Consider the following 60,948-nt stretch of genomic DNA (forward strand, 5'->3'; position numbering starts at 1 on the left):
CAAATTCAATCTTGATGTCTTCCTGCTTATTATTATGAAGTATGACTGTTGTGATGCAGCATGCCGTGCTCCTGAATCTCAGCATGATTTGCTGTACTACTGCCTGAAAGCAAAAACTTAATTCCCTCCCTGAGAATAGCAGCACTGATTTTGACAATTGTTAACATAGATCCTTGGTGTAATAGTATTTCTTTTGTTAGCTCATAATATAGTTAAGGAGCATTTACTAGTACACAGCTTTTTAACAAATAAACTTGAAATACACAGGGAAAAACATAATACATTTACCCAAGACCAATTTGTCTCCACAGAGGAATGCCTAAATAGGAATGTTACTGAGGTCCCATTTTGGGGGTTCGGGTGTTGAGGGCAGAGGGCTTACAAGGGAGCCATGGAATGGAACAGGAGTCAAACTTTGGTTCACATCAGGCCTGTCTTTCCTTGAGGGTAAAAAGCTCTTGCTGCCAGGTGTCTAAGAGTCAAACGGCACATTAATTGTGTAGATGAGGATAAATCACCTTTTTTTTTTACTCTAGACTAAGTGCATGCAGCACCTATTTGCATCAGGACCATGATGCACCAGGAGGGGAAGATTCAACCTTCTACACACAGAGAGACACACACCATGTTTTCAGGAAATCCCATCCCCACAACCGCCCCTGCATGGGGGTTAAAAAAGAGAGGAAAAAAGTCTCTATTTGCATCAATAAGGTCTAAGATTATGCCCCCCAGGCCCGCAAAACAATGAAAAACTGACTCTGCAGTGTTTTGCCTCCCAACATGTCATTCACCAATCCATAACCAAAATCCTAGCTGAAGCAACTGAGGAAAGGGAAAGTGGCTAATCAGAAGGCAAGAAAAATTATCTGGTATCAGTGAAGCGAAAAGTGACTGCACCCCAATAGAAGAGCTCACTTCTTCAGCTTTTTCTCACTTCCTCATCTTTGTGAGCCACCCAGACAGCTTCAACTATTGGGCGGTATAGAAATGTAATAAATAAATAAATAAAAATTTTCTCACAATGTGTGTTTTTGCTCAACTCTAGCAGATTTGACAACAGATTCTTGCTTGTTAGGGGGGCTTTTGGTCTGAGCTTGCTCTCTGCCTTCTCTTTGAGCGAAGAAGGGATTTCTTGCTTTGAGCATGTCCCTCTTTCAGTTTTTGAAGCTGCTCCTGGCCAGTCTTGTTGGGGCTAGTTGCTTGTCTCATGAACAATTTTGAATGGATCCAGCTTTTGTAATTTTATTTTAATATTTTAAAACATCTTACTTAGTTTTTGTTTATTCCCTTAGGAGGCTCAAACATCACTTTATTTTTCTCGATTTCCACCTGAATCAGTCTGTCTTGACACGCATCTGAGCCCACATGCGCCCATCTTGTCTGTTTGGGATAGGTATTAGGGGCGCAATCCTATGCATGTTTAGAGAAGGAAAAGTCCGACAACTCCCAGCCTCCCTCCAGCCATGCTGTGAATCACAGGACTTTTTTTCTGTCTAAATATGCATAGGATTGCACCCTAAGTAGTTATAATTTTCCTTTCCATTCCCTCCCAACCTTCTTCTTTAATCCTTAGGTTAATCTGCTATACAGCTGGAAATGTAAGCTTTTACTAGTCTGGTCATGTTCATTCAATGCATGGAGCAGGTCATGTGTACCCTTTGTTATTACCACGCAATGAAGTACTATATAAAGAAACTAAGCACCATATTTCTGTCTACCAGCTCCCAGTTAGGGTACAAATTGAGCTAAAGAGCATTGTGGGGGAAATTGCTTTGAAATCAACACAGCCAATGTGGATGGCCTTACCTTTTCAGTAGCTTTTTGAAATCTAGTTTGATACAGGTTAGGGGTGGTGGTGGTTGTCTTAATAAAAGCTGCTATCTACAGTTAATCCATCAGGAACAGGCTGATGTCCCCCCCCCAAAAAAAGACCCCACACCCAAACAAAACAGACATCTATACACACCATACACATCTTAGTGGTGTCAGGACACATAGATTTAAATCCAACATCACACAAGCAGACTTCTGTCTGTGCAACAGAACTTCCCTGTCCTCTCCTCACATCTTGATAACTCCCTTGTGCCCCCAAAACTGCTCCAGAGGATCCCCCAACCCTCTGGAACAGATTTGGAGCGGGTTCCAAGGGCTGCAGGTGGGAAGGAAAATCAGTTCCATCAGTGGTTTCCACTCCACTGCTGGAACGACGCCATTGGCTCCAAGCTGTACAGAAAACAGCCCCCAAGATAGCAGCATGCCTAACAGAGAAGGAATAAATAGATTAAATGTTCCCATGAGTACCCAACAGAAGGACAAGGTAGACATTTGGAAAATAAATACATACACTTTACACATTACATATTGCACATTACACATTAAGAGTGTAAGCCAAATGTACACTAGGCTTCCCAAGGTGGAACCAGTGGCATCTGAAGTTACTTCACACATCTACTTCATGACTGTGTTTACACCAGTAAGATGCCAAGAATGCCACATTAACATGGAGTCTAACAGTGTAGAGGTCCAATGTGACAGTATACCCCAGCGCTAAACTCCAGCGAGCAAGCATCTCAAGCAATCACCGTCTTCTTAAAATTCTGATCCACAGAGAAGGTGGCGAGTGTACAAGTGTCCATTCCAACTCATAAGTCTTTACCCTCTTAACTGATATGGTTTAAAACTGATGATGGCCAAACATTGTTTTTCTGCTGGCGCCTGATGCTCAGCAGTGCTGATGTGACCCTTTAAAGTTAAGTACTTTTAAGTGCTTAACTCTCCAATTTAATCAATGAGACATAAAACTGCTTTACTTTGGCGGGCATGTGGTTCGAGGACTATACTAGATCTGACATGGGAGACACAAACAGTCTTGCAACTAAAATACAGCCACGGGAAAGCCCAGATTTGATCAAAGCAGAGAAAAGGAAGGAGGTGTTTAAGCTGCCATTCCTCACCAGACTTTTCACCCAATCCCCCTCTCCATACTGCTTTCATACCCACAGACCCTCAAAAATTAGAGTTTACAGGACAATGCAATGAAGTGAACATACATGCCATCAAATTAGGTTTCATTTGTAATATCTGCATTAGCAACCATATGCAGATTTTTTTCCAGCTTTCCTAATAATTTTCTGGCTAAAATTAGAGTAACTAACCAGGTATGCTCCAGAGCACAGCAATTACTTCTCACATTAACTAAGTCTTTGTCTCCCTCAAGTGTCCATCATTTGAATGGCAGATGATAAAAATCAAACACTTCAGAAAAGAAACTTAAGCCTTATCATCAGAAGATTACAGGAAACACTTGGAACTGTTTGGTGTTTTGTTTTTTTAAGTATACACAAAACATTAAATAAACTCAGGGAAAGTTGGGTTTAAATCTGATCGCATCAGAATAATGTTGAACCTAGACTTCACAAAATCAATATGACAGATCTGAGGCTGCTAGACTGAGATTCTGGATTGATTTTTCACTTTTCCCTCCTCAGTAAATGATTATATTTAATATTTCTATGTCATCTTGAAATATAACATTCTGCCAAAGCTTATGTAAAGAAGGAGACCTCTAAAATGTTGCCTTTTACAGTCATACAGATAGCTGAATTTGCATGATCTCATCAAGTAATCCTATAATGGCATCAATGATCGATCCTATCAAAATTGCCAAAAGTAACTTGAAATATGCTCCTGTAAAACTGTAATATTATTATCTGTTAAATCATGTCATATCTGGTACATTGTAATTAAACAATTCACAAGTTTTATGCCCCTGCACGTTGTAATTATACAGATCAAAGCAAATTAGCTTCCAATCCACTAGAATACTATTTATTTATAAACTCTCTAATTGTATACTAATTACATTAGAATTAGTTAATGATCAACAGTCATTTGGCATACTAAATGCTGGCAGTTTAGACTGCCATGCATTCTACATGGTGATGCATTTGAAGACAGTTCAAAGGGTGCAGTTGGCACCCCTATTTGTTATTTGTTAAGCAACAGGCAAGGTCAGGCTGCAGATGAACCCCTGACAACGTGTGGCCACACAGTAAATGCCACAAGGAATGCTCTGTCGTTCACTACAGGCAACCTCTTCATAGTACCCTGTATGTGTAACATCAAGCAGCAGGAGTGCATAGAAATTTTTCTTGTGATTTCTCTCCCAGCCATGGAGCTCCTATACATAGGGCTTGCAGTGAGGATAGTCCTCAAAGGATTATGATCCACATAGGTTTAATCATATGTTAAAAAAAAAAATTAAAGGTTAAAAATTTGGTCCAGCCTCCTGTACAGATGGAATTGTTCCAATAAATAAAAAGGGAAGGGTGATCACTTACAACCCCGCTCAGGTTATTTATCAGCCATTTTACTAAAGAAGAGGACCTGTGTCCCAATCCAGCAAGAGAGATCCAAATCTGGAAGCGGGTTTTGATGTGTACAGCTGATGTGACTGCAAATCTGCACAGCTGATGTGACTGCAAATCTGGGCACAGCTGATACAGCTGCGTTGTGTATCTACATACATCACCAAGTTCATTCAGCCTCCACTGAATTGACTGGGCACGTCTTCTGATGTGGCCAGGAATGCACATCCCGGGGCAGAGGGAAGGTGTCACTAGTTGGTATGTGCAATGTGACTACAGCTGGAGCATGGCCCAAGGACATTTTGATCAATCATTTGTGTTCTTTGCACAAAAGATCCATATTAGTTCCCTGTTTCTTATGCCCAGTTCCTTATATTCTGTCTTCAACTGAGCCTTTTCATTGTGAGGATATTGCAGTCTAAAAAGCCTCTTATTTTGTACCTGAGAACTCGCAGGACACACACACAAGCTGACATGCATTCACTCCTGTTGTGATTGCTGTGTTAAATGTGGTTCCACAGGAAGTGACTTAATATTGCTTGTGACAGGCAGGGCAGGATCACCGTCCATGTACCTGCCCTTTTGTGATGTTTTTCAATTTTAGTTTTGTGCTTCCCCAAAACATGGGACCTACTGGGCTCTAGCAGAAGCTCCAGCTGGTGCTTTGGCCAGCAACTGATGACACCTCAGCGGCTCACATGGCCATTACAGGAGCGGGGCTGCTGACAGCTGTTGGCAGCCATTTTCTTCCTTCTTTCTGATTCTGTTACAAAAATAAGTAAAAAATAAATAACAACATTGAAAAATTGCACAATTTAGCCGTATCACTAAAATGTGCATCATTCCTGTATATTACTAGAACACACAGGTGCACAAAACTGCTATATCGATATAGTGATTTTGCACATAAACGCAGATGCGCAAATGCACATTTTAGTGATATATGGGGGATAGTGTGCATTTAGTGCTATACAGTGATTTTGCACAAATGTGCATATGCACAAATGTGCATTTTAGCGATATGGCAATTTTTGCACATGTTTTCAACTTCTTTAAACTTATTTTTGTAATGGAATCAGAAAGAAGGAAGAAAATGGCCACCATCAGCAGCCCTGCTCCTGTAATCACCATTTTTGGCCCCTCTTGCCATGGAGCTCTATGGAAGTGCTCCATAGGGATGTACGGATTCCCCTCCTTCTGTTCCAATGGGGAATCTGCCCGGTGGGGGGATCTGTTCCTCCCCCCACCCCGGAATCCTCCGGAGTGGCTCTGCTCCGTGAGGATTCTGCAGAGCCGCCCGGCTTGAGGGAGGCTTACCTGGACCTGTTCAACTCCACACCGATCGCCATTTTTCTTTAAAAAATGGCGATCAGCAGGATGTGCCCATAGACTTATATGCAAAATAGAGCCGTGAATCTTGCGTATAAGTCTATGGGTCCATAGATCGTTCTAGTCTCCCCTTCCCATTCCAGGCCAGCTATGCAGGGGCAGCTTGATCGGTGCGGAGCGAACGGCTCCGGTTAAGCCTCAAGCAGCTGATTGCCATTCTGGCCAGAATCCTCCTGGAGCGGAGGTAAGTGGGGCCGTTCCGCTGCAGATTCTGGAGGCTGGATTCCAAAGAATCTGGCCTCATTTGAATCTGTGGTGGATTTCTCTGACATCCCTAGTGCTCCATTAACCACAGAGCCTGTTCAGACATCACGCTATGCCATGGTTAGCACCACTAACTATGTTGCAGCAGGTGGTTAGTGAGTGTGGTTTGTGCGTGGTTAATAAATCACCATGGTTGGGTCTGAACCATGTTCAGACATCACACTAAGCTACCATGGTTAGCTTGAAAACACTAACCATCATGGCTTAGCATGACATCTGAACAGGCTCACTGTTTGTTTATTTAAACCTTTCATGGCAGTTCATTCCCTCTCCATACAACTACTGTATTCAATGTAATTCTCCCACACCAATATCTTACATGCACTCTAGGGCATATTCTTGTCACCAGAAATTCACTTCCAGGAATACTGTACAAAGGCTCAAATGCACATGTGATATGCCTGGTGATATTCAACAAAAAAGGTCCTAAAAATCTACAGTTACATGAAACAATCCTTGCAATATATGTAGATAATTCATAATATAGATCAAAGCATGCACACTTTTATAGGCAGACATCCCTTGGATGTTCTTAAAAATGCAGGCTCATTATCTGCCATTATTTTTCACATTCTCTCATCGTCTGAGCAAACTCCAAGGCGTCTGCCAGCTTATTACTGTTCTTGTAATTGTTTGGCCTGACAAACCAAGCTGAAGACTGAACCACACAGTTGCTCAGCTCAACTGAGGAACAACCTAATCTTGATAGCAACCTGCAAAGAGACAGATGCGGTACAGAAAATCCTTTTTCCTAAACATGGATGTTATATCTTGTTGACATATGTGACCTAGGAGAAATCAGTCTATTATCAAACACCTGGGAGTACATTCCCAAACCATTCTAAAGATGTCTGTCATTGTATAGCTTGCCCTAAAATCAATAGGCCAGTGTCTGAACTCATTTATAATAGAGAGCTGTGTGTCAGCAGGGTGACACTAAAAATGTACCCCTCTCTTTCTATTACATTGTCACTATTGTTACCCATCATAAGGCAAGGATGAAGAAGGATGAAGAAAGGGTGCAGACTTTGTGAACCCCTAAACTATGGGATTTGTGGAGTCTTTAAGTGTTGTGATTACAAATAATCCAGAGTCACCCTGACTCAAATCTTAAATATTAGATTCCATTCTTCACATACAGACAACATTGTTGGGACATTTATCTTTTGCTACCACATATTGAACCACAGCAGGAAACTAGACCACCCTTCATAATAGAGTTCTCTTTCAAAAGTGGAGCTCCGGTATCCAGTATTGATCCAGTGGTTGCATGGGAGAATTCACAGCAGTTTCTCAGATGTATCAGCAGGAGGGCTTCTCCTCAGACTCTTAAAGGAACAAAGGATGGTAGAAGCTAGCATTGTTTTGATCGTTATTATCTATCTCAACATTTCAAGAATGGGCGGCCTACTATTCTAGCTAAACAAACAAACAAACTGTTTAAGGAGGCTGGCGTGCTGACAGGCCTCCCCGCAAAGGGAGATCCGCTATATCTATCTGTCAGTCTGTCTTGTCTGTCTGTCTGTCAATAACATTTTATTTATTTATTTATTTATCATATGGCACATTTACATCGCATTACAATAAAAACATTTGTTGTTGTTGTTCAGTCGTTCAGTCGTGTCCGACTCTTCGTGACCCCATGGACCATAGCATGCCAGGCCTTCCTGTCCTGAGCACTCTCCCGGAGTGTGCTCAGGTTCATATTCATTGCATCGGTGATGCTATCTAGCCATCTCATCCTCTGCCGTCCCCTTCTCCTTTTGCCTTCAGTCTTTCCCAGCATAGAGCATAATAAATATGAAATGTAAAATATAAAATATAGACAGGAATATTACAAAAGTATATCTAGGTTACAGATATAGTTTTTTACTTCAGTTGTCACAGCCAGGAAATCAGCAAAGTCTCCATTGTAGGCTCGGTTTTGACACTCTGTCACTACATGTTGGATAGTTTGTTTTTCAGCCCCACAATCACAATTTGATGATGTTGTTTTGCCCCATTTATAAAAGGCATCTGCACATCTACCATGACCCGTGCGAATTCGGTTCAAGGTTGTCCATATCGCACGGGGCTGGTCAAATCCAGGTGGTTTTTCCAAGATGCAGGGCAAGCTTCGGCATTGTGGAGGGCAGTTTCCTAGCCAATGTTGTTTCCACATGTTGTGGATATTGAAATCATCTTCTAGAAGAGCTTCAGCAGTAGAAATAGCTGGATGTCTCAATCTTAACCTGCTTTGCTCCAAGTAGGTTATGTCATTTAATATTGGTAGCTGGAGATTGTCTATAATCTTCCGGTATTCTTGAAGAAGGGCGCTCTTTCATCTTGCATCCAGAGGTGGTATATGGCTCAAAACAGACAGCCAGTACGTGGGAGTAGATCATATCATCCCACTAACAATGCGCATTGACTCATGCAGTTGTGTATCAGTCTTTCTCGTTTGCGGACTATTAAGCCACACTGGGGCACAGTACTCTGCTGCTGAGTAAACCAGACTGAGTGCGGTCGTTCTCAGCGTATCCACTGTTGAGCCCCAGCTAGTGTCGCATAGTTTGTGTAGAATGTTATTTCAACTTCTCAGTTTGGCAGCAGTCTTCATCAAGTGTTCTTTATAGGAAAGTGTCCTATCCAGTGTGACCCCAAGATATTTGGGATGTATGTTGTGATTGAGCCAGTTTCCCTTAAATTGAATGTCGATAACATAGAACAACTAGAATTAGCCCACACTTTCCTAATCACCACTTTTAAATGCCAACTAAAGAAACTTTGAAGAACTTCTCTGAGGTATTCAGGCTCAGACTTTGACAGACCTTTTTAAGTGAGGGGCAGTCACCATGAAGGCCTTTAAAAAAAAAAAGCAGCATACTAAAAGTCAACATACACAGAATTCTGTGTAGCCACGGTGACACATGCCTTGATTACATCTAGTTTGCACTCCTGTAATGTGCTCTACATGAGGCTGCCTTTGAAAAGTCTTCATGTGCTTCAGCTGGCCCAGAATGCAGCAGCAGTTGAGGGGAACATGGCTGTGTGAGAATCTTACACACATTTTTGGACATCTGCACTGATTGCCAATATGCTCCAGGGCACAACTCAAAGTGCTGGTTATTACCTATAAAATCCTAAATGACTTGGCTCCAAGGTAACTAAAGGCCTTCCTTCTCCTGTGTCATCCTGTCTGCACCCCAGGATTTGGTGGAGAGGCCCTTCTGTAGGTCCTGGCATTGGTGGATGCTAGGTTAGTTGAGATGCATGAGAGGGCCTCTTCTGCGGCTGCCCCCGCCGCAGTTGAGGAACTCTCTCCTATGGGCTTACAGCCTCAAACTCCACTTTCTAAACAACTTTTCAATTTTATTTAAATAAAGGTTTTACATAACAGTCCCAGTCTGTGGCTTGTCTTTCCTCAGGTCAGAGCAAAAGGGTGCTGCTTTTAACAAGTTCCTGGTTCCCCCAGGGAAGCACAACCCATTATGGTTGTCTAGTGGCTCTTTCATGTTGTTACAATGCCCACCCTTTCTATACTTTCCCTGAATTCCTGCCCACTTGCTGGAACGTATCATTACACTTCATTCTTACCAACTCAGCTTCATGTGTAGTGCGGTCCAAGCTGAATTCAATGACACTTACTCCGTAGAAAATCTGCTTAAGATTGTGGCCACTTCCCCTAATAGTCCCTCTGCCTACATACTGATCTGGTTCCAACCTTCATTCCTAGCTATTCATATGCTTGTCAGCTACATCTTTGCTTGGTTCTGATCCTAAACTCTGACATGATACCAATCCTACACCAAGTCTGCCATGATCCTAGCGCTTGACCTGCTTCAGGTCCAATGTATCATACAGGGCCACCTAGAGCCCATTACAGTTTTATTTTTACATGACAAAACTATTCTGCCAGATATGAGACTACGAAGAGCAGCAAATCCTGTCAGGCTTATTGCGTGTACAGAAGGGATGGACAATGCTATTGGACAGAATCTTTCCCTCTGCTTGTAGAAGAAATCATTATTATTTCCTCTGGTACATGCTGAGGAAGTTAATAGTCTTGGTTAATGGGCAGTGGACTGCCATAAAATAAGCATTTATTGTTGTACAAATTACAATTCCATTGCTAATCAACCTTCCCCATACACAGCCATACTTGATTTTTTGGAGGGAAGGTTTGTATCAGCCCATTTATGTTAACACAATCATTTTTGTTTGTTTTACATCGTTTAGACATTTATTGCATTTTATATTACACTGTCATTGAAATCAGTGGTACTAAAAAGCTCCATTAAATGCTTACATTTCTATGGAGCTCAGTGGGACCTAATTGTTGCAGGACTGAGACCTATAACTGTAGTAAGTCTCTGCCTCAGTTTGGTCCTTTTCAGCTGAACTCCTTCCATTGTTCTGCTAGACTAATTGCTGCTCAGATCAGCTGCAATAGTGTAGGGATGGCCTATGTTTGCTTTCTGCAAAATGCGTACTTACGCAATTGATATTTCAGTGTTTTGATGCTGCATTTGGCACTTCTAAACTATTAATTGTTTGTCCATTCAGTCAGGGCCAACCCAAGACATTTTTGCTGCCTGAGGCAAAGAACAAGATGGCATTCCCTCCTATTCCATGTACAAAAGTTGGGTGGGCTGGCAATTGAATCATTCTTCAACATAGACAGTGGGACAGCATCTTCCAGCACATCTGAAGGGAGCAGGCTAGCTTAGGGGACACAATGTAGGACGTGTGCCACGCACAGCTCTCCGCTCCAACACCTTGTTGCCACCTCCCAAAATCCGCCGCCTGAAGCAACCACCTCACTTTGGCTAATGGTACGGCTGGCCCTGCATTCAGGTTTGTTTGTTTTTTAATTAAGTCACTAGCTAACTCAAGTCACATGATGCAAAGTTATACTGAAATAGTGAAATAAAACAACTAGATGGAACAAGAAAGGGTGTATATTAAAAAAAAAAAAGTGAATAATTCAAATTGCTTTCCCTGTCATCCTTTACAGCTGCAATCCTATGGGAGGTTTCTGGGAGGGTGTCCCAGAGGTGATAAGATATAGCGAATCTCCCTTTCCAACCACAGAGAGGGAGCTCCACTCTTGCAAGGCTCCCTGTCACAGGCATGGATACCTCCACTGCCCTTGCTGCTCTGTCATCAGGACTTCAAGAATGATAATGACAAAAATAGGGCACGCTGAGGATGGATCTGAGGAAGCCTTTTTCACTAGAGCACTCCCTTTCCCCTGATACCTCCCACCGCCAGAATTGCTCTAGGGTAACTAAGGGTGCAATGCAATGCATGTTTAGACAGAGAGAAGTCCTACAACTCCCAGCATTCCAGGTTTACGTCCTAGCATGGCTGGCTGGGGAATGCTCGGAGTTGTACGACTTTTCTATGTCTAAACATGCATAGGATTGTGCCCTAAAGCAATTATTTAGCCTATGTTGTTTGCTACAGCCCTAAACTGGCATCAATGGGACATAAAATCTGGGAGATATGGGGGGAAACCAGCTAGAAAGAAAGGGGGGAAATGGAAAATGCACACACACACACACACACACACACACCCCTTCTGTCCATGAGCAGAGCAGGGCTTTGGGTTTGGGTTTGGGGGTGGTTCCTCTACCCCGAATTCTCTCTTTCCTGCCCCATAGGATTGCTCTGCCCGTCCCTCACTGAGGGTGTCTCTACACCTCCAGTTTATTGCACATTCATGATTGGCCACTCAATGAATTATGCGGGTCCATTACATGACATGGTCATCATCCAGTCATTATACCACCATTTCCACCCACTTATCCCGCGTTTTCCTCAAATGGAAAAAATGTGGTATTTTTCAAAATATGCACAAATGGAACATCATGACCTCCCTGTGTATTTCTCCCCTAGCGCAAATGAACCGCTGTGTGTTGGCAGCTATGGGCAGTTGTTGGGGGTGTGGTCACAATGGCAAAGGTGGTGATGATGGGCTGTGGGGCATGCTTTTGGGTCCTCGCCATTTGTGGCTTGCAGCATTCTGAGCAAGGCGGCAGATTAGCAGGTTGGCAGAGCGGCGTGCTGGCCTTCTGACCTGCCGGGACACCCCCCTGCTGTGCATTCCCAGCAAGTAAACAACTGAGTAACTGGCAGAGATTGTCAAAAACCCTAAACAGGAAGGCAGGGGCCCAGAGAGATCGTGGGGGAGCTGTCTGCATGTCAATCCCCATCCACTAGTAACATGCAAGGGGAGGGAAAGGTGCAGGAACCAGGGAGAAATTATTGCTACACCCTGACCATGTGTAATGCTTCTTCGCGGATGCCTCCGAGTGGCATCACCACCCCCATGAGAAGGAAAGAAACAAAAAATAATGCAACGGGGACAGCCATCTAAAGAGAACGACCCAGTCCTGCAGCAATACCGGATGGGGAAAGAACCGGCATTGATGTGGAATTCTCCGCACATGTGATGAAGGCTAGATGGCTAGATTCACTGGCCAGAGCTATCATCTGAAGACACGTAATGCTGTTATGTCGCTGAATCTGAGCAGGTCTGGGTTTGATTGGTGCCTGGATGGGGAACCCTATCCATGCTTCCTTGAATTACATGATGGAGGACAGGTGGGATATAAATGTAAGAAATAAAATGAAACATCACTACTTACCTTGCCTCTTTGCTGATCCCACCTTCTTCCCATTCCTCTGTGTACTGTCCTATTTCTGTCATTTTGAACAACTCTTGGAATGCCTTTGGAGACAGATCAATGTTAATAATTACCAATAAATGACAGTTCTACAGCAAAAGTTTATGACAGAGTAAAAGAGAGTAGAAATTATTTGATATATTGAAGGCGAGTCTGACAGCTTCAGAAATCTGAGGCTCAGAGACAGCTCCATTTTGTATTTCAAAAACAGTTTTGGAATTTGCCAATAGAGATGAGCCTATAAGCCAGTTCTGCATATGCTGATTCCCCACCCTTCAACTTTGCCATGTCTGCTGGGAAAGGCAAGAGGTGCCACACTGCCAATTCCCGAGTGCATTCTTTAGAACCAGTGAGGCCTTCAAACAATTGCCACACTGGTCCAGAGAGGTCAGCCCCACCAAGCATTGCCTAGCCCAAGCCCTAATAAACTATTGCAAAGCAGAGGAGGTCTACCAGGACAAATGCTTGTGAACCTCCTAATTCAGACAGAAACGCCTTGGTTATTCAGTCACAAATAAAGAATGACAGCAGCAATTTCCCTAGCCCACTGGGAACATACTTAAATTTTGACAGAGTAACTATCACTTTTAAACACTATTATTTCTGCTAATTCTCAACAGCTTTCGGGAGATGTACTGCACTTTTATAATGCCACATTGTGGTGAACGTTATGTCATTATGGAGTGGCAGGGGGTGGGGGGAGATACACACTAGCGTGTGTGCCTGCATGAGCACACAGTTTTTTCACGATACCATAACATTTTACAATAATAAATATTGTATTATTATTCTCATTTTAAAAAGCTCTTACAATGGACCTCTTAGAGTGTAATCCTATGCATGTCTACTCAGGAGTAAACCCTATAGTGTTCAATGGAATTACTCCCAGGGAAGCGTGTATAAGATTACAGCTTTAGTTCAGTTAGGGCAACTAAGGGCGCAATCCTATGTATGTTTAGACAACTCCCAGCATTCCCCAGCCAGCATGGACTTTTTTCTGTCTAAACATGCATAGGATTGCGCCCTAAAGCAATTATTTAGACTGTGCAGTCTAAGCACTTTGGGAGCACCTTGGATCGCTCCTTTAGAGTTCTGACTGAGGACGTTTTTACACCTCCAGTTTATTGCACATTCATGATTGGCCACTCACTGAATTGTGCGGGTCCATTACATGATATCATCATCATCCAGCCATTATCCCACCATTTCCACCCACCTACCCCGTGTTTTCCTCAAACGGAAAAAGTGTGGTATTTTTCAAAATATGTGCAAATGGAACACCATGACTTCCACGGGTATTTCTCCCCTAGCGCAAATGAACCGCTGTGTGTTGGCGGCTGTGGGCGGTTGTTTGGGGTTGTTGGGGGTGCGGTCATGATGGCAAAGGAGGTGACGACGGGCTGTGGGGCGTGTCGCCTTCCCATGTCTGCACCACTTTGGGTCCGTGCCATTTTCATCCTGCAACATTCTGAACAAGGCAACAGGTCAGCAGAGCAGCAAGGCGGCAGTGCGGCAGGTCAGCAGAGCAGCAGGTCAACAGAGCGGCGTGCCGGCCTTCCGAGCTGCTGGGACACCCCCCTCGCTGCATTCCCAGTAAGCAGATGGCTGAGTAAACAGTCGAGGTTGTCAAAAACACTGAACGGGGAGGCAGGGGGTCTGGGGAGATCTCTGGGGGGGGCTGTCTGCGTGTCAGTCCACATCCACCGGTGACGTGCAAGGGGGGGAGGGGTAGGAACCAGAGAGGAGCTGTCACTATACCCCAAGCGCGTGTAATGCCTTTTTGCAGAAAGGTGGCGATGCCTCTGAGTGGCATCACCACCACCCTGAGAAGGAAAGAAACAAAAAAGGAGACAACGGGAACAGCCATCTAAAGAGAATGACCCAGTCCTGCAACGATACCGGATGGGGAAAGAACCGGCACTGATGTGGCATTCTCCACCTGTGTGATGGAGCCTGGAAACCCAGAGCAGATTCACCACCCTACTGACATCAGAGCCACCAGCCTCCACTGGGACATGCCCAACGGGATGCTTGACGTTTCTACTTCAGATAGGCTATTGGAGTTCCCGCTCATGTGGAAGCGTCTCCCAGCCAAAGGAGGCCCCCTCCTTGCCAAAGTTGATACCGTACGTGCTGACATCAGGGAGGGGGGCGACATGATGGGAATGACATCAGTGGCAGAGCTACTCTGCACTGCCCCATCCCTGCTCATGTGCTGGGGCGAGCACTGTAACGTGCACCTGAATGAGGCTTTCCATCTAAAGGAGGGGCAGGGAACTCGTTCAGCCCAAGCGCCAAATCCAATTTCAGAGAAGCTCTCAGGGTCCGTGTTTCAGTGGTGGGTGGGACCAAAGGTAAAGAGAGAGGGCCAAAGTTACAAGAAAAAAACAGCATATTTTTGCTTGAAGCAGATACTGCTGGTAAATAAACCATAGGAGAGGCACTTCAACCACTCAGAATGGGGGGAAATGCGCAAAAGCCAGGAAACCATGGAACTATCAGTAGTTGGGGGAAATGGGGTGGAGCCAAGGGAAGGGGGCATGGCCATCTAGGGAACCCAAGAGGTCCAGATTTGGCTCCCAGGCCTGAGGTTCCCCACCCCTGGGAAGGAAGCTGTTCAAGTTCTGAATCAGTGTCTGACATAAGGAAGGGCCTGGCTGGGGGCAAAGAAATTGAAGCTTAATCCAGAAAAGACAGAGGTGTTCCTGGTCAGTATTAAAAAGACAGATCAAGGAATTGGGATTCAGCCTGTCCTGGACAGGGTTGCACTCCCCCTTGAAGATTCCAGTTTCCAGTTCAGATGTATTCCTGGATCCAGCTCTCAAACTCAATGCCCAGGTTTCAGCAGTGGCCTGGATCACTTCTACATAGCTAAAGCTAGTGTGCCAGGTATGGCCACTCCTGGAGATGTCAGATTTGGCCATGGCAGCACATTCTTAGTTACATCTCATTTACACTTCTGTCATGGGTCTGCCTCTCAAGAATGAAGGATGGATCTCCAGCTTAGCTGGGAATGCAGCAGAAGTGATAGTGCCACCTAGTGGCTAAACTTTAGATTGAACTCATCACTTCACACGTGGGGGGGGGGGTTAGCACACTCAAGGCAGCTTACAGCCTAACACTAGAACAAAACAATCACCCAAAATATAAAACAATAAGCTATTATAAAGACAGCAACAACAGATTAAAAACAGTACAGCAATTCCAGGAAGCTAAAAGAAATTGCCAACAATATCAGGGAGCTAAAAAATACACAGGAGCCACTAGGAAGCTGGCAGACCAAATGCTTCTCAGAATAAGGTCTTCATTTGGTGGGAAAAGACCATCAGGGAATAAGCAAGGGAGCTCTGCATCATCGGTACAGTCACAGAACATACAGTATTTGTTGTTATACTTGGTTGGGATTTAATCTTAAAACACTAAACTGGATGCTCTGGAACTAGTGCTGTGCTGAAAATTCCTTCCACATTTTTTTCAACCAGTCTCTCTCATTCAATTCGATACATTGCTTTCAAAAAGAAATTCAGAGAATAATAAAATTTCAGAAAAAATTCTCATGGCTTGGGTTCAGGGTTCTTGTGCTTACCTTATTTATGAGGTGGCTGAGGCGTGTGCGTGAGTGTCCTGTATTTCCTTCTACAATCATCTCTCCTGCATCCTGTAGCTTCCTCAGTTTCCTGCACTTCAGTTAAAGGCCAGGGAAAGACATCAAGAGTTAACTCCTCCCATAAGCCCTTTTTAGATCATGAAGTGCAGGCAGCCTGGGAGCCTGCAGAGCAATTGAGGGATATGTAATAGGAAGGGGGGGGGGACAGCACCCTCAGCCACCTTGCAGTAATTAGGCAAGCTCAAAAACACCATCAAAAGTTGAAAATAAATTCTAAAAGCCTGAGAACGAGGCAAAAAAATCAAGCCCCTTTTCAAGAATGTTCAGGAAATCGGAGGACAGATTTTGGCACAGCACGAGCTCCGCCTCTTCCCTGGAGATGGACATAACACAGCCCCCTTCATGCCTGCTACAGGACTTTTAGGAAAATAGTGGTGTCTGCATTAGAGACAAGATGTATTCACAATTATCCTCCGAAATGTAACTTTGGGAAGACACTGGGGAAGGTGCTGAACTCTGAAGAGTGACAACTAGAGTTGAGCCAAAATTTCTCAGAACACATTTTTCTCAGAAAAGTTTGGAGATTTTTCTATTCTTACCTTACCTTTTAAAAATAAAAGGCCACTTCGCAGAATTTTCTCCAAATGTTCTTTTCTTTTGTGTGTGTGTGGTGGTGGTCAACTTCCCTCTCCCCTCCCCACCCCCGAAATGCCCCTGAATGATGTTCGGTATGGGGCATTTTGGAGGAAGTAAAATGGGGCCAGGATGCCAACATAGCTGCTGTTGCCACTTGCAGCAGCAGCACAAAAAACAAAAAGCCACAGTAAAAAAGGAATAAACTGTCCTACGAGCCCTGCCAATGGTCAACCATACCTATGAGAACCTGTTGGAGATTCAGTGAACTTGTCCCCTCAATTTCTCTGCCCACAAATAGGGTGGAGAATTTTCAGATGCAATTTGCTCTATCTGGAACCCCTGCGTATGCATACCAAAAGAACCATGAGGAAAATCAAAGTCAAGTAGGGGAGCCCATTACTTCCATCAGTACTCAAATAGTACTAAATTTGCTCCTGGATGACCATTTTCTTTGTTTGGCACATTGCTTCTTAATAGCCCAGAATGGCTGGTTGCTGTTTCCTCAATGGGAGTTAATGGTTAGAAAGGTGCCAGTTTGGAATCTCTGTAGTGTGTGTTTGTTTGTTTAAAGCATTGTTATCCCACTCCTCACCCAAGGAGGCTCCCAGAGCGGTTTACAAACCAGTCCCAATTCACAGGCTTACAATCTAAAATGATATGACACAAAAGGAAAAAAGAATGGGGAGGGAAAAAGTAGTCTTCCAGCAGGGCTGGTAGAGTAGCCCATCTTCATCCCCCTCTGCTTCAGCCTGCTGGAATGGCTACTGGTGGTGACATCTCATGCTCCCATCCAAGCATTCAGTCCACATGTGGGGAGTGGCTAGAAGCCCCACCCTGTCCTCCTGACATTGGGAGGACTGTAAGAACGGTTCCTGTAAGAATGGTAAGAACGGTTCCTGTAACTGTAAGAACGGTTCCTGCATGCATATAGCTGTATGCACATAGAGCCTATGGATGTGATTCGGAGCCCTGGTTGTACCAGGGTTGCCGGTCATGAGTAGAAGCACTGCATACTTACAGTCATACTGATATAGGACCCATGCTTCTATTCTGCCCAATGCCCAACAGATGGAAGTGGGTCCAACCAGTGTGATCCTATTTCCCCACATTCGTTGACTGGACACCTGGAGGAGTAGCAGGAGATTTGGTTCTCTGTGAGCATCTCTACACCAGCCTAAAATCCCGCATTTAAAAGGGAGTTTTCTGCTTCCATTTCAAAAGCAGGATCACAACAGACTCCCTTTACAAGCGCTTCCTTTCTCCCCCTCCCCTTTCCTCTTCCTTCACCCCCTTATTTGAGTCTTCCATGTGTTTCATTGGTCCAACTCCTCCTCTTGCAGCTTTTCCTTTTTCACAGAGAGAACTTTCAAGCAGAACACAAGTGGGGTAATTTGATAGCTCGTTATCTGCAATCTATTTAAAAACGGAACAAGGGTGCAGGAGACGCCCTGGAGGTTTACGCCATCATCTAAAGGGCCTGCAAACTTCAGTGGGTGAGCAATCTCAAGAGCAGGATAAAAGCTCCGTGTGAGCACAGGGGATCTGCCATGAGGTAGCAGGCCTGCTGTCTTTAGGAATGCCCTTTTGTCTCTACTTATGGCCTACTTATATATTTGTAAATAAAGCAAATACAACAACACAACAACAACAACAACAACACACCCCAGTCTCTAGTTATGCAAAAGAAACTAAACCCAGTTAGCATTAGGCCTGGATCTTCTCATCATTAAGAGGAACAGGGAGCAGCATGTGCCAATAGCATACTCAATAGGTTTGTGAGATTCAGGGTAGGCCAATTCCAACTCAGAGAACAAACGTGTTCCTCAACACACATAATGTGATTAGAGAATTGAATCAGATATGAAGCACCAGAGCCGACATGGGGCTTATGGATGCATCATCAACTTTTGCCGAGGTACATTTTATTGATAATAGCTTAGATTATAGCATAGCAGCTAATTAGGCCTATCACACTTTTCAAGAGCCTTCTGAAAGCTCAGCAAAATCCAGATGACTTTTTTTTCGTAATGTGCCTGCATTATTAGTGCCTGCAAGCATATTGTTTTATAGGCTCTCCAGCTTAATTCACTGTAACTTTGCACCTTGCTGCTGTGACTGAAGAGGCTGGATGCTTGTCTGTCATCTTGAACTCTGGAAGAATTCTGAGCAGAAATAACAAGTTGGTACATGCGAACGTATTAATTCATAACAGCTCTACTCTGAAGCAAGGGAAAGAAGACTGTGCTTCATTTCTCTCTCACACAAGGCAATGTAATGGATTATGGTATAGACAGGCAAATGACCTTTGGTCATGACTTTATGGTATAGACAGGCAAATGACAGGAAAAGTACAACAGGTTGCATTGTTCCACTTGCGGCTGCGTGCTTTACTGGAGGTTGCACAAACACCGGCAGAACCACTTGCTCAAGCAAACACTCCTAGGGCAGCCTTCCCCAACCTGGTGCTGTCCAGATATTTGGGATCACAACTGCCAAGATTCCTGACCATTGGCCACGCGGTCTAGGGCTAATGGAAGTGGTGGTCCCAAGCATCTAGAGAACATTGGGTTGGGGAAGGCTGACCTAATGCAATGAAGTTGCAATGAGTTGTACAAACACTTGTAAACTAAAATGGCTTGTGCAAGGGCTTGCAGAAGCAGCGTCTCAGATGTGACACTTGCACAAGAATACCAACAGAGTTTCTGCAAGCAGCAGAAACTTCATGCTCTCAGAATGGCCCCATTGAATACAATCTGAAGAAAGCACACTGCTCCTGATCTGAGATGGGCCTCGTGTCTTTTCTCTGTGGTGAGATCCTATGAGCTCCAGAGAGTCCAGAGCTCAGACACATGACAATGTGCACACGTACGCAGACACTAACTACCTGCCAAGCAGGCATGTCTATGTCCAAACACATTTCCCTAGGATTGTTGCCGACAACAGTTTAAGCCTTCTCTAGAAGCACTTCAAGCATCCAGATATTGTCACCGCCAGATTTATGGTGCTGTAGGAAGATTAAGGGGCTACACTGAGCAGTCTCCCACAATACATACCCCTCCACGTTTCTGTGCACATTCTCTATGCCACATTCATATGTGAACTCCATTCACATGTAATGCTACAATTGAAGGGTTCAGGAGAGGAGTGCTGGAGCACCGCCACCAATTGTTCTCCCTTCCAGTCTCCAATACCAGAAGTGAGCTGTGAATAGCCAATAGGACTGAGAGAGGGAGATAACCTGGTGTAACAGGGAGAGTGGGTAAGATAATGGAGGTGGAGGGTTCAGAGTCCCTCTCCTGCAAGTTACTTTTACTGTTAAAATAAGACAAGAAGCCCCCTATGCAGGTGTTCACCTGAACACATGTGGGCTAGAACAATGCAAAGGGCAGGGGGCATGCAAGCCCTCTCCCCAGCATCTTGAGGTGTGCAAGCTGCTCTAAAGTCTTTTGCACATTTAGCACAGGGGTGCAGAACTTCAGTCCCAGGGCCCAAATCTGGCTGTCTGGGGGGTCTAAATCCAGCCTTCAGGGGAACCAAATCCTGCCCTCGGGGGTTCACCAGAAGGCCATACCCCCTTCCCCTGGCTAAACCTTCTTTCTCCCAGCCTCTTGTTTGGTGGTTTCCATGCTTTTGTGCAGTTTTTCCCCCTTCTAGAAGTGTGAAATGCCGCTTCTAGGGCTTGGTTACTGGCAGTAAGAGCTTTATGCTAAAATATTCTGATATTTTGATATTTTGCCCTGCCCCTTTTGCCTTTGGCCCCGCCCACCACTGGAATGTGGTCCCCAAGAGCTTCTCTGAAATGGAATTCGGCCCTCAAGATGAAAGAGGTCCTACACCCCTGACTTAGTACTAAGGTCTGAGGGAGGCCCCACCTTACCAGGATTCCCCGTGATAAGTGGATTTCTAAGTGCATTGAGCCCAAAGTGTTGTCGGCCTGACATCAGATCATAGCGCTAAGGGTGTGAGGGAGCCAGGCACATGGGGACATTGGGGGGCAGGGCTAGTGTGCACATTCCAACCTGCACTTTCAGCTCTCAGTGGAGCAGGCTAAACGCCTACATTTATATGTGAATGGAGAGACCATGATGTGAATTGTGCTCCCATCATGTCTAATTCTTTTAAACTTTTTTATTGCATAAACAAAGCAAAACAAACAAGAAGAGTTTTACATGAGTAATAATAATAGCAGAGTTAGTTTATAATAGTACACAATCTTTCCAGAATCTCCTTGCCTCAAAACAATTTCACCAACAATGTCTACTCTTCCCTTTCCACACTTCCAACAAATATCCTTACAGTTTTCGTAGATGTTAGATAAATAAACCATAAAGGTGTCATGTACCACTAAAGTCAGAAGCGTAACTGAATTTTCTGTCAAAGACATAGAGACTGTATATCTAAATTATTCCAAATATATTTCCACATTTTGGGCTTCTTCACACAGAGCTTTTATCCTGCTATTGAGATTGCTCACTCACGGAAGTTTGTGGATTCTTTTCATGATGTCATCAACCTCCAGGGGACATCCAGAGGTATTATCCCATCTTTAAAAGATCCGGGGAATTGCAGGGATGGCATCAGGAAGGCTAAAGCTGAGAACGAGCTGAGGTTAGCAAGGGATGCTAAAAGCAACAAAAAGGCTTTCTTCAGATACACGCATAGTAAAAGACAGAGGAAAGGAATGGTGATTCAACTATTAAATAAGGGTGGCAAAATGATAACAGATGACAAAGAAAAGGCAGAAGTGCTCAATTCCTACTTTGGCTCACTCTTCTCCCAAAAGAGGGTCTATGAGCCCCCTGGCAAAGGTGAAGTACAGGCTGAAGGGGCAGGATTGCAGCTTGAGATCAATAGGCATGTGGTCAAGGGACACCTAATTACTTTGAATGAGTTCAAATCTCCAGGGCCAGATGAACTGCACCCTAGAGTAATAAAGGAACTGGAAGAGGAACTCTCAGAACCGCTGTCTATTCCCTTTGAGAAATCATGGAGGACGGGTGAAGTGCCAGATGACTGGAGGAGGGCTAATGTTGTCCCTATCTTCAAAAGTGGCAAAAAGGAGGAACCTGGGAACTACAGACCGGTCAGTTTGACATCAATCCCTGGGCAAATTCTGGAGCAGATGATAAAGCAATCCATCTGTAAGCACCTTGAAAACAATGCAGTGATTACTCGAAGCAAACATGAATTTGTCAAGAACAAATCATGCCAGACGAATCTGATCTCATTTTTTGATCAAGTCACCTCCCTTGTGGACTGTGGGAATGCTGTGGACATAATATACCTCGACTTCAGCAAAGCTTTCGATAAAGTGCCCCATGATATCCTGATGAGCAAACTAGCTCAAAATGGGCTAGATGAAACAACTATCAGGTGGATCCACAGTTGGCTACAGGATCGGACTCAAAGAGTACTTATCAATGGGATCTTCTCAAACTGGGGAGAGGTAATGAGTGGGGTACTGCAGGGCTCAGTCCTGGGCCCAGTGCTTTTCAACATTTTTATTAATGACTTGGAGGAGGAGGTACAGGGCATGCTGATCACATTTGCAGATGACACAGAACTGGGCGGGATAGCTAATACTTTGGAAGACAGAAACAAAATTCAAAGTGATCTTGATAGGCTGGAGCACTGGGCAGAAAACAACAGAATGACATTTAATAGGGATATATGCCAAGTTCTGCACCTAGGAAAAAGAAACCAAATGCACAGTTACAAAATGGGGGATAATTGGCTCAAAAGTACTACAAGCGAGCAGGATATTGGAATTGTTGTAGTTCACAAGCTGAATATGAGCCAACAATGTCATGTGGCTGCAAAAAAGGCAAATGCTATTGTGGGCTGCATTAATATAAGCATAGCTTCCAAATCCCGGGAAGTGCTAGTTCCCCTCTACTCAGCACTGCTTAGGCCTCATCTGGAGTACTGTGTCCAGTTCTGGGCACTGCACTTTAAGTAGGATGCAGACAAGCTGGAGAAGGTTCAGAGGAGGGCAACCAAGATGATCAGGGGACTGGAAACAAAGCCCTATGAGGAGAGACTGAAAGAACTGGGCATGTTTAGCCTTGAGAAGAGAAGACTTAGGGGAGATATGATAGCGCTCTTCAAGTACTTGAAAGGTTGTCCCAGAGAGGAAGGCCAGGATCTCTTCTCGATCATCCCAGAGTGCAGGACATGGAATAATGGGCTGAAGTTATAGGAAGCCAGATTCCGGCTGAACATCAGGAAAAACATCCTGACTTTTAGAGCAATATGACAATGGAACCAATGACCTAGGGAGGTGGTGGGCTCTCCCACACTGAAGGCATTCCAGATGAAGCTGGACAGCCATCTGTCAGGGATGCTTTGACTTAGATTCCTGCATTGAGCAGGGGTTTGGACTCGACGGTCTTATAGGCCCCTTCCAACCCTACTATTCTATGATTCTATGAAATAATGACGTATCAAACTAAGTCAGATTTTTGCACTATTAAAACATCCACTAGATGGCGCTGTTTCATTGAGTTCTATGGAATCTTAGAATAGGAATGTACGAAAGTCACCTTTTCGCAGGTGTGATTTGCAGGGGGGGGGGAGGCTCTCCATCCCTCCCCCCGGAATCCTCCCTGGCTGGCTCTGCTCTGTGGTGGCTCCATGGAGCCGCCGGCCAGGGCCGTCCGCAGCCGGAGTTCCAGCCGCGGCCGGGCTGCTGCGGACGCAAATGGCGGCCGCCATAGCGGCTGCCATTTGCGTCCTGCCAGGCTGCCATGATAGGCTACATAGGTATTTACGTAGCCAATCACTGTAAAGGCAGCCACGCAAAGGTGTAGGGGCCGCCATTTGTGCGGCTGCCTTTACCGTGATAGGCTACGTAAATACTTACGTAGCCTATCACAGAAAGAGCAGCGGCACAAACGGCGTAGCAGCCGCTGTTTGCGTCCCTGCTCTTTGCCATGATAGGCTACGTAAATACGTAAGTATTTATGTAGCTTATCATGGCAGCCTGGTAGGACGCAAATGGCAGCTGCAGCAGCCAGCCAAAAGACCAGCCACCGCCACCCCCCCAGGTAAGTTTCGTTCTGGGGGGATTCCGCAGGGGGGTGGGGTGTAGGAGGCCGTTCCGCCACCGTTTTCGGAAATCCACTGAAATCCATGGCGGAATTCTCCGCCACCCCTGCCTTAGAAATGGAAAACTTCCCCTCTCAGCAATCACGTGGTCGCCTTCTGGGAGCTCATGGTGAATGCAGAAGGGCTCCACAACAGGAGGGCTGTGCAGTTTCTCTGTAATGCAAAGGCAGCCTTCATCTGATGTTCATTCTCAAAGTATTTTCTCCCATCTTGGAATGCAATGTAGTCTTCTATTTTCTTCAGCATGCATTATGATTTGGTAGATTTGGGTTAGCATATTTTTTGGGTTGTCCCACATTATCTTCTCAAATGTATTTAATTGTCTCTATCCTCCCTCCTGATTTATTAACCAGCTATTTAAATAGCCTTTTATTCTAAAGTATTCAAACAATACTGGTCTTGGATGAAGCTTTTGTTTCCTCTCCAACTCATCTAAATGCTTAACCTGATTATCATCAATCCAGTCAACAAATTTGTCAACCTCATTGTTGCCATTTTATAAAATTTCCAATTAAACAAGTTTTGTTAAATTGTGGATCAAATAAGATTGATGCCAATGGTGATTTTGAAGGACATACACTTAGTTTATTCCAAACTCTCAGTAAGACTGTGATAATACAACTAATTTCCTTTAATACTTTTATTTCTGATTGATCCAAAGCAGGGGTTTCAATTGTATTTTAACAAACTATTGTTCTAAATTGTCTATATATTCTTTTCTAATTTGTCTGTAGTCCACATTAAACAATTTGCTTAGAAATAACTCTTCAGCCACAATTCAACAACAGTCTACAATTCAATGACAATCCATACTTAAGGCTATTGTTACATGCAAAACCAGATGGTTGTTTTGAACTTTATTCTAGGTTTTTTATTCTCCCACACAAATCATGTTGTCATGAATTCATGTTTGATTCTGTTATTGCTGGAAAAATATTTTGTAGTAGGAATTTTATTTTAGGGGAAATATCCATCTTTATTACTCCTATTCTTCCTGAAAAAGATAGTTTAAGGTGTTCCCATCCATCCAATTCACCCTTTATTTTAGTTTCCAATATATCATAGTTTAATACTTGTAACTGTTCATTTGTGATGGAAAACTCAATCCCCAAATATTTTGTGGACATTTTGTTAACTTTGAAGTTTCACTTACTTTCCAATATTATTCATTCCTGTTCTATAAAATAAAAAGTTAGCAACTCTGATCTAGTAATATTAATCCTGTAGCCTGCTATTTTACTAAATTTCTCCATAACGTTTAAACATTGAATTAGGTCACAATCCTATGCATGTTTAGACAGAAAAAAGGCCTACAACCCCCAGCATTCCCCAGCATGGCTGGCTGGGGAATGCTGGGAGTTGTAGGCCTTTTTCTGTCTAAACATGCATAGGATTGTGCCCTTAATGAAGCAATCCTATGGCCGCTAGCCAGTGGCTAGATGGCCATAGGATACGTTGGTTTCTGGGAACCGACCTCGGTGACCGCGCTCCAAGGTCGGTTCCCTGAGAACCAACCCCCCCCCCCCCGCCCTGTGCTACCTTACAGGCAGCTTGGAATGGCTCCATGCTCTGAAGAAGAACGCGGAGCGGTGAAAACAGGGCGTTCCTGGGGGCGTTCCAGGGCGGGGAAGGTGGAAATGCCAGTACGACACATCCCATGTGTCATCCAGTAGCCGCTTCCCCCACTCCAACTTCCTGCAGCTAGACAGCCGAAATCAGCTGTCTAGCCGCAAATGTAGGACAGCTGAAGCGTGGAAGGGACGATCCCCTCCGCGCTTCTCCTGCCCTGCATTGGATAGGTGGTCGCCTCTGAGTTCGGAGGCGGCCACTTATCCCGATAAGATTGCACTCTCCAGTTACTTTCCAGTTACTTATATTTTACTTATATATAAGTTACTTATATATCCAGTTACTTTCCAGAACTTCTACATAAGGGCAATATCATCTTCATATACACAGACCTTAATTCCTTGAACTCCCATCCTTAAATGAGCAAAACAAAAAAGAAGAGTTTTTACCAGAGTAATAACAATAATAGTAAAATTAGGGCACAATCCTAAGTAATATATAAGTAACTGGAAAGTTCTGGAGAGCGCAGTCCTATTGGGGTAGGTGGATGGCTCTGAACCCGGAGGCAACCACCTATCCAATGCAGGGCAGAAGCAGCACGGAGGTGATCTTCTCCTCCGCGCTTCAGCCACCCTGCATTTGTGGCTAGACAGCCGATTTCAGCTGTCTAGCTGCAGGAAGTTGGAGCAGGGTGGGTGGACGCATAGGAAGCATTGGAACGGCACTTCCGCCCTCCCCGCCCCACCATCAGGAATGCCCCATTTTCGCTGCTCTGCGCTGCTCTTACGAGCACAGGGTCAAACTGCACGGCCTATGAGGCGGCGTGGGAGGAGGTGGAGGTCAGTTCTCAGGGAACTGACCTATCCTATGGCCATCTAGCCGCTGACTAGTGGCCACAGAATCACACCCTTGATTTTTAACAGTGCACAATCTAAAATAATTCTTTTCAGAAATTACCATACACTAATCAATTCTAAAACAAAAAATTAAATAACAAACAATATACCTAATTTAAGCTAAATTTCATTACAAATAAAACAGAAAAAATTAAATTTAAAAACAAGTGAGGTAATCACTGGATTCACAACAATGAAATGCCACGTGTGTTTTTGGAAGCAATAAATTATTTTTAGAATAATTAATAAATGGCACCTAATTATGATAAAATTGTCCTGTCGCTATTTTTCTTTTGCTTTCATATAATGCATTAATTTAGCTGTAAGAACAAACTCCCATCTACTGAGTCTAATTTAACCCTTAGCTGTGAGTGAAAGACTCCTTGTTTTTCATATTTTCCTGTACATACAGTAGTGTATTCTGGTCAGATGACTTTTGCTTTAATTTGAAATGAAAAGGAAAATCATGCATGAAATTGCTGAGGGATCTTGTAGCAGAGAGTTCCCTTAAAGCAGCCTATCCAAAGAAGGCACAGAGACTTGGTGGTGTGTGAAAAGTGGGGCAGTTTATGGGATGTGGCAGGTTCCAGTTCTCTCCACAGCACTATAGACTCAACTGAAAGTGCATCTAATGGGACAGGCCATGCTACCATAAAGTTGGTAACAGGAGAAATGAGCAGATCCTTCCTGGGTGCAGTATGGGTCACACACGCCTGCCACCACCATCATGGCACTGAGGGCCACTTGGGGGCTTTTCCTGGGCTGTGGAAAAGCCCCCCTGGCTTATAGGAACTGTGATGTTATGTGAAATATAGACGGTGATCTTCTGCTTCATGGTTATATTCCATCATTTACAGACATTTAACTTCCATGAGAAAACATAACTGTATGTGTTACCTCCAGGATCAGGGGCAATATGGGAACATGGGCTGGGAGGGTGCTGTTGCACTCGTGTCCCACTTGTGGTTTCCTGGTCGACAGTTGGTTGGCCACTGTGTGAACAGAATCCTGGACTAGATGGACCCTTGGTCTCACCCAGCGTGGCTCTTAGGTTCTTATAGCTAATTTAATGCATAATGGATCCTCTGTCAAATTGCTACTGGTTACTGTGCCTGACAACTTTGCTGGTTGGGGACAATAGGAGTTGTAGTCCAACATATCTGGAGGGCACCAGGTTGGGAAAGGCTGATCTATAAGCAATGATAACTTCTTTGGAGGTGCAGAGTTGCAAATATGCAGTGAGTCAAGAAGCAGAGCACCACCCCTCCCAGCAAGCCTGTGGTCTGAATGCAGCTGTAGCTGACCCTGACAAGTTCCTAGTGGACTTGGTCTTCATTTTTTCCCTATTTATATCTACCCACATTCCACCCACACAAAGGAGCATATGCATGTTATTGTTACACATAAACTGCCACGCACATCGCAAGCTGCAAGGGGCAGCGGGGCGGGGAAGAGAAAAATAAACACAAGAGCTCAGATTTAGCTAATTATATTTGTACAAATTATGGTTTCTAATCATCTTAGTGCCAATTCCTGCTACAATAGTTCTGCACACTTAAATCCCTGTCACATAATTCCTGCAGTTCAAATGTTATGCAGATTAACGCATGTATTAAAATACTCGTTTCCTCTCCCTGGCTCTTGAAGATCCTTTTTTTCCCCCTGGGATTTTAGATGTTGTGTAAGTTTTTGTTTTTGCTACCAATACATACTTACTCTTTAGCTCCTTTAAACCCTAATAAATCTTCATGTACTAGACAGCTTTTCTCTCTATCTCCCGCCCTGCTCCTTCCATCTCTTTGATCTAGCCATCCAGGAGTAATCCATAGGTAATTATAACTTCTGAGCTTCTTTTAGCCTAAAAAGGAGCCAATTTATCACAGACTGTCATGAATCCTGATTTAAAATCATCAAGAGCCCAATTACCAACAGAAATAAGGGATGCTTCTTTCCAATTAAAGTGATTGATTTCACATAAAAACCAAGTAACATTTCACTTTTTAATTATGCACATTCTTACCAAATGTGAAGAGAGGTTCTCCCACATTTTATTTTACATTCCAAGAGTGTAATATAACAAACATTAATCATATGCTGATATGCCAAGCCTAATAATGTTTTCATCTTAATTTGACAGAAACTAATCTATCAAAATATCCTATCACCTTTAATGGTTATTTCTGGTTACTTTTAGCATGTAATAATTCGGAGAAGCAAAATAAGAAATCTGATTTATTTGCTATATGCAGCCATCTAAGGTGATATTACATTCAACTCTCAGATTTAATTTCGGTGGAGTTTGGGTTGGCACAGAACATTAAAGATCCATGCAGCCATGTCTTTCTAGATAGCTTTACTTTATTTTTAAAGACATTTTATTTCATATACTTTCATGCCAAAAAGTTAGAGCATCCATTTTTAGGTAAACTGATACAATCTTTTTAAGTCATGCACAATAGCATTTATGAAAGGTGCATGAAGTTCTAAAGAAATGAAGGCACTGAAGATATATTGCATTCAATTCCATTTGATGGGAAAGCTTTAACTTCATGCCATAAATCCAGACAACCAACCGAACCTGTTGCAATGCATTGTTTTAGGGTGCAATCCTATGACCGCTACTCAGTGGCTAGATGGCCATAGGAAAGGTCGGTTTCCAGGAACCGACCTCCACCCCCTCCCGCACCACCTCGTAGGCAGCGTGGAACAGCCCTGCACTCCGTGCTTGGAAGAGGAGTGCAGAGCAGCAAAAACAGGATGTTCCTGGGGTTGTGCCAGGGCGGGGAAGTTAGACATGCCGGTACGACACATCTTATGTGTCGTCTGGCTGCCGCTTCCCGTGCTCCGAGATCCCACAGCTAGACAGCTGAAATCGGCTGTCTAGCCACGAAAGCTAGGCGCGGGGAGCGAGGAGGAGATCTGCTCCTCACCGCTCCTCCCGCCCTGCAGTGGACAGGCAGTCACCCCTGGGCTTGGAGGTGACCATCGACCCAGATAGGATTGCTCCCTAACTTGCCATTTTGTTTTAAGTTGGGGGTGGACAACCTGCAGCCCTAGGGCTACTTTCATGTGGCCCTCAGACTAATTTCAGAAGCCCTCCTCATGCAATCAATTCAGACCTCCGGTAAGGGTGATCTATCCCTCTGCTAGCAGACCCCTGGATGGGAAGGAAAAGGCCAAGGTAGGAGGAGTGGCAGAAAAAGGGATGAGCCACCCTCTTTTCGCTCTGGCCCTGCCCACCGCTGGCTTCAGCCCCCGCACCGACATGCAGGCCACAACAGGTAAGGGAATGAGGAAATATGGCCCTCAACAGAAAAGAGGCTGCCCACGCCCGTTTTAAGTGATGTTGGTTAAGTTATTGGTTTTATTGTGCTTGTTTCTATGATGTATGTTGCCCTGAGAGTTTCTGCTATAGGGTAACTCGGTGCAATCCTATGCATGTTTAGACAGAGAAAAGGCCTACAACTCCCAGCATTCCCCAGCCAGCATGGCTGGCTGGGGCATGCTGGGAGATGTAGGACTTCTTTCTGTCTAAACATGCATAGGATTGTGCCCTAAGAATATATATACTCTCTGCATTCACTTTTACAAGAGCATTGTGGCAACCTCACTTTTCACTGCCCTCCTTTTACACCAAATAAAAATATAATGTTCTAAAGGCAACGTGGTTATGAATTTTATCTCCAGCTGATGAGATACAGTCAAACCCAAGTTATTTCTTTTTATCTATGTGATGAGTGGATTAGATGTGCGTGTGGTAGCTACTAGGAACAGGGCATTTACACTGGTGGCACCCCAGCTGTGTAATGCTCTGCCCAATGAGGCTCACCTGGTGGCTAATTTGCAGTTATTTCGGTGCCAGGGCTATTTCCCTAGGCCAGGGGTGGGCAACTTGTGGTCCTCTAGATGTTTGGCCTACAACTCCCATCATCCCTCACCATTGGCTATGCTGGCTAGGGCTGATGGAAGTTGTAGGACAAAACATCTGGAGTGCCACAAGTTGCCCACCCCTGCTCTAGGCCTTTTAAGATTTCTTAAATCATGTAAATTCTCTTTAAATAGGCTGTTTTATTATTTATGGTGGGTAATTGTATTTTTATTTATACTGTAAGCCATCAAGAGAACACCAAAATGTGGTAAATAAATATAACCCTACGCATCCTGGAAAGATGATCTGCATGCATATTTGACATTGCGATTCAGGTCCAGCATGTGCTAAGATTTGCTGCACAGTGTGAAAACCATCATCCAGCATCCAAGCATGAATACAGCAGTCCTATGCCACCAGACATATGATCAAGTACTGCCATCTCTGATGGAACTGACCTCCTGGTTTTGAGGGAGAGGTGCAAATCCAATCACTCCACATCCCACTTTTTTCCCAAATGGGTGATCATCCTTGGTCAAATGAAAGTGCCAGTTTTATCGTCAGCAAAGGCAGAAGGGGGATCATTTCATGCAGAACACTATGGAACTTGGTCCTGTGCACAAGAATTTCTGAATTAGGGCTAACATGGTTGAGGAGTTATTGACCTGATTCACACTTAATGACAATCCAGAGTACAAAGAGGTTGAATCATGGGTTGTCATTACACATGAACCCTGTATTATAGTTTAATTATGGGTTGTTAACCACAAACAACCCAGAGTTCACAACGCAACAATCATGGGTTTTCTTCCTGGGTTGTTGTTGGTTAACAACCCATAGTTAAACCACAGTGCAGAATTCACACATAAGGACAACCCATGATTCAATGACAACCCATGCTCAAGCCGTACCCTAGGTTGTTGCCACTGTATACTGGCGGATCATTCTAAAGCATGGATGGACAAATGGCAGGCCAGAGGAGCAGAACCCAACCTATGCTTCATTTTTTATGCATAGCTCCAAAGTAACTGAATACATTTGCATGCTTTTTTTTTTCTTTTTTGAGACAACCAAGTTCCAGACCATATTAATGGTAATGAAATCTGGGCCCCCCATAAAATGTCACTTTCCACCAAAAGTGAAAGGGATGAAATAGAAAGTTCCATTAAGGGTCATGCTGCCTGCCTTTAGCTCTGCCATGACTTGGCCAATAGCCATGAAGGCTCATTAATGGGTGATCAAGGTGGTGCATCACCTCTGGCACCTGGACTGCTAGCTCACACTGAGCTGCAGGATGGGAAGCAGCTGTGCAACAGGTTTGCTAAGCTGGAGCATGCGATGTGAACCAAGAGAGCAGGAAAGAGGACCATTTGAAAGTAAACAATTTAAGAATTTGAAGCTTGGGACTCCAAGGAGCATTGCTGTTGCCTTTGGAAAGCGATTCTGCATGCACGTGCCTTCTTGTTTCCCATGTGCCTTGATCTGCATACTTGTGTGATAGACACCATAAATCAAAACCATCATATCTAAAAGGAAGATGGCTCTACAAAGCTTCCCTAGAACTTCCTACTGCTCAGGGAAGCAAAGAATATGAAACAGAACCTATCTGCCATCCGCTGTTTAGTTTCCTTCTGTATGCTAATTGTTTCCAAAAGATCTGTATCCATCCACTCTTACCACATGCTACCACATTAACCATACAAAGTTTGGATCTAGCACACATGAAACTTATTCCACCCCTACATTCCCTCATGCTTTCCAAGGTCCAATCAAGGGAGCATGCAAGTTTGTTGCCTGTGTGCCCACTTAACACAAGAGGACTTTTTTTATGGGAAACCCATACTTCTTGCACCTGGGGACTCAACGCTTAAGCATCTTTTGGAAGTGATGCGAGAACTTTTATTTGGGCTGCCTTTTTATTGCCATTGTTAAATCCTGAAGGGAGGAGACAAAGAAAAACAAGGGGAAGTGTGAGCATTTGCTTTGTATTTTATGGAACAGACATCCATAAACTGGCACTATCCAGTTGTTTTGTTCTACAAACCCCATCATTCCCAGCCAACATGGTCAATGGTCAGGAATGATGGGAGCTGTAGTCCAAAACATATGGAGGATACCAGATTGGGAAGGCTTTATACATATCACTACTTGTGCCAAGCCCTTGGGATGTTGCAGGTAAGATGTCACACAACCCCAATCAACTGATCAACATAGCATTTCCCCTTAATCTAACCCTTCAAACTGTGTGACAAAAGGGCACAATACAGTACTGCAAACCTGCAATAAAAGTGAATTTTAAAACATATTTTCCAGAATTTCCATATCTGTTCTACCAGCTTCCACCACAGGAAATAACCTAGTGATGATCATCAACTGTATTTAAAGTGGTATCTGGATATTATAGAATAAAGAATGTAATAGGAGAGACTTCTGGCGGGGATGAGTAAGGTACAGGATTACAAAGAACGATGTACTTAGGAGCAGATTTGATCCTGGGACTGTTGAGCTTAACTGAGGCTATAATACTAAGTAATATCCAACTTTATCCAAGTGTCCAGGTCCACTGTCAAAGCATTAACAAGAATGAAAAGAAAATTGGGAACAAGGTAAATCTGACCTATTTACCACTCTGTAGCGGGGAAACAGGCATTATTTTTGCCTCCACAGGGTGCTGACAGTGGAAGTACTGCCCACAGGGAGCCCAGGGGAGCAAAAATGGCCTGCTGGACTTCCCCACAGTTGCCTTCCCCTGTTGTAAGTAACATAAAAACAAATCATGGGCTTTGAATTAAAATAAATCCTGTTACTATACTTTGGGTACCGAAGACCAGCTGCCAACAGACTACATTGCAATGATAACGTATATGTTGATTCCAGCATGAACCTTACTGGCAAAATGCTGGCAAACAATTCCTATACCATCAAGGGATCAATGGAAAAAGATATGGACCATTATGCTCATGAATAAAATCACCAATTTATAGGCTGTTCTGGGACAGATAAACTCAGTTCAAAACTGGATTCCATTTATTAGCTTCTGGAACAGATACAGATCTGATGAGTTAGTAATTTTGGGTACTGAATTAGTAATTCTGGATATTGAATTTGGGATAAATGTTTAGAATACTATATACTGGGGTATTAATAATAAAAATATAAAATGTTTAAAAACTTCTGAAGTGTCACAAAAGTCTCACAGAACATAAATTTCACATCACACTTGAATTTTCAAAATTAGAGCAAAATCAAAGTCACTAATGTTGCTTGAAAAGACTTTATTATTTTTCAACTCATAGTGTTAACACAAAGTAAACCATGGTTATTTTAAACTGAACAGACAAAACCATTTCTTTCATAGAGATGCATGTACACAAACGTCAGGCATTATACCAGGAACAAAAAAAGGGGCATTATTATTTAGGTTATGCTTAATACTGTACGTGATGAAATTTTACATTAAAATGGGAACTCTGTTCCCAGCGTAATGAGCTTCAGTTCTCAGGAACTGATCAGGAGACCAAATTATGGTTCTACAAATACTTTGTTATTTCATGTAACAAGCAGCCAGGAGAGCTTTTAAAAAAAAAATGCTCAGAGTTAATGAATGTAAGTTTTGGGATGCTAAATTGTTTTGGTTAAATTTTATTTTAAGAGAGATATCATCAGGCAGATTAGGGCTTATGCTAGAAAAAGAACATGAAAAGGGGTGAGAGGATGAGACAGGTAGAAGGACCATAACATGTAGTGAAGGGAAGGTTCACTGGTAAGAATGTGGGCCATTGCACACATGACAGGTTTCCTACACGGAGATAATCTCATTGCAGGAGGGAAAATGTATAAAACTGAATTGGGTATGAAGGACGTGCAAGCCCCCCGTTTTGCTGTGGGCACACCTTCTGAGGAGGCACAAAATGTACAACGTAGCACAAGGCTCAAAATGTATAATGTAGCCCCTGAACAAAAACATTCATAAGGAGAATTGTGGGGAGTCAAGGCAGTCTTGTAAAAATGATGTTGACTTCAAAAAGAAAGAGACACCAAGATTTTGGCTTCTGTGCTGTTGAATGCAAGACTGCCAAAAGGAAATTTTCTAAGTCAATATTTTAAGTCTAAGTTTAATATTTTAAGGGGAAAAACCTGCGCCTTGGTGTAGTTCAACGTGCGCTTAACAGTTTAAGGTGGAAAATAATGCCAGAGCCAAGTCTATAAATCTCATCAGGCCTCCTGTTTCGAAATGTTTGCAAGAGTTTGGCCTGAGGTCAGCAAAGCATGATTGGCAGTTGTTGCTTTAGGTACCATTACAGTGATGTGTACTTGGAATTATCAGTCATATTAAAAAGGTGATGCTGCCAAATGTAGCCAAAGGTATTAATTTAATTCTGCTTAACAGGCAATGGACATGGTACTTAAGTTTTATAATGTAATTAAAACACACACACACAAAGAAAATACTAACAGCAGGAAAAGATAGCAACAAAGAACACCTAAAAGGTATTTTACATACAACTGGATCATTCATGAGATCACTTACATCGAGACCAAATGATTGCCATATATGTAATCCCTGTCTAATACACTCTGTACCTTCCAAGTGCTGTGATCTGGTTTAAAATTAAAGGTTAAATATCCTTTGATGGGCCAGTGAATATCCCCCACCCATATCCTTAAAAAATATCTCTAAGCATTATGATAACTATTAGGACAAATTCCTGAGGTGCCCTGCTGGTGCAAGCCTGTAGCAACTACAGCTGAAACCACTTTGAGTATTGGCTCAACTAATGAGAGATACTGGAATGCTTACTGTTGCAAAAATTTGACTGGGCTATTTAATGTTTTATATAACTTATTTCTGCCATCTTCCAGTTCTTCAGACTTTTAGTTCAAAGAGGTGTGGTGCAACATCATTTTCTTGAGATCATGACCGATACGTCTCCATGAAACTTCTCATGAATGTTGCTAACTTCTGAACATCTTCTAGAGTCACTGCATTATACAATGAAGCACGGATGCCTCCCACAGATCTGAAACGTGAGGGGGAATGTATGAAGACAGATATAGTTGGAGGAGCACTCACAGTTTCACAGGCATATTGCATCTCTTTGCACTCCAGAACATTTGCTTACTCTAACAAGAGGCATGCACTACTAGGGTGAAAGAATAAATCATTTCTAAAGACAGCAACTCTTTAGCTTTCTGTGTGCATAGGAACTGAAAAGAAGCCTCCTGAGGAAAGCTTCCAACATACAAAAGGGAAAAAGCCACTACGCTGCAAGAATGAAAGTATGCAAGCATGAGTGAGAGGTTTCATGAGAGGAACAGTAACTAGAGGCATTTATACTGGATCAATCTTATTCCAAATCTCCACTCTGCAAAGATATCAGATCCCAACAGGAAAGTGGTTCTGATATCCTGAATATTGTGCTAAGCAGCTGGTCCAAAGAGCACCAGGGCAAGATATAAAGAAAATAAAACTCCTATAGGCATGAAAAGGATCATACTTCCTCTGAATTGTGAAGGAACACCTATTATAGTTGTGTATATAATAACGAGGGTTGAGCCAGAAGGGAGTGATTTTCATGAACACTTGTGTTAGCACTGAGAGATGCCCCCATTTTGGCTGTTGCCAAGAAACAAATTGGAAGCATCTGTCCATTCAGGAAATATTGCCCTCATTCTGAACAGGATTCACTTGCCCTCAGTGGCCCAGGCACCACTAAGGGTAAGTGAAGCCTATTCAGAATGAGGATTATTCAGAATTAGGACTGAATCACCCATATGACTAAGTCCAAGGCTTTGTTTGCTCTCAGTGACAATAGCAGGTAGCCAAATCCCATTGGTTACATAGCGCCATGACATCACCAGTTCAATATGCGAGTCATGATTAGCTGGGATCACTCTGGGAAAATGAAGGAAGCTATAACCAGGAAAAATGGTGTTGAAGCAATAGCAAATTGGAGAAACATTGACAGTACTTATCGCTTTAACTCAATATTTATTTTGTAACATATACAAGAAAGGAAATGACCATTCAAGGACGACAATTCATGACTGTTTTTGGACCTTTTTTCTCAATTTTTAATAAGAATATTAAAGCTGGTTATAGCTTAGTTTATAAGTTTACAGATAATTGTTTGAAAAGGTGCATGTTCACACACTGAAAGGATTTCATAAAATACTGAAACATTTATATATTTTCAATATACTGAAGATATTATTCAATATAGCCCAAATAAGAGTAAGGGCTATATTTTTCACAATTAATTCTGAGAGGGGAAGATACTTTTATCACTTTTGTGTGTGTATATGACTGGCATTGCTTTTTCAATCATATTGCATAGTGACCTCAGCCAAAATGTCTTCACAGATTTCTCTCTTACCTATGCCCTTTCAAGGATATCATGTTGTTTTCTACAGCTTTATCGAGGAATTTCTTTTCCAGGGCCTCATCACCCTTAATACTGCCAATCCGGAAGGGAACATTCATTCTGCTTCTGTTCTTTCTTTCCACGGGGCATCTGAAAAGGTCACAGAGGTATGTTTTATTGCAGCCTTATTTTTACTGACTTGTTATAAATTCAGTACTTATTAATAAATTATAGTGTGTATCTAAGAGACATGGTTTGTTCAGCCACAAAAGTCACTTCCCTCTATAATCTCTCAAAGGCTACTAGAAAGATAATTACGTGATACGTGAAAAGACAATTTAAATAAGCACTGTGGTTTAGTGGGCAATACATAAAAGCATGACCCTGCATTCCACTGAAACTACTGAAGCAAACAAAACAGTGCCCAAAATTTTGACAATTCATTTACGATGGGCAGTATCCAACAGGGCCACTCTGCCTCCATTGGTTCCGTTGCGCTAGTGGGACTGACCACTTGCACAACAAGGCTTCTGTATTTCTAAAAATAACTCCAGAAATGACATAAGGAGAAGTCAGCCAAACTCCTTCTGTGAGCTCCACTGACCTTCCCTGTACTGGAAACTAGTGTTTCCACTCTCTAGTTTTAGAACTGCAAAAGCCCCATTGCACAAGCAGTGGGTCCCCATGAGCGCACAGCCACATTAGGATACTACCCTATGTCAACTAGTATGTTATAGTTAACAAGAGCCTCTCAGGGCTGAACTCCACATTCAGAACATCACATGGTACTTTCTATACCACTTCAGGCTGTAGAATATGCCCCTGCACATCAAACACAACTCCCAAGATACGGGAAACCCACAAGTCAGAGAGAAGGTTAGGTTAGAACCCAGCTTTCCACAGGCTGGGAGTCTTGCTGGAACTTGATGTGTTACCCTGAAGACGTTAACAAAAATAAGCACTTTGCACAGGAGTATATGTGGGGCGCACAATGTGGACCAACACACTTTTGCAGCACATGCAGAGTCATCCTAAGGAAAACAGTAAAGTCAGCAAAAACCTGGATCCCAGATTCTTAAACGTGCCACTGAAACGCAAAGCCAAATATTAAAAAAAAAACTTCATTACTGCAATAAGAAAAATTATGTCGAAAGACACAGATATAAACACAACTTTTCCTAAACAAGGTTTTAAAAAGACCCCATCCATTTACAGTTAAGACTCTTTCCTTGAGTTGCATTAAGACTCTTTTATTAAAACACAACGCTCATTAATTAACATAAGAAGAGCCCTGCTGGATCAGACCTATCTAGTCCAACATCACGTTTCTCAGTGGCCAACCAGATGCCTATGGGAAATCAATGCAATAGCACCCCCCTGCCACCCTGCTCCCCAGCAACTGGTATTCAGTGGCATACTGCTTCTGGTCCCAGAGGTTGCATACACAGCCATCTTGACTAGCTGCCATAGTTAACTGGAAATATGCATGTTCTTATGCAGTAGTGAGAATGGTTCCTGCAGGTCCCAGTCCCATGTGGCACGCCTAGAGGACAGGCTGTCAAGGAGGGTACAGAAGCTTTTCCAGATATGTAGTCCCCTTGCCTGCTCCAAGTGTGAGCCTCAACTGCACTTGAAGGTAGAACAGACCATACCCTAAAGCCCCTTGTATTATTAATTATTTATTATGAAATTTACTACCCACTTTTCATTATAAAATAATCCCAAAGTGGAGTACAACCAATGACATGGACTGGGGAAAGCTAATGTAGCACCTCACAATGGGGTGCCTGAGAGCTTTCCCCAGACAGAGGAAGAGGAGGGAGTAGCAGGTAGCAGTATCAAGCGACAGAGCAAGAAGGAAGAGTCAAGACTGAAGGGCGGCTATGCTTGTTTGGCAACCCCAGTGCGAAGGCAGGTTCAGCGCACAGTTGAAGAACCTGCTGTGAACCTTGTATTATATTTGTTGAGTTGCAGCACCCACCCTCTGGAATGCATTATCAACTGTCATTAGACAGGTCCACAGAGTTCTCATGGTTGGACGTCTTCAAGACCCATCTCTTCACCAGTGGGGTGGTGGAGCCAGGACTCACAGGGACATTTTTTTTTTTAATATATTACCAGGGACGCTGCTGTCATCTGCCACCCCCACCTCAGCCTTCCCTGTTCCCTCTGAGCTTAGTTGCAATCCTCACAGTAGCTGGTGGGGAAGGAATTTTCCCAGCAGCAATATATTGTTCCCTGCTGTAATGCAAAGTATTTCAGGGTGTCTCGATCTTGAACGGGCAACTAAGACCCATTAGCTTAACAACAGATCTGCTCCTGTTGGAGATGAAAACTGGTAGAACTGGTTTATTGACATGGATCAACACAGCTGCCTGAATTTTTGGACTCTCCTTGAGGGCGTGGCTATGGGGACAGTCATGATGAGCACCTGGAATTCAAAAGTTACCACTACAGCACTGCTCTACACACCTGCTTGCCCTAAAATGTGACCCAGCCAGCTATGGTCTGTAGTGCACAGTTTACTGCAGGTTAGCATTTTTATTATTGTGTAGCTGTATTGTTATATTTTATTATTGTTTTTGATGACAGATGTTCATTGCTTTGATAACCATATATAATTCTGGTAACTAATTAAAAAATCAAGAAATTACATTCAGTCTAATTCTCATCAAATCCAGAAGAGATGGGCACCTAAACTTTCCAACAAACAACGTGCCAGCCTGCAGTTAGCATGACCAGTGAAGCCCACGCTCAGCCACAAGGACCCTGAAGCTCATATGACAGCAAACCATTGCTATCTATTCACACCCAGTAGCGAGAAATGCCCTGACCCCAGTGCCAGCTTGTCTGGCAAAAGGGGGGAGGCATTGCGGGCGGGTGGGGAGAGAAGAGGTGGCTGTGTGCCATTGGACACCCTCCAGTGGCACCACCAGGCAAGGGAGGGGCAGGCAGAGCCCTCTTAAGCTCTGCGCCCTTCCCAACTGAAGCTCTCTCGTGGCTCCCTCCCACCCTCCCTTAAGCAGTGTGGGTTTATTACCAGTTGCCCTTTGGGGAGCCATGTAGGAATTTTTGTCTCACAGTTCAATTGGCCTTCTACTGTGAGTCTTTTTGCCTACTTCACACTGTTATTGGGGTGGGGTGTGTCCAGTAGGTGAATACGGTCTAATCTCTCACAGGTCACATTTCGGTTAGTGGCTAGGACGGGCAGAAGCAGAAAGAGATTAGGGATGGTGTGCATGCAGAGGCACCTTATGGTGACAGGTGATGCCTGAGGCCCCCCGAACGGGTTGCGGCTCGACAGTGGGATAAGGGTTGCCTGGGAGACCAACCCTCCTCACTCACCCAGGTATTGTGCGGCACCGGGTTGGGGTTACAGGGGAAGGTCTACCTCCCCCAGAAGGGGCAATCTGGAAGGGTGGTAAGATCGACGCCACCCCTCAGGCTGGGTGTGTTTTCGCCCGAGATGTGCCAGCTAGTCGCTGGCACAGTCAGGTGCCCGTCCTAGGTTCCCCTTTGCAGATATTTTCAACCAATGTGGCCCAATTTTCAACCCAGACCTTGTTGTTTGTCACTTCTTTAACCCATCTCCACTCACAAAGGTTATTGGCTATACATACGGTCCGCCGCTGGTCCTGGTCAAAACGGAACGAAGTAAGTGTGTTGCACAGTATAAATGCTCCAGACCGAAAAGTGCGATCACAATTTGACTGGCTTGAAATTTTCCACTATATGTGGTCAGAGGCAGCTGGCCGCTGTGGTACTTCAGCTACTACACACAAGTCACTTCTGACTAGCAGTGTGACTGTTTTATGCTGCCCTATGTTAGATCCAGCAAATGGAAGCACAGGATAAAACGCAAACAGCGATGGAATACGACTGCCAGTGCGTGCAAAAGCTGGTCGCATTTTGGTCTGTCCAGTGAGGCATTTCATTGCCTAGGTGGCATTTCACAGGTAAACAGCCCTGCTCCAGATAAGGCTTTGCCTTCAGTCAAAAAGCATGGCACAGACATTACTACCTAAGCTGCAAAATACATCAGTACATACTGATAAGATGCATTCCACTCAGCAGTGCTGTAATTCCATCACAGTAATAGCTACCACCTCCGTTTTGAATTCCTAAACAGACTCTATCTGCTAGAGGCAAAAATGGAATTAGTTGTCTGGGGGGGAAGTTTCTCCAGGCTTTAAGAAACTCGTTTAAATCCCCAATCACTTCAGCACCAACAACTAGAATTTAGGAAATGGGTAGGATGAAGGTAAAAATATTACAGATTGCTTTTAGCTTACCAAAGTGTGCTGTTTCCAGCACGGTGCAGTCCTCACAGCACCCGCCCATCCAGCAAAAGCTGGCACAGCAGGGAGAAAGCTAGGCGACACAATTTTTCACTGATGTGCAAGTTTTCCACATACAGGGAGACTATCTTTGAAAGCACCACTCGGTGTTCGCAGGACAGGACGGCTTGCACATCTGATTTGAGGAAAGGCTGCTAGTCAGTTGTGAGCAGCAAAGATGGAGGTAAGAATGGGGACTATAGTATGGAAGCACGGAAGAGATGTGCTCTAGCAGGAGTTAAAGACCTAGATGAACAGTGTGGTATAGGAAACACACAGACAAGATTCCAAGTTCAAAAGGAAGATTTCTCATATATGGGTGAACTGAGCCAGTGATGGGTTAATAACATCTAATAAAAACCTCATTCATTTTCAATTAAATTCATGGAATTAAAAAACTAAAGCAAGGCCCAATACAACTCATGATTTTGGCACAGAATAGTTCTACTTTTTCTCCCATTACTTTCTATGAGTTTCTCACAACAGAACTAATATGAACAATTACCTCATGCAGGCTGCTTCTGATACCTTGAAAGGATAATTCCATAGGAACAGAGGACGCTGCTTTACACCAAACCTGTCTGGCTGGTCCACCTAGCTCAGTACTGAATGCCTACAATGGCTGGCACTGGCTCTCCAGGGTTGCAAGCAGGGTTCTTTCCCCAGCCATACCTAGAAATGCTGGGACTGAACTTGGGACCTTTGGCATGCAAAGCATAGGCTCCAGTACTGAGGTATGGCGTTTCCCCACATATGTTGAGGATTACTGGGGAAAAGGCAATTATATGGTGAGGTGTTGTTAATGCCCATCTGAATCTTTGCAAACCTAGTTGCTGTTTTCGCTGTTTTTACTCTCCACCACCACCAAACCCAGACAAACTTCATGAGTTGAGAAGAAGTCTGGAAAAACTTAAGAGCTGTTAGCTCACTTTTAATCAACATTTTAATTATCTTGCCACAGGCAATAGTTTTCTACAAAAGACATAGAATTAAATAGGATATCCAAAGTATTTCTACAACCCTATAGGGATAGAGCTTCAACTGAGCTTGCCATATTGTTGCTACAGAGTCACATTCCTCCTTGCATGTTTTTTTTCCTTTAAAAAAAGAGCCATCCAAGGCCATCCTAGTAATCATTAACCTCCTTTCCTGCCTTCCATGGCTCTAATATCTGGAAAAGCTTCCGCAGTAATTTTAAAGGATTTCATTCAGCCTTCCCCAATCTGGTGTGCACCAGGGGCATGGAAGGCTGGTTTATTTCCCTCTTTTTGAAGTGACAGATGTGTAGGGAGGGATTCATGCCTTAATATAAGCCAGTTACATTACATTAACGATAATAAAAGGTAGAACAACTTACACATAGAATCCACTTGATCCATCGATAATGTCATAAATCATCTGCGATTTAATTTGGCTATGTTTATCCATAGCCACAGCTCCACCATTGTTTTTTATCCACTCCAGGACCAAACCCATGATGTAGATACTGGAATCAAAAGAGGAGGCACCAGTTACTTGCAATAAACAGCATTCATTAATTCTGAACATGTCTCAACAACAAAACAGCAAGTTTTGCTCACATGATATAGAATGTTAGTTTAGCAAATATTGTATAGAACTGACATAGAACCATGACCAGAGGGGGCAGGGAGGGACAGGGGAGGAACAGAAGAGAAAGCCAATCACATCTGAGGCAACATGTCAACACTTCTCTCACTTATTCTCACAAACACACACCATGCAGAGTTGAAGTATGTCAATAGCAAGGTATCAGCAGAGCTGACACAATTTTAAATGGCTCAAGCAAGTGAATCAAACTACATTCTAGAAGGCAATGCTATTTTTTTAAAATGGCAAGTGAATCTTCCCAGTCAAAACAGGATAGCTTCTTATACAACTTAAGGTTTTCTGGTAACAACTTATCTTCCAGTAAACATTGCTCTAGGACTCCTAACATCCCAGAGACAATTGGAGACTGCAGATTTAAACCAGGGCAAAATTCCCATTATAAACTTCTTCTGTATAGATCCTGTCACAATGACAGAAGTTATGGTCTAAACCACAGGTAGGCAACCTTTTGGGGCCCATGGTCACATTTGGCAATTTGAGAAACTGTCCTGGGCACCACCGCAAAATGGGCATGCTGCAGATGAAAGCATCGGCCTGAAGCCACCTGCCATCTTCATTTCCTAAAAATGTCTCTGAGACCCACATGTGGCCCAGAGGCATTCATGGAGGCGGGGGGAGATGAGAGCACCTAGAGACCCTCACTTTGTTTTGAAGTAATCCAAGCTGCCAGTAAGAAACTTTGTTATATGTTTTGTTTTGTTTTTGTAATGGGAGGGGTAGGACACCTCAGCAGGTGCCAAGGAAGGCATCTGAGGGCACACTGGTGCCCGTGGGTGCCACGTTACCTACTCTGGCCTAAACCAAATAAGCATTTATTAGAAGCTCTGAAAAAGCTGGGTAGCATTAAAAGAATGTTGGCTCAAAATGGCAGAGAGGAAATCAGAACTTGCCAAATATATTGCTGCCACTGCCCTCTTGATTATGTGAGCATTAACTTTTTCATCAATAAGCTGTCTCTATTTCAAGTAACTTAAACTTTTTACCTAAATCTGTTTTCTTTGCACTAACCAGTTAGTTACTATGTGGAATGCATTGCAAGGAAAGTTGTGAGCAAAGACTACCAGAATCCTGTTGCTTTCACACAGTCATTCATGAACATTTTCAAAGACAGTTATTGAATGAAAACCATACTGGTCTGTGTACTTTTAACTACAAAACTCTGCTTGATGGAGCACAGACATTTCCCATGGATACTGCTTTGCATAATAAACTGCCTGCCAGGCTGTGTATGTGTGTGTGTTACTGATGGCCCGTTTCCAATAAGTTCTCTATTATAAGTCTACAAAAGGACTACACCAGTCTTCCCCAACCAGATGCCCTCCGGACATGTTGGGACTACAGCTCACATCATCCCCAGCCAGCATGACAAACCTGGAGGCCACCAGGTTAGGAAGGATGCATTACACTGTGAATGTATCTTAAATGTATATAGAAGAATTCCATTTAAACGTTAACCTCTAATTTAAACACTTCAGGCTACACGCCTAGACATACCTACTACTACTAGCATTACATACTTAGCACTTACATCATTCTCGAGATGGTTCAAAGCACTTGTCCACAAAATCTCTCCAACATCCTTACAACAACCCTGTAGGTTAGGTCAGTATTATCATCTCCATATCACAGATGGGATCTGAGGGATAATGGTATCCCGAGGGCACTAAAGCAAGATTTGAACCAGAGATTGAGAGTCTCTGAGATAACAAGGAAGTTGCTGTCATTGAACTCCATGGGATTCTGTTCACATAAGCATACTTTGGACCCTGGCTGTTGGCTTACAAGTAACACTAACTTGCATCTCCAGTCTTGCAGTGACCGGTGTGCTCATCCAAGACATCCGATCTTTACAACCCACATGCTGCTACATCCTGCATCATTGGCCAGGTAGCTGGCATGCAGGGGTGCCCTGCAAAGGTGCCCCAACTTTTCCAGGAACATTCTAGTTGGTCACTACTTTAAAATGAAGGTCGTGGACATCTGCCATGCAGACACGCCTTCCATGGGTAGCGCTGCCCTTGTGCCAGGCTTTGGATCTGGCCCCAGCCCCATCATCTGCGTTGCACGGATCTGCAAGGCCACGCAAGGTACACGCCCCATTTTCAACACAGCACAGCAAACAAACGGTGCTGGCATCAGCGAGGCAGACCATGCCCGCCATTCAGCATTCTATGGGCTCCTACAACAATCCAGGTACCTTTTCATTCACACGCATTTAAGCCTGGAAGCTTTTTCCAGTTGTGAAGGATGCGTCGTGGCAATTGTGCTGAAGCTGCTATGGGACAGATCTGGGGGCTCTATCCATATTCCAGACAAAGGACAGAATTTTAGCCATAGCACGAACACCGGCTTGGGTTGCAGTTACTGAAATGCGTCGATGCGCAGCTATCGCAGTGGCACGCCAACAGCTTGCTACAGTGCTACAGATACAGCACATAAGCCATTCATTTCGTGTCTACCTCCTGCTACATGAACCTGCCTGCCCACTGAGGTCATCCGCAGAAGTTGGCACTGTCTCCTGCCATAGTCAGAGGAGTGTTTGTCAGTGACGTGAGGCAGCATTTTCAGTAGCAGCACCTCAGCTTGGGAACACCCTCCTGTGGGATGATCAGATGACCCTCACCTTGCAGGAATTTCTACGCCCATAAAACCCATTCCAACATCCATTCTATTTTGCTGGGCCTTGGTTCAGAGTACCTCCCCACTGGGTTTGCCATTTTGCTGATGGGGGGGCAGGGGTTGCAGTTCCATTTTTGCTTATTTGAAATAAGTATATTGAGTTGACTTTTTTTTAGGGTTTTTTAAATGGATTCTTTTATTGCAATGCTTTTATGTTGTACAGACGAGCAGCCTAAAAATATTACTACACATATTCTGTTCACCAGCTCCTTAGTTATGTTTCCCCCCACACACCTCTGCATTTGCAGACCTGTTGCAAATGTGGGACTCCCAGGAGAATTCCTGCATAGCCTAGCAAGCTAATACAGAATGCTCTATATTCTGCACAGGGCTGGATTTCACCTAAGCCTTTACTATCCAGAGTACATCCTCTAAATGGGTAGGTGGGTGGGTAATTGGATGACCCACTTTAAAGTCACACAGCAAGCTTCAGTGCTATTCCCAAAGCAGGTTTAGTCACAGATTTAAATATCAGGCAATTCCTTGTAGCAAGGAATGAGATTTCTTCTGGGGGAGAATGCTGTTAATCTCCACCCAGGAGATTAATGTCAGGAAGCCAAGGCTCCTTTTGGAAAGAGGTTAAAATGATCCACATTGCATTAATTTAATTCAGTGCTTGTCTACGCCAGCTCATGGACATTCAGTTCAGGCTCCCAACCAACGAATGCCAGCGCAGAGAAGAAAGAGAAACAGAGGGGGACAAAAATTGAAAAAGAACAAGAAGCTTGGCCAATTTCTTGCAACACACAAGAAACATTTTAAAAGCCAACCCAAGGCAGACACATCCTGCCAACTTGCAGGTTAATATTTACAACATTTTAACATAGTATGTTCTGCAATATGCGTCACTAGCACACACATACCAAAACCCTTACCAAAACAAATTGACCGTAGAAGGTTGCAATTGTCGGGGGGGGGGGGGGACGACTTGTCCCTGTTACAGTAGACCATTATTATATAAACTACCGATAACTACAACATCATTGCTTCAGCAACATTCAGAGATTTTCTAAAATCTAATTCTCTTACACAGGCTTAAGAATTCCCCTCCAGAGTAAGGTTATCGCAGCCTTCCCAAATGGTGCCCTCCAGATGTTTTGGGCTACGACTCCTAGCATCCATGGCATTGGCCAAGCTGGCTGGGGCTGATGGGAGTTGAAGTCCAAAGATCTAGTGGAAGCCAGGTTGGGGAACGCCGAGTTATCATAGTAAGTTTTATGTACTAAAAAAAAGTTTAACCTGGGCATGCAAAGCAACCAATGCATGCAATCACCAACACTGGTCAAAAACTAAGGGCACACCCAGACATTATCTGAAATGCATGGCTATCACTGATCCACATCTCTTTGCTGCATCCCCTTGCTAGCTAGGGAGGGGGGAACCTCTTTCAGAATGAGGGCCAAATTCAGGTTTGGAGAAGCTCTCAGGTGCCACATTCCAGTGGTGGGCGTGGCCAAAGGCAAAGGGGGCAGGGCCATCAATACAAAAAACACCAGCATATTGTAGTTTAAAGCTCTTACTGTCAGAAACTGAACCTTCAGGGAGGCATTTCAACCTATTAGAATGGAGAAAAACTGCACAACAGCCAGGAAACCACCAAATGATCAGTGTTCAGGGGAAGGGGCGTGGCCATCTGGGGCACCCAGGAGGACCAGAGTGGGACCCCAGGAGAGCTGGACTGGGACCCAGGGCCTGAGGCTCCCCACCCCTGTTCTAGCTGAAGCAGGTGTGTGATAGGATGAGATCACATCCAGGGTTTCCCCACTCCACCTTGCAGGTGGCAATTAATGGAGTGGCACAGGGATGGGGAATGGCTGGTATGGTAACATCACATCAGGTATGTGCTTCAACCAGATGTTACTAGGAGACACAGGAAAGAGATGTTAGTTTGAAATTTGAGGCCACTTCTAATCCATGTCTAGTTTGGTTTCAATCGTATCTACTGACACTTTTGGCAGAAGTGTCTTTCAATTTTGAAATGGGCAATACACAGGAACAAGACAGAAGGAAGCATCACACACTGCAAAGGCAAAAAAAGCCTTCATTCAGGAGCCAAAATGGAGTCACTGTAGCCCTATTGGGATAGTAATTTCTCCCACACGATTAGAACTCAGGGGAGGCCATCTGCAGCTTGCTGTAAGATCCCCACAGGAATTAGAACTCTCAGAAATTGGGGCTTTTAACTGCATGGTGAGCAATTTATGAGTAGAAAAGGCTCCCCACTGCAAAGAGTCACCCTCCAATTCCTGTTGGGTGATGGGGTGTTGAGATAGCACACTCGTCTCCACTTTCCATTGGTGAGTGGGGGATTTAAAACACCTAACAGAGTGTTTTAAACAGAGCTATTTGAAATAAACATAACATGGCTGCTACCTGTTTGTTGTTTCCTTCAGCCTCCCTACTCCCAAAAAGATTTCCCTATACCCAGGGCATGGGTGGACAATCTGTGGCCTTCCAGATGTTTTGGCTTACAACTCCCAGCAGCCCTAGCCAGCATATACAATGGTGAGGAACCATGGGAGTTGTAGGGCAAAACATCTGGAGAGCCACAAGTTGCCCACCACTTATCTGGGGAAATGTCTCAATCTGCAAACCCCAACCCCAAAGATACTTTTACTCCAAGTTAATCAATATCAATGGTTTTTTTCCCAGCTTCTATCTTTGCCCAGAAGCTTTTCTTGGTTTTGCTATTAGTCAAGCTTGGGGGAGCTGGGGGTGGCGACGGCTCACAGGAAGCTGTGGTGTGGGCTGGTCCATGAAGTCATTAAGAGTCAGAAGCGACTGACCGAATAAACAACAACAACAGGCATAATTATATTTTCAAAACTTAAAAAGCCTTGCAGTTGCTTATCTTGCCCTCAGGGGAGGAGAATACTGTACTTTTTTGATGGTGTTATAAACCACCCTGAAAATTTGTTAATTGAAGGAGAGAATTAGAACTTTTGAAATCAACCATCCATTTTTGGAAAAAAGACTGGTACACTCAAGAACACTGTCCTCATTCAACATGGAATAAATAGCTTTTGGCATGTTCGGAAAAAATGGGAATGAAATAAAGGATGTATCAGCTATTAACAGGGAGGAGAGACACCAACCTATTATCCAAGCTAGGCACAAGTTACAAAATTAAATACAGAAAGTTCTGTTTTTTCCAAGCCCAGGATTTGATCATCCTTCCCCACCTGCCTACCTGGCCTCTCTAGACAAGGTAACAGGCTATAAGCTGAAGACTAGAAATGCAGATTCACAGCACAAGCCTAAAAGGAAAACAAAATGCCTATTCTTCACCCATTATAGAAAAAGTTGTAAGAACAGCTTGCATAATTTCAATTTTCTGTTCTCATAATTCAAGTGCTCACAATGCAGAATTGAAACCTTTTGGTTCAATATTCAGCGGTTCAGATCCACACACAGACAGTTACACACTCATTTCAAGCATGACTATTAGCTCCTAATTACCCTACTAACAAAGCACAATTTCCCTGCTGTCAGCAATTCAGAGGCAAGGAAAGCAACCATGCAATTCAGTTTCGCCTCATTCGCAACCAGAATTGCAATTTGGCTTGTTCTTTTGCAATCTTGATACCTAGGCGACAATTAAGTGGAAAGGACACAGTTCTCTCCCCCCCACACACACTTTTTTTGTACTTTGGTCTAAGGAAGTCATGAGATGTGAGTAATTAGCAGGATGGACATCATACTCACCTGAAGCACGGAGGAGTGTTGTATAATGAGGTGTTCTCCACTTGCACTTTGTAGTCCAACACTATAGGGCACTCTTTGAGCACAAAACCAATTAAGTCTTCACGCACTATTACCACCGTGACTCCAGCACAGCCAACATTCTTCTGGGCACCAGCAAAAATTACACCAAACTTAACAATGGGAGGTGGGGGGGAAGGGGGGGAACAGATATTAAATTCATGGCTCATTTGTACATTTTAACCAGAACTTACATTGGTGCTTCAATACATCAATGAAGAAAAGACCATAGATAATGGGTATCTATTATCCATGCTACATTTCCATCTAGCAAGCATGGAATGTGATAGCAATCTCCGAAAAAGCCCAAAGGCTATTAGTAGTTAATAAAAAGGATTAAGGGTGAGTCCTATGCCCGTTTAGACAGAAAAAAGGTCCTACAACTCCCAGCATTCCCTAGCCAGCATAGCTGGCTGGGGACTGCTGAGAGTTGTAGGACTTTTTTTCCTGTCTAAACAAGCATAGAATTCCACCCTAATTGTTATTTTTTCTTGATACCATGCATTCCCCTTGTGGGAACCAGATTTTATCAGGGGGCTGAGCAAGTCCCCTATGAGGAAAGGTTACAATGCTGGGGCTCTTCAGCTTAGAACAGAAATGAGTAAGGAGAGACGTGATGAAGGTGCATAAAATTGTGTAAGGTGTGGAGAAAGAACGTATGTGTGATCAGGAATTCTCAGCAAGTTACAACTCCCAGGATTCCTTAGGGAGAAGCAATGACTTACACTGGTATGACACCGATATAAGTTTGTAGTGTAGGTATGACCTAGTGTCAGTAAAAGCAACACAAGAATTGGCCTTAGCGATGCCAAGGCTCGAGATACTAGGTCACACCTTGCAAAAACTGCTCCTTGGGAACTTTACCTTAGAAACATCCACCGGCCTGGAGAGGAAGTTCGACGACATATCACAAACTAAGACTGCCTTTCCGACGTCGGGTACAAAGTCAAACTCCACACCATGGACAGTCTCATTTGCACAATAATAGACATAAGAGGCATCAGGGTTAAGGTTCCAAGTGCTTGGGTCAGGGATTTCTGGAACAGATAAGATATGAGAGAGAAACAATGGTTATATTTCCAAACTGGTAGAGACTCAGCAGTCTGGTTGTAATGATATGCAGCTGTCCTTAAACAATGAACTTTGAAAGCAAGTCTGGTTATCACATTCCCAGTGCTTTACCAGCAAAGTGTATTAATTCTTGGACTTTCTATGGAAGGTAAAACATGCTATTCAAAAAATTAAAAAGAAAAACAAAACCCATTGTGCATCCTACTGGAAGCAGCAGCATCTGTTAAATCAGTAAGATGATACCTGCTTACTTCAATATGCCGAAACAGACTAATATTCAAAATAAGCCCAACATTCAAAACCAAGAGCAGTCTTCTGCAACACAAGAGGCATTTAGTCCACCTAAATGAACGTTTAGCTCTCTTTTTAAAAATCCTTGCATCTATCCAATATCACACTAATTCTCACTAATGTAACACTTTTGCAACTAAAGATTGGCTACTAGCACACCTAAGCACCAACAGAGCATTGCAATTTATTTATTTGGCTTGTACCCTATCTTTCTACCAAAAAAGGCACTCAAGGTGGCACTGCAGTGACTGTCCCACAACGTGGGAGGTGAGGCCACTGAATTCCCATTGTGACATGGAGACACGCCGTATGCATCAGCAACTCACCCATCTCACCCTCAGGAAAATGCAATGGTCACTGTTTTGCACCAGAAGAAAGAGTCAGTCATACATTCTAAAGGCTGTGTCCAGCTGTGTCCCTCCACTAGCAGAACAGACACTGCTGCCGGAATGATTCCCCTCCACCTGCAGCCCCCCAAATCTACTCTGCAATGTTAGGATACCCTCTGGAGCAGATTTGGGGAGAAGAGTGTGCAGGGGGAGCAGAGGAAGGGCAAGCCCCACTGCACAAACAGAAGTCTGCTCACAAGACGTTGGATGGAATCCTATGTAAGCCCTTCCCAGCAAGTCAGCCATGAAAATTCCTTAACCAACTCAGGTTAGAACAGCCTGGGCCATATTCAATGGCTGATCAGTGATCAAAGGACCATTATTAGTTGTTCTATGTTTATCTTTTAAGACTGATTCTCTTCACAGAAACAAGATAATGTGCATCTACCAGATGGTCTTTATATATACACACGTATATTTCCCAGGCTTTCCCTGACTTACAGTGAATCATGAGGCCACTGCTCTACTGTCTCTTTTTATCGTTTCTTTTTATCTTAACTTTGCTACAAGCTGAACTTTTTTAGTGTTCTCTTGTATTATACATGTACTTTTAACTGATTTTTAATATTTTTGCATGTAAATCTTAACTTCAATATTTTATTATGTTAAGTGGTATACACACACTACTAAAGAAATATTTTGTTATCTCTTTCATATAAACTATAATTTTGCACACTGCATGGCATACTAGCTATATTCCATAACTTCCAAGGAATTGTATGTTTCTTTGACATGCCTAGCATCACTTGTGAAAGAAGCATTATTTGTGCCTAAAGGGCATTCAGGTTAAAGTAATCCATAACAATATTGGTTATGAACAGTTGCCAGGTCTCCTGAAGCTAAGGCCCTGAGACTCAAGGGAAGAGTGTGAGAGTCCATGGGAAGCACTTACTATAGTAGAGGCAGATGCTGATGGCACTTGGTGATTTTTATTTTAAAAAATGCTAAGTCTCTCCCCATGAGAAATGCCAGGTTGGATGAATCAGAGGTCGGAATTAAGATTGCTGAGAGAATTATCAACAACCTCCGATATGGCAGAAAGCGAAGAGGATCTAAAGAGCCTCTTGTTGAGGGTGAAAGAGGAGAGTGCAAAAGCTGGTTTGAAACTCAACATTAAAAAAACGAAGATCATGGCATCTGGCCCCATCACTTCCTGGCATATAGAAGGGGAAGAAATGGAAGCAGTGACAGATTTTACTTTCTTGGGCTCCAAGATCACCGCAGATGGTGACTGTAGCCATGAAATTAAAAGACGCTTGCTCCTTGGGAGGAAAGCTATGGCCAACCTAGACAGCATAGTAAGAAGCAGAGACATCACCTTGCCGACAAAGGTCCGTCTAATCAAAGCTATGGTTTTCCCAGTAGCAACGTATGGCTGTGAGAGCTAGACTATAAGGAAGGCTGAGCGCCGAAGAATTTATGCTTTCGAACTGTAGTGCTGGAGAAGACTCTTACGAGTCCCCTGGACTGCAAGGAGGTCACATCAGTCCATACTAAAGGAAATCAACCCTGAGTGCTCATTGGAAGGACAGATACTGAAGCTGAAGCTCAAATATTTTGGCCACCTAATGCGAAGAGAAAACTCTCTGGAAAAGACCCTGATGCTGGGAAAGACTGAAGGCAAAAGGAGAAGGGGACGGCAGAGGATGAGATGGCTAGATAGCATCACCGATGCAATGAATATGAACTTGAGCACACTCCGGGAGACAGCGCAGGACAGGAAGGCCTGGCGTGCTATGGTCCATGGGGTCACGAAGAGTCGGACACGACTGAACAAGTCTCTCCTAACTGTTCTCTAGTTCAGGATTATTGCAATCTTTCCCATCATTTTCAACGTATCTTCATTATGTCTTGATTGGTATTTGCCTTTCAGTCAGACTATTCTCTCCCACAGAAAGCAGCACTGGAAGAACATTTGGGGAAAGGGGGTGGTTGAAAATTTGGAAAATAGTTTGCCTGTGGATTCTTGAATTGCACTGTCAATTTCCTTACCTTGAAATTGACAGCAAAAAACCTATGCATGTCTAAAGTAAGCCCATTAGGGCACAATCCCATGCATGTTTAGATGGGGGAAAAAAAGGCCTACAACTCCCAGCATTCCCTAGCCAGCCATGCTGGTTGGAGAATGCTGGGAGTTGTAGGCCTTTTCCTCTGCCTAAACATGCATACAATTGCTCCCTTAGAGTTCAAGGAACTTACTCCAAGGAAGGAATTATGACGACTGCAGCCTAAACTTCCTGCTCACAGAGGATAAAACCCCACAACTTCAAGTCAAACCATGAGACCCACACAACCCTAGTTATGGATAAGAATACATTATGTCAAAGAAACTCAAAATTCAGCACTGTTTTCTCTGTGGCAATTGTACAATGGACAAGTATTTGCTTCTATGCCCTCCAATTCACAGAATTAATTATATCTTGGAAATAATGAGAGGGATATAAGGTAGCAAGAACAGGGAGTAAAACCGGACAAAGCAGCATGGCACTGTGAAGGGAACTGAAACTCCACCCAAAAACTACTGGAAGCCCTGCCAAGTCTAGCTTTGGCTTCTAAACATTGTTTGCACTGTATACCTTTCTCTGCAGCTTTGAAGCCAACAATTATTATTAGCAGGAGGTTAAAAAAAAACCCTAGACTTAGCATCATTGCATCGCAGACAATACAGTAAATACACCAAGTCACATGTTTGTTAAAATCGACAAAACAGGATGATTTTATACCTAGAGCAAATTGTTTTACTCTTATACACTCTGGGTATTTCCAGATCAGCACTCTTGTCAAATTGCATTTCATTCTCCCTGTACTAACTTATCCTGGGTGCTTGTTTTTTTTTCTTTCCCCCGGGCACAATTGCAGCCCAATACTTTTGATGTAATGTGCCCCCTCCCTCTAAAGAGGAGAGGGCTGAGATGGACTGAAATAGCCAGATTTAGCTTCTCCTAAAAGTATGCTGGCAGAAGAAATTAGCAAAGCAACAATAGTGAATGTGTGCACAGGTACAATGGTGCAAATTCAGTAATAATAATCTTTAAAGAGGCTTCATTAAAGGCAAGACCTGGGAAGAGAGAGCACAGACCTTCTATCCAGATCAATCATAACAATGCTTATATTTCTGTAATGATATAGAAGTTCACAGCAAAACATCTAAAGTGGGGTTTTCCTCAGGACTGCAGTAAGTCCTCTTGCATGTTCGCTGTTTTTCTGTTTTGTTTACAGGTTCTTAGTTTTGACATAGTTTTTAACAAACCATAGGGACCATAAAGAGGAAAGAAAGTAATTCTGGCACATGTGACTATAGTTTTCACCAATTCTAAGCTGAAAGTTAACTTACTTGTGTAACTAGAGAGTTTAGGGTGAACAAGGTTCACTTTGGCATATTTCTCTGCCTCCTTGGCTGCCTTTGCTGACCAAGCACCTGTAACCACATAATCAGCACATCTTGCTTCTTTTAGACCAATAAGGTTAAGTGGGATACCACTGAATTGTCCAGATCCACCTCCTTGGAGAAAAATCACTTTGTAATTGTCTGGTATATTGCTATGCAAAAGAGAAGAATGGATAAAAGAAAAGAACATCATTAATACAGGATTTAGAACATTCTTTGGTTACGTTATTTTCATTCAACTCAGATGGCTGGGGAATATATCAGCTTTCAAAGACAGCATACAAGCAGATGAAACTTGCTTTTTAAATTCAATTGTTTTACTGTAGCTTCCCTGCACCACATCGCCATTCAGTTATTCAGCATATACAGAACATATCAATATAACCCTCCTCTGTCAGACTAACAACAAGCATTCGTTCTATAGTCATGCACATATATTTACTGATCTGTTTTTAAACTTGGGTGACTGCTGTCCACGGTAATGTTATAATCAAGCAGGAACAAGCTTTGGGCTGCTCCACAAAGTTTTAGCAGACTGCAGAATGTAACCAAAACTCCAGAGTAAATGGTCAAAGTCAGAATTCATTCTATAATTCACTCCAGGCTAGATACATGCAAAAGTATCTGGTCTTCCCTCTACCAACACCAATACCATGCCCCATTTGTGCTGCTCCATAAAGTTTTAGCATACTTCAATGCCCAGGTTGAAGTATGCGAGACACAGCTCCAGGAATGCTACAAGCCCCCAGGACAGGCTAAACAGAATCCTAGCGCCCTGGGGATGTCCCAGACCATCTTAAGAGGTGATTTACATGCTCCAGACTGCTAGCACTGGCAGCAATTTGCAAAAACACCACTTGCTGGATGCATGGAGGTAATTTGGGCAGCTAAGCAGCCTCCTAAAACTTCATGGGGATTTTCGAGCAACTCTAGGAAACCAAGTCATAGGCTCTAAGTCCTTGGTGCAGCTGGTGGATGGTATTTTCAACACTCCACTGCACCACTCATGACAACAGTATTTTCAGAATAGGCTGAAATTCACTGCAATGAAGCAGATTGTAGTCCCACTCCAAAAAACGTTCTGCCCCTGCCAGCATACAGGGTTCCTTGCCAGATTCTGGAATGGGACATATCTGGGAGCACCCCTACATTCAAGTATGCCAAACGGGCTGCCTTTTCACCCTAAAGGCAATTCAGAAATTACCAAGTAGACAGCACGAAGCTAGTCCTGCTCGTGACATTTTCAGAGCAAGTGTAGCCATATATTCTATATCTTCCTATACCATGTTTACAGCTCCTGCAGAGAGGTTTTGTACATCAGCCCGCATCCCATCCCTTTCCACCAGTTCTCCATTTTAAATTATCCTGCTTGCAAAGTTGCTTTGCTCTTTAAAAATATTGTTGGCTCCAGTTACTCGCAAGTAGGTCCCATTTAGTGTGTAACAGGTAGTTTGCCCCATAGATCATAATAGCAGAACCCAAGTCTGAATCTATTTGTAAAGTTTTAAAACTCTGCTGAAAACAGAAGCACAGAAGCAGACACCTTGAACTTACACTAAAGAATCACACATACACAGTAAAAACAAAAAAAGTTCTACAGCTATATTGTCTTCAGAGGAGAGTCTTATTATGGTATGAATAAAAATTATGACTCACAGGAGTTCACGTAAGCAATTTTCAGCTGTTTTGATGATTTTTGAAAAATCAGACGTCCTGTGGCTCATTTCTATGAAAAAAGAAATAAATCAAGAAGATCATGATACAAGCCAAAGTACATGTAAGCAGAATTAATTCATCTGCTAAAGTCAACAGGGATGCCATGGGCAACATGAAGCTTTTTTCTTTTAAATAGGGGAAAGCTTGAACAAGCCCTTGATTTCTCAGTCTTAATATTTCAGGCCCGCATGTGGGCTGCTTCACATACCATCCCTTGCACCAGCAAGCACATGAAATTCATACTCATGCTTCCCCATACATTTCAATGGGGTCAGCAGATCTGTGGGTACAAAACTTTTGTGCATTCCTCCACCGAAATGAATGGAGCAGCCCTTCCAGGTACTGGGTTTCCTATATACAACAAAGCTCCAATATCCATTAGGACACTGTTGGATCAAGATGAGATGTTTCAGGTTATTACAGCGTTTATAGCAGAGGTGGGCAACTTGTGGCCCTCCAGATGTTTTGGCCTTCAACTACCATCAGCCCTAACGAGCACAGCCAAGGGTGAGGGATGATGGGAGTTGTGGCTCTCCAGATGATTTGGCCTACAAGTTGCCCACCCCAGCATTACAGCATCAGTGTAGAAGAAACAGCAAAAGTAGCTAGAACCTCAATTCATTTTATCACAGAAGTGAAAAGGGAGAACTTGTGTTGTACAGTAGCCACTGGAATGTACAGCAGTGGCTAGAATGCTGTAGATAGGCCAGGATGAGCCAGGTTTAAAGCCCTGCTCAGCTATAAAGCTCACTGAGTAACCTTGGTCCGATCACAGTCTCTCAGCCCAACCTTCCTCATATGGTAGTTGTGAGGAAAAATAAGGTAATGGCTCCCCACACATAATGTATGCTCTCTTGATCATCTTACAAAAATGGGTGGAATAAAAATATGATATAGATGTTTCTGCTTGTTACTGATCTTAATTTTGGTGGAGGGACTGGTTTTAGTTTTACTGTTGGCTTTTATTACTTGTTATTTCTGATTTTAGTTTGTTTTATTAGTATTGTATGCCACCTTGAGAGCATTTTTACACTTAAAGATATCCTAGAAATACTTTAGATAGATCTTTCCAAAAGGATAGTTCTGAAACAGGGAACATCTAGATTGAAATACGCAGCTCTTCCTTGTTGGATTTGTTTTATATAATTAAAAAGGTCAAATGCTTAAAAAGACATCCAGAATAAATAAGAGAAGCTTACCAAGAACACTAATGCCAAGGCCTCTATAATCCACCAGTTCTTTCTGGGCTTCTAACAATACCTGCAAAGGAAATTAATTCAGCACAACCGGGCACATGTCAATGGGAAATCACACACAGTCCAGATAGTATATAATATAACACGCAAACGCAAAGTTATTAATGTACTATAAAATTTATCCAAGCGTTGGAAGACATAATTAGGCCAGGTCAAACTATTTGTCCACCTAACCAAGTGCTGTCTAATCTGACTGGAAGCTGCTCTCCAGGGACTCAGGCACAGGTCTTTTCTATCACCTAATCCTTTTTAAAGTGGGGATACCAGAGACTGAAGCTGGGACCTTCCACATGCAAAGCATGTGCTCTACCACTGCATTATTGTCTGTCCACATCCAATTTCTGCTTTAATTTTAGTGGTATTTTATATTTGTAATTATGTACATGAGCCACCTTGGGAGGGCTTTGCCCTGAAAGGTGGAATTATAAGTATCAGAAATAAATACATACATACATAAATACCATTTAGAACTTTGAAGTACCCCAGGGATTCACCATAGCTTATTTCAGAATGGAGACTTATTTCTAGGGTTTAGCAGCCAGAGTGAGAGAATTCCTATTGCTTCAGCTACACCATCGCACACTTGGAACAATTTATTAGGAAATTAATACCTTGTGTCCGAATTAGTTCCTTCCTTGTGGTGATGTGCAAGTTTTCTGGAACAATGAGTTTCATCATCACACTCCCATATTTTCATTAGGGAGCAATCCTATGCATGTTTAGGCAGAAAAGTAGTCCTACAACTCCCAGCATTCCAGGTTTACATCCCAGCATGGCTTGCTGAGGAATGCTGGAAGCTGTAGGACTTCTTTTCTGTCTTAAGTATGCATAGGATTGCACCCTTCATTGTTTAAGTTTTGTGAAAATGACAGCCTAAGGGCACAATCCTATGCAAGTTTAGACAGAAAAATGCCTACAACTCCCAGCATGTCCCAGCGGCATGCTGGGAGTTGTAGGCCTTTCTTCTGTCTAGATTTGTATAGGATCGTGCCTTAAATGACTTTAAGGTCAGGTTTTCAGAAACTAGATCTGGCACTACTAATTTTTCGCAGTAAACTTCTGAAAAATAAAAACATTTTTACATAGCCACTGACACATGAATGTAGGTGCAACATGAAATTAAACATCAAAGCTCCTTTCTTGACTGAGTGCCACAAATAAGACCCTGGCATAAAAACCTTTACAGCAACTATCTGTGGTAACATATAATACTGTTAAGGTTTTTTTCCCCAGGAAAACAGTAACTGTGACATTCTAATACAAGCAGACTTGAGAAATTAACAGCAATTGCACAGCTTTCCAGATCTAAGCAAGAACAATGTACAACACTAGTTAATAAAAAAAAAAATGCTGAAGCATGCAGTTCTTGTGGAAAGTTGGAAAATTTGATATATCCTGCAGGAGCCACGCCTCTCCCAGATGTGATTGGATTAAAAGAGTTGCTGATGCAACTTTCTGAACAGATGAGTCTATACCCTACACATTATCATCATAGGTTCCTTAAAATCTATTCCTCCAGTTAGCATGAAGCTGCCTGAAGTTAAATTAGCATATCTCCAAACAATTATCTTCTGTCCTACATGCTCACAAAGGATTGATTCAGTAATGGAAGACAATGGGTTCTTTAAAACATAGCCCTGTAAATGCACAAACCAAAGGGATAAGAATTAAACAAAAAACGCCAAGTACTCAGATACTCTGGCTTTCTCAACTGGAAAAACAAGACATCCATATTTTTTTGCAGCTCTGGGAGCAATGGAGTGGGGGAGCTTTTCTCAGATTTTTCCATAGCTGAAGGGACACAAAAATTGAACATGCACTTTTCATAAAACCATGAAGTAGCCCCATCTAGACATAATGCCTGTTCTGTCAGCTCAATAAACCATTTTTCCCCCTAAAATTAAAAAAAACAGCAATACAGGTGTAATTGGTCTCAAGAATGACATGAAATTAACATGCCTAACCAGGTGGGTGTTTGGCAGCCCAGGTGAGAGAATTGACATTTTAAAAGAGCGAGGAGTATCAAATGTCCTTTAAAGAGCAGCAGCAGCAAAAGGACAAGATGTGCTTTGAGTTCCTCAGAGACTAGGTATGAGGTTTGGGAGGTAAAGGGGGAGGGGGTGCAGGCAAGAGAAAATACCCTGCAACGCAGGCATTCCCTTGGACAGATGTTCCGGAATGTCCTTGAAAGAGGTACAAACACTTCTTCTTCAGAGGAAGCGCTCTTCTAGATCTGGCTGCATTTTTGCAGCTTTAAGAGAGAAAGTGAATACCCCAGCATACCAAGCAGAGAATGGCTTTAAGCCAGGATTTGAAAAAGTTAAAAAAAAGAAAAGAAATAAAAGAGGCAAGCAAGTGCTAACACGCCAGCAAATTTAGTTCACCCGGCAAAGCTCCACCATCACAGTGCAGAAGGGCGCTCTATAAAGTAAACCACATTTTAAAGGCTTTTCAAAGGCTCCATTCTTAACCACAACTACTAAACCCCTCCTTTGTCTAACTTGCTAACATCCCTTCCTTAGAGGGTCTTTCCATCCGCAGCTCCCCTCTGGTCTTAAAAACAACAGGCTTGCAATTGGTTGTTTTTCAGAGAGGTTTCTCCCACAGTTCTATGGGCCATAACTGTTGCCTTTCTTCCATAACAGCATCAAAGAACTGGAACGCCTTGTGTAATAAACCTTTCATCACGATCCGTTGAGTTAGGAAGACTCCCCTTGATCTACAGCTCTGAAGACTACGGTAACCATCGCACAGAGGGCACCAAGGAGCACCCCCGCCCGACGCAATCGCGGCTGTTATCTTAAGGTCAGTCCAAGAGAGCTTGGTTAGCGGTCACGCTTACTGAGCGATAAGCCCCGTTTAAACCAACCCACAGTGCAACGTTGTACTTGCCTACTCGGAAGCCAAGTCCCACCGAGTTCAGTAGGGCTTACTCCCAGGTAAGTGACTGCTGCAACCACAGTACGATTTACTTCTGAATAATAATAGATGGACAAATGCATCATCAACATAGCCCACATTTTAAAAAGGGAACCCTACACGGTTTACACCAGCCACCGTCGGTGGCTCAGAAGAAACCATCTCATGCAAAATCACCCCACGCAACACTTACCGATCGCGGCAGTTTCGCAGGTCCTGCTCCGAAGTTAGCCACATGCTTCTTGGCGTCCATGGCCCCGACTGACCGTGCCTCTTGCTCTCCGGGCTACTTTCTGGGTCTGAGCACAGCGCTGCCTCTAGATATTCCGAACGCGGCGGCTCACTCAACCATAGCGACGCTCAGAGGTGCCGCTTTCCTATTGGCTCATTGTACAGGGGTAAGGTAAGTAACACGCGCCGATTGGTCAACTGCTTCCAGCTGGCCTAGTTATTGGCCCCGGCGGCCACGAGTAGGCAACGTGATCGTCCCATTGAGAAGTGCAAAGCAGAAAGGACGTTGCAACATTCGAGCGCGGTGGTGAAGCTCGGCGAGTGACAGCCTTGGGCACGCCCCCTTGGCAGCAGGGTGTGCTAAAGCAGCTGTTGGCTCTTGTTCTCTGGGCAGCAGTAATGTGCATGATAAAGCATGTTAAGAGGAGAGAGGGAGTACTTAAAAAAAACAACACCCACGATGCCCCCTGGTTATAGGGTGGGTAAAGAGGAATTATGGGATCCCACGCTGCTGCATACCATTTGCAGTCTCATCCCAGTA

The 60,948-nt window shown here is 43.4% G+C and overlaps 1 protein-coding gene across 1 annotated transcript; it reads right to left on the bottom strand.

Annotated features, from left to right (window-relative positions):
* Positions 1 to 33,366: 33,366 nt before the first annotated feature.
* PSAT1 (phosphoserine aminotransferase 1) lies at positions 33,367 to 60,504 on the bottom strand. Its single transcript, XM_084834250.1, has 9 exons — positions 60,370 to 60,504; positions 57,201 to 57,261; positions 55,942 to 56,011; positions 54,232 to 54,437; positions 50,011 to 50,183; positions 49,090 to 49,259; positions 42,434 to 42,562; positions 36,752 to 36,889; positions 33,367 to 35,395 (listed from the first exon to the last, which is right to left on the bottom strand). Exons 1-9 carry the CDS (start codon positions 60,427 to 60,429, stop codon positions 35,290 to 35,292), a joined length of 1,113 nt encoding a protein of 370 aa, XP_084690376.1. The 5' UTR covers positions 60,430 to 60,504; the 3' UTR covers positions 33,367 to 35,289.
* Between the last annotated feature and the right edge of the window lie 444 nt (positions 60,505 to 60,948).

Source organism: Heloderma suspectum, chromosome 2 (genome assembly GCF_057233095.1).
Source record: "Heloderma suspectum isolate Gila_16-S chromosome 2, 16-S_ref, whole genome shotgun sequence".
Classification (NCBI taxonomy): domain Eukaryota; kingdom Metazoa; phylum Chordata; class Lepidosauria; order Squamata; family Helodermatidae; genus Heloderma; species Heloderma suspectum.

Excerpts from the sequence above, each read along its gene's own strand:
- PSAT1 (XM_084834250.1), bottom strand. The coding sequence starts at position 60,429 with ATGGACGCCAAGAAGCATGTGGCTAACTTCGGAGCAGGACCTGCGAAA. Across the intron at positions 50,184-54,231 it reads TAAACTCTCTAGTTACACAA|AAATCCCTGACCCAAGCACT; the intron begins GTAAGTTAACTT and ends TATCTGTTCCAG. Across the intron at positions 42,563-49,089 it reads AACACTCCTCCGTGCTTCAG|TATCTACATCATGGGTTTGG; the intron begins GTGAGTATGATG and ends TTTTGATTCCAG.